The 72,089-nt window shown below is 41.6% G+C and overlaps 2 protein-coding genes and 1 long non-coding RNA gene across 4 annotated transcripts; all 3 read right to left on the reverse strand.

Moving 5' to 3' along the window:
* Nucleotides 1-22,314: 22,314 nt before the first annotated feature.
* ADTRP (androgen dependent TFPI regulating protein) lies at nucleotides 22,315-41,953 on the reverse strand. Its single transcript, XM_032222529.1, has 6 exons — nucleotides 41,560-41,953; nucleotides 38,417-38,551; nucleotides 36,937-37,038; nucleotides 27,779-27,894; nucleotides 23,333-23,484; nucleotides 22,315-22,484 (listed from the first exon to the last, which is right to left on the reverse strand). Exons 1-6 carry the CDS (start codon nucleotides 41,728-41,730, stop codon nucleotides 22,444-22,446), a joined length of 717 nt encoding a protein of 238 aa, XP_032078420.1. The 5' UTR covers nucleotides 41,731-41,953; the 3' UTR covers nucleotides 22,315-22,443.
* A 1,484-nt stretch (nucleotides 41,954-43,437) lies between these two features.
* Nucleotides 43,438-55,983, reverse strand: LOC116512193 (transmembrane protein 68-like). Of its 2 annotated transcripts, none has more exons than XM_032222527.1 (7): nucleotides 55,882-55,983; nucleotides 53,617-53,961; nucleotides 48,589-48,753; nucleotides 48,236-48,429; nucleotides 46,082-46,142; nucleotides 45,120-45,259; nucleotides 43,438-43,733 (listed from the first exon to the last, which is right to left on the reverse strand). In XM_032222527.1, the coding sequence occupies exons 2-7, from the start codon at nucleotides 53,894-53,896 to the stop codon at nucleotides 43,626-43,628; spliced, it is 948 nt and encodes a 315-aa protein (XP_032078418.1). In that variant the 5' UTR covers nucleotides 53,897-53,961; nucleotides 55,882-55,983; the 3' UTR covers nucleotides 43,438-43,625. The 2 variants fall into 2 exon arrangements, with proteins under 2 accessions (XP_032078418.1, XP_032078419.1); XM_032222528.1 differs by having other exon boundaries at nucleotides 55,890-55,974.
* On the reverse strand, nucleotides 45,321-46,074 carry LOC116512195. The gene is made up of 2 exons (XR_004255845.1): nucleotides 45,928-46,074; nucleotides 45,321-45,665 (listed from the first exon to the last, which is right to left on the reverse strand). It is a non-coding gene; the product is annotated as an uncharacterized LOC116512195 (long non-coding RNA).
* Nucleotides 55,984-72,089: the final 16,106 nt, after the last annotated feature.

Below are 72,089 nucleotides of genomic sequence, written 5' to 3' on the forward strand. Positions count from 1 at the left end.
GATACCATGTTTACCCAAAAATAAGACAGGGTCTTATTTTTTTTGACCCACAGAATATGGCTTGGGCCTTATTATCACGGGAGGGCTTACTGTTTTGGGGTTGCCGGGAGGCTGCTCTCTTGCGAGTGGGCTCCCAAAGAGTCGGGCACAACCTCAGGGGTGAACAGCTATGTTGCGCTGTCGCAGCAGAGCAACACAGCAGCCACGTTCACGAGCAGCCGCCCAGCAAATCCCCTTTCCAGCAGGGCACAGCGCCACTCACCGACCTAGCGGTATCCCGAAGACACCAAGCAACGCAAGTGCCTTTCCCACCCCCACCCCCCCAGTTCCCATGGCTTGGCACCTTCGGGAGACCTCTAGGTTGGTGAGTGGCGCTCTGCCTGGCCAGAGGGGGGGAAGGTTGTCTAGGGGGCTTATTTCCAGGGAAGGGCTTACATTTTTGCCCACCCCAAAAATGTGGCATGGCTTTATTTTTAGGACATGTCATATTTTTGGGGAAACACGGTAGATAGATTAGATTAGATTAGATTGAGAAATAGAGATAGCTAACTAGAGAGATAGAGAGATAGATATATAGAGACAGGCAGCCAGAATTGTGATCTGTGTTCAAATCAGTTCAATTAAATCATATAAAATACTAATAATGAGAAATAGCATAATGATCAATACTGTATGTGAGCAGCAGTATCCATAATAACAATTGTTGTTACTTGTTATGCTTTCGTTTCTCTGGAACAGGATCTTGGTCTATTTAATTAATAGTTGCTATCTACCAGTTTTACCACTACTGTCCCCATTTTCAAAAGTATCCCTAACCCTTAGATCTTCAGCCTCCGAATTTTTCCTCAATATCATCTTCCCTTCCCTTCCCATTTTTCACACATGCAAATTCCCTTTTCTGCATATTTGCTGACTTAAGATGCACTCCTGAAGTCCTTAATCTAGAAATTCAATGAAGTTTATTTTGTTATAGGCATTACACTCATGCACACAATATACATCAGTATGCACACAAACAGGCCAGTGGTGGGATTCAATTTTTTTTACTACTGGTTCTGTAGGCGTGGCTTGGTGGGCATGGCATGGCTTGGTGGGCGTGGCTTGGTGGGCATGGCTTGGTGGGCATGGCTTGGTGGGCGTGGCAGGGTAAGGATACTGTAAAATCTCCATTCCCTCTCCACTCCAGGGGAAGGTTACTGCAAAATCCCCATTTCCTCCTGATCAGCTGCGACTCAGGAGGCAGAGAATAGATGGGGACGGAGCTGGTCAGAGGGGGTATTTACTGGTTCTCCTAACTACTCATTTTTTTTACTACTGGTTCTGTAGGCGTGGCTTGGTGGGCATGGCATGGCTTGGTGGGCGTGGCATGGCTTGGTGGGCGTGACATGGCTTGGTGGGCATGGCTTGGTGGGCATGGCTTGGTGGGCGTGGCAGGGGAAGGATACTGTAAAATCTCCATTCCCTCCTCACTCCAGGGGAAGGATATTGTAAAATCTCCATTCCCTCCCCACTCCAGGGGAAGGTTACGGCAAAATCCCCATTTCCTCCTGATCAGCTGGGACTCGGGAGGTAGAGAATAGATAGGGGCGGGGCCAGCCAGAGGTGGTATTTACCGGTTCTCCAAACTACTCAAAATTTCCGCTAGCGGTTCTCCAGAACTGCTGAATACCACCTCTGAAACAGACCTAAGAAATTCCTGGATGTGTGGAGAGTCCAGGAATCCTTATTTTAACTCCTTATTTTAAAGAGTATTTACAATAAAGAAATAACAATTGTATGTGCAATGATGATGATGACGATGACGATGATAATAACAACAACAATAATAATAACAACCCGTAAGAAAAATATAGGCTCCCAAAGGGTGGGTTTGGAATCTGATAGGGAATGCTGATCTACAGGAAAGCTTCGTGTGGATCTAGCATGCTTTTTGCAAGATTGAATCAGGCAAAAGGGGAGGGAAAAAAACAGGACTGTCCCCCCACCCCCACCCAGAGCAGAACTCAGCATTTCTTAAGCTGTGTGTTGGATCCAGAGGAAGCCTTCTCGCTTTGGTTATCCCGCTTGCTTGGAAGAGGAGTTGGACACCAATGGCCCGAAGACGCTGTACGTTGAAGAAGTTAAAGTTTAAAGATGGGTGTAATGGAGGAGGGGAGAAAAGATATTTCTTGCCCTGTTCTAATGAAACAGTAGACTTATATACCGCTTCATAGGGCTTTCAGTCCTCTCTAAGCGGTTTACAGAGTCAGCATATTGCCCCCAACAACAATCCGGGTCCTCATTTTACCCACCTCGGAAGGATGGAAGGCTGAGTCAACCCTGAGCCGGTGAGATTTGAACCGCTGAACTGCTGATCTAGTAGACAGCCTGCAGTGCTGCATTTAACCACTGCGCCACCTTGGCTCTACAAACCTTCCTTCCAGAAAACAGTGATGATTGTGATAGGTGGTGGCTGTGAATAGCTGACCCCGGTGATTTGCAGCTTTTTATAGTTGGCTCCAGGCAGAAATTTGACCATCTCTGTTCCAGCTACGTATCTGCCTCGGGCTCCCAAATTGGTGGACAAGCAAGAACAGGTGCTTAAGTAAATATAATTCCCGCCATGTTATCTGCCAAGCTACTAGACCTAAGGGCAGGTTTCAGCCACGGGGAGTCCAGAGGTGTCCATTCTTCGTTAATTTGTTGGAAAGAGAATCCGTGTTACTGATGGTGGGGGAGAGGAAATGCTGCTGTTGCAGCAGCTGTTCCCATGGCTGCTGTGACATGCTAATCCACTGACAGAAACAGTTGCAAGCTGTTCCCTCTGCTTTTCAGCCTGTGAGCGAACACACTGGAACAGTGTTTGCCAACTTTGGCAACTTTAAGAAGAACGGGACTTCAACTCCCAGATTTCCCCAGAGGTCTGAAAGTTTCCAAGGCTGAGAAAGGCCGCATTGGAATATTAAAGGGGGTTTCCCAGAATTCTCTCGCCCCTGAAAATGTGCAATGAACATCTCTTTTGTTTGTGACAGAGGCATTCATTGGGGTAAAAAAAGAAAATCAAGATGATAGCCATGAGTACACAATTAAAAAGTCCCTTTCCCTCCCGCTTTTTAAGTGTGTTTAGATCAGTGGTAGTCAACCTTTTCTACTTACCGCCCACTAATGGATCTTTCTTGATGGAAAAATTTCCTTACCGCCCACCATGTGCGGAACATGAGCATATTTCTTTTTTTCTCAAACATGGGTTCTAAATTTGTTTCACAATTTAACAACTACTTTTACTCTTACGTTTTGATCTGCACTCCACACAGTGCTTTTTCCCCTCCTCTTTTCCCTTTTATTACAAACACCAAAAACGAAGCTGTGTTAGGTGCCAATTTTTATGAAGTGTCACCATCAAAACAAAATTCCTTTTCCTGCCTTCTTCTTCTTCACCTTTCTTATAGTATTTCACTATATCAAGGATCTCTTTTTTATTTTCTCCTTCTTCTTCCTTTACTTATTTCTTTTTTTATTTTATAAGATAACAAAACTTAATTTATGAGCCAGACTAAACACTGCTTACTCTCCTCCTTTATTTTATCCCCTTTTTCTCTATTTTTCTTCCCTTTTTTGTTATCTTTTTTTGATCTTTTCCTTTTTATTTCCTTTTTTTTACCTTCCTTAGGGCAATGTACAAAAGTAAGGCTGAGCTAGTTAGCCCACTTATTATTATTAGCCAACAACAATTCTCTCCTGCCTATAACTTTTCTTTCTCCTATTTTGCAACTGCTCTGCTCCGCTTTATTTTATAAGATAACAAAACATATCTGCCTGTCCCTGCTATCAGTTTCCAATCCTCCCCTTCCTCTTCCCACGTGTTTGCTTGTTTGCGTGCACGCGCACGTTGGTTTATTGATGTGTGCACTCGCACTTGTCCACTCACTCAAAAGGAAGTTTTAACCTCCGAAATCCCTACCGCCCACCTGGAATCCCAAAACACCCACTAGTGGGCGGTAGGGACCAGGTTGACAACCCATGGTTTAGATCATTGTGGTCATAAGTTCAATCAGATGAACAACAGTTCCCTTATTTGCAAGATTAGCAACATTTTTAGAATAAAGGAGATTGCTGAAATTCTCTTTTCATTTGGGCTCTACTGGAATTTTTAAGAGCAAACTTTGGCATTTAAAAAAATTATCCTGTCTCCGTCGAATTTTTCTTTTGTCTGGCTGGAAAGGATGACAAAGTTCAAGACCTTCTAATTATCTTTCATAATTTCTTTGGTACAGGATGAGTTCAGTTAGAGATAACATTCAGCCCTCTATTCCGAGCCTTGGAAATGGAACACAATGGATTTTTTGCTAGAAACAATCCAGTTTGACAGTCTCGGGGAGTCTTCTTTCTTTCAAACTCTATATTTTCCGATGCAAGGAGAGACCCGTGCCAGATTATACTGCAAGAAAGACTACAGCTTTATTTAGTTGTCCAGATGGTACTGTCACAACAGGTTGGCGATAAATACTGCCAAATTAAAATTGGCAACGAAATCGCTCTAATGTATGGAACGAATTTTTCCCTAATGGGTTTTGTTTGACTTAGTGAACTTTATAGTAAGACCAGAAGGGTGGATTCAAACCTCTAAATTTAGCTACATAGACTCCCTGATTGTATTCACCTTTATTATTTAATCCATTTAATATCCAGTATATGTTTTATGTTATATTTAGCCAGAATATTATTTTGTTTTTTAGGCACAAACTGCTCTTTTTTTTTAAAAAAAAACCCAGACTGTGGGGGAGATATGCTGACTCTGTAACCGCTTAGAGAGGGTTGAAAGCCCTATGAAGCGGTATATGAGTCTAACTGCTATTGCTATTGCTATTGCTAGAAATTAAAAAAGGAAAAAAGAAAGAAAAAGTGAGAGAGATGAAAGAAAAAAAAGAAAAACGGACAGAGAGACAAAAGGAAGGAGAGAGAGAGAGAGAGAGAGAGAGAGAGAGAGAGAGAGAACACATGGCTGGCAAGCCACTCCCACCAGGTCACATGGCCGGCAAGCCACTCCCACAAAGGAGGCCACACCCACAGAGTAGGTTCGAAAAAAAATTGAAACCCACCACTGATACTGAGATACCACTATATATTGTTCTTAGGCATCACCAGGCTTGCTCTCTTTTCTCTTTTTTTGCAGTTATTTCCCTGCTATTATCAGCAAATTCTAATCTCATTATGTTACTGAATCATTTGAATGTCCTCATGCAGTTTTTCTTATGATGTAAAGATTTAAAGTCCCAGGATTCTTAGCCAGCATTTCTGTTGCAGCTAATTCCAGGATTTCAATTCCTACCCTCTACATTGAAAGGATACCATAATGTAAAGGATATGGACTCTTTTGAATCCAGCTTGACTTCTGGTGATTGCAGTAATTAAGACATCCCTGTAATTTTCTTGGCAACAACACGAAAATCATTGGCACTGTTTTCTTCTGGGATGCTTTGCCAACTTCTGTGTCTCATCCACAGATTAGGAATTTCCTGGTAGTCTCCCATCTGAATTAATATAGCTGTTTATCTTCCTCTACATAGCCAAGGTTGCTCATAGGCTTCTCCTAACTGGGCACTGCGATTTTTATGGGTTTGCTTAACGTAATGTTGGCTTCTATTGTCTAATTCTGCCTCTATGTCTGGATGTAAGTCCAAGGAGATAGAGAAGATATTTCAATAAGGACACTTGCCATGTGTTTAACTACATCCCTTCCTGGCTGAACGGGTTAAAGTCAATGGTGAACATCTGTTTTCAATGGAGAGACGATTATGCTTAAATAATGGGTGGTAACTTCTATACTTTTATATTCTCCAAGAATGTAAGCATGCTGTATTTCTTTAGTAGTCCACGTTGGACAAGATGCCACAGCATGTGATAATGTCTCAGTACTTACTTACCTGACTGTTCTGACCCCCCTCGTCCTACACCAAAGCACGCCGAGACAAAGATACTTCAAAGATTTATTAACACACAGACTAACCTTGGCAGCAATCCAGCCTGCCAAGAGAGCCATGATAACTTCTCCAACTCTAGTAAATACGTTGACTCCTGTGACGAGCGTGTTGGAAGTCATTCCTTTTATAGTCTTGAGAGGAGCCTAATTACCACCAGTTGAGTTCAATTATCTCCTGTAACTATGTAACTGTTCTTTACGCCTATTAGCCCTCCGTTGCCGGGCATCCAGGACCAACTCCCTAGTCTCCTCCCCACTGCTCCAATGCTTGACGTCAGGATCACACTCCCTTGTCTCCTCCCCACTGCTCCAACACTTGACTTCGGGAGCACCTTTGGCTCTCACCGCTGCTCCAGGCCTCAGGCACCTCCTGGTGGCCAACCAACCTCTCTGCGCCCTGCTCAGAGTCGGAACCCTGTCCAAGGTCCTCCACATCTTCCAGAGCCGACTCATAGGGCCCCTCGCTATCGGAGTCTGGTGGCAGCTCCAACGGCTCCTGCTGGGCCACAACACCTGACAAGAAGGCAATTGAAATTCAAAACTATCTGCCTGAAAACGAAGAATAACAACAAAAAATAGATAGTTTTATCCAATGCCCAGCTTTCCCAACATAGATTTTTCAACTTTAGCTGAAATTATTTCTCCCTACCAGTAAATGAAAGTATGTATGTCACATTCTGAGTGAGTCTGTATCGCCAGAAGCTACAGTCAAAAAAGAAAATGGCCAAGTTTTTTTTAAAAAAAGTTAATGCTCTTTAAGAGACTAAGACACCTATCCTCCGCGAGCTGCACTGGCTGCCTATTGGTCTCCGGATACGCTTCAAGGCGCTAGTCGTCACTTATAAAGCCCTTCATGGTATTGGACCTGGGTACTTGAGAGACCGCCTGCTGCCAATTACCTCCACCAGACCGATTAGATCGCACAGACTAGGCCTCCTCCGAATTCCATCCGCCGGCCAGTGTCGACTGGCGACTACCCGGAGGAGAGCCTTCTCTGTGGCTGCTCCGACCCTCTGGAACGAACTCCCTGTGGAGATTCGAACCCTCACCACCCTCCAGGCCTTCCGCAAAGCCCTTAAAACTTGGCTGTTCCGACAGGCCTGGGGCTAAAGAATCATTGCCCCTATCCCGAATGGTATGATTGTTGCACTTTTTAATTATGTATTGTTTTGTGTTGTTGTCAACGGTCTGTATCCCCCTTCCTTTGCTTGAGCTGTGAGCCGCCCTGAGTCCCTTCAGGGAAAAGGGCGGCATACAAATGAAATAAAACTAAAAAAAACTAAACTAAGATACCTGCAAAATAAGATGCTCATTTACAAAACTAACATCCCATTTACAAAGATTCATCGTTTCCTATTTCAGATACAAATTGTTCGTGCACACACTAGCCTTGCTAAACGTCTATGGAGGTTCTCCGCCATCCAGGTCATGGTTGTTCCCAAGGTGCTTTTTCAAGAGGCAACTGGACTTTCTGGTTTTTTTCTTTGAAGACGTTTTGCTTCTCATCCAAGAAGCTTCTTCAGATCGGAGGAAGAAGCTGAAGAAGCTTCTTGGATGAGAAGCAAAACACCTTCAAAGAAAAGGCAGAAATCCAGTTGCCTCTTGAAAACGCACCTTTGGGATAGCCTCGCTTGAACAGCAGCTGTTCAGCTATATCTTTTTTTGGCAGATTTTTGAGCTACCTCGGAACATGTTGATTATTGCAAGTGGCATGTTGTAATTAAAGGTGAGCATTCAATTATCCCATCGGCTTTTATCAGCTGGTATTGTACTTAAGTAAACGGTTCCACCACAAAACCGCGGACGACAAAATCGCGCTCGATGAAAGCGCGTACGTGACGTCATCACAGCGCAACGAAAACATCGCGCTGTGATCGATAAATGTAAAAATAAAGCGAAAACCTTACCCTAACCCCCCCAAACCTAACCCTAAACCTAACCCTTAACCTAACCCTAAATCTAACCCTAAACCTAACCCTTAACCTAACGCTAAACCTAACGCTAACCCTTAACCTAACGCTAAACGTAACCCTAACGCTCTAAACCTAACCCTAACCCTTAACCTAACCCTAACCCTAACCCTAAACCTAACCCTTACCTTTATGTGAATCGGCTTGCTTTAATTTTATTTTTATTTCAATTTTTAATTTTTTTCATCGCGCTGTGATGACGTCAAATGCGCGCTTCCATCGAGCACGCTTTTGTGGACCGCAGTTTTGACGGGTCACGAAGTAAACGCCTAGGTATATTGTTGAAATCGGTGGAAATGTGTGTTCTTTGTCGAGTTTGTGGCTGGCACTTAAGCCTAAAACCTTCCTTTATTTGAAATTTGCTCTTGCCAGTGGTGCGCACTTCAGGAGCTCCGCAGCGATTGACACAGGGGTGGGTTCCTACCGGTTCGCACCGGTTCTTGCGATCCGGTTCGTCAGTGAACCCGGAAGTAATTAACTTCCGGGTTCCTAGCTCCTAGCCCCTGTCGCTGGGTGCCTGCAGGGTTTTTCTTTTTAAAAAACGCCTCTCCGGAGAGGAAGCCCTGTCAAAGCGCACCTTTCCCGCCTCGGCGGCTGCAGGGACCACCCCACCGCTTTACCTTCCTCCTCCTCCTCCTCCCCTTCCGCCCGCAGCAGCAGCAATGGCAGCCGAGCCGGGAAAGGAGCGCTTTGGCAGGGCTGTCAAAGCGCACCTTTCCCGCGTCGGCGGCTGCAGGGACCATCTCGCCGCTTTATTTTCTTCCTCCTCCTCCTCTCCTTCCGCCCGCAGCAGCAGCAATGGCAGCCGAGCCGGGAAAGGAGCGCTTTGGCAGGGCTGTCAAAGCGCACCTTTCCCGCGTCGGCGGCTGCAGGGACCACCCCACCGCTTTACCTTCCTCCTCCTCCTCCTCCCCTTCCGCCCGCAGCAGCAGCAATGGCAGCCGAGCCGGGAAAGGAGCGCTTTGGCAGGGCTGTCAAAGCGCACCTTTCCCGCGTCGGCGGCTGCAGGGACCATCCCGCTGCTTTATTTTCTTCCTCCTCCTCCTCTCCTTCTGCCCGCAGCAGCAGCAATGGTAGCCGAGCCGGGAAAGGAGCACTTTTGCAGGGCTTCCGCCGCGCCCCCAAGGACCGCTGACCTCGCGCTGCTGTTTCTTCTTCTTCCCCGGCCTTCCCAGTTAGCTTGCTTGAAGCTCCGAGGAGGCGGGAGGAGGGTCGCAGGAGTGGAAGTGGGGGGAGGTCTTCCCGGCCGGGAAGAGCTGAGAGGCTGCCGGCCCCTTTCGCAGGAAAGTTAACTTTTCTTGGCGAAATCCTGCCCCCCCCCCCCGCGTGGGTGAGCTGTCCTCTTCCCGTAAGCCGCCCGGAGTTACCTGTGTGTGAGGTGGGCTGCCCTATGCATTTGCGTGTATGCGCTGGAAAGAGAGTGAAAAAGAGAGGGAGAAATAATTATATTAATTAGATAGATCAGTCTTTCTCCACCTTGGAGACTTGAAAGTGTGTGGACTTCAACTCCCAGAAAGGGAGTTGGGAGAAAGGGAGAAAGGAGGAGAGAATGAAAGGAAGATGGGGGAAAGAAGAAAGAGGTAAGGAGAGGAGGATGGAAAGGAGAGAAAGAGGGGGAGAGAGGGTAGAAAGGGGAAGAGGAAGAGCAGGAGTAGGAGAAAGGGAAGGGAAGAAGGAAGGGGTAGGAGAGGAAGAAGGAGGAAAGTAGAGAAGGGAGGGAGAAAAGAAAGGGAAAATAAGGTGGTGTTATAACAGGAGGAAGGGATGGTAAACAAAGCAACCCAAACTGTATATTATAACCTATTAAATGAAATAATAAATGTATAAGAATGATAAATGTTAAAACACTTGTAACCAAACGACATGCTATATGTGATGATGGGTTTTTTTCTTTTTCTTTTGTTTTGTTTTGATTGTTGTGGGTATGTGTTGTCTATGTAACAAAAAAAATAAAAAAAAATATTTTTATAAAAAGGTGGAGAAACACTGAGATAGATGATAATGAGGGAGGGAGAGGGAGAGAGAGAGAGAGACCATAACTAGATAGACAGATAGGCAGGCAGATAGACGGATGGATAGAGAGAAAGAGAGATAGATAGGTAGGCAAGCAGATAGATGGATGGAGAAAGAGAGGGGGAAAGAGGGAGAGGGATACCATAACTAGATAGGCAGGCAGTTAGACAGATGGATGGATGGATAGAGAGAGAGAGGATGTATATAATTAAGGTGACCAGACGTCCCTAGCGAGGTCGCGGGCTGGCAGTAACTGCCGCGGCCTAGCTCCCCCCCCCTCCGGTCAATGGTGTCCCTCTTTATCAATCTGAAAATCTGGTCACCTTACTTGTTTAGGTAATTCTGAGGTGGTTGATGGTTCTGTGAGTGCCTGTCCTTTATAATTTTCCACATTGCCTTGATGGTTTTTATTCCAGTGACTTTGTCTTTCCTGTTCTTAGGCTTAGGAAAAAAAAAAACTGGTTTCATTGGCAGTCTTTTTTGGGGGGGGGGGATTTTTATTTTTTTGGTGTTTTCCTAGCACTGTCATAGTTTGTGGGTGTGGGTGGGTGTGTAATGTCCCACAGTTATCTATGCATTAATAATGATCTAGTAATATTAATAATATCTAGTAATTAGTAATATCTAGTAATAACATCGTCTTGGACACTCCCATCCGGTAACATGGGCGGCAAGCCACTCCCATCCGGTCACATGGGCGGCAAGCCACTCCCATCCGGTCACATGGGCGGCAAGCCACTCCCACAAAGGAGGCCACGCCCACAGAGGTGGTTCGAACAATTTTTGAAACCCACCCCTGGATTGACACAATGAATTCATCCAATCCAACTGCAATTTTTTCCTCCTTGCCAGAGTTGATGCAATTTTGCAATGGAGGGAAACCATGGCGGTAGAGATGGCCAACCCAATAATGATTCACTAACATCTCCTAGAGAAGTTCAACAGTTGCAAATATTAGAACATCCTGAGGCAGCAATCGTCTCTCCTTCACACGAGAATACAGTAATCAGGGAAATATGTGTTAGTTATTTAGCAAAAGGGTCAAATCCATTTAGCCGGCATTAGATTCTTGCTGTAATAACAATAGCAGGAAACCTGGGGCGAGAGGGGGGAACGTCTTACTTGGCTTCTGCCTGCAAGCCTCAACCCCGGGGTTGTTGAAAGAGCTGGCAGGACTTCAGGCTGCTTTCTGTTTCTTTGTACCGAAATACCGTGATTTGTTCGAATACAATGGTAGACCCTGAGGCATCAAGCCAACTGAAGCAAAATTACAGGAACCTCTTTTTTTTTTAATGATGAAAAAAAGAAATTGGCCAGGTAAACTGCTCGGCTGAATGCTTGTCACCTCTTGTTTGCAAAGGAGGCATATACATTTAAGCTTCTGTATTACCTTTGGGGAAAACAATGTTCAAAATAAATGCACAAATTAAACCTACGCACGATTAGCCAAAAGACATTTCAGAACATTAGCATCGGCATTAAACTGGGAAGTCAGCCCCTGCGTTCATTTGTTTAAAAAATGCAGATTTGAATTTGAATTTTAATGGATTTGTATCAGGGGTGGGTTTCAACCGGTTCGCGGCGGTCCCTGAGAACTGGTTGGTCGGCGAACCCGGAAGTAAGTAACTTCCGGGAACGGCGAAGGGCCCAGCCGCCCGCCCGCGCTCCTTACCCGGTTTTGATGCGTTCTGTGCTTCCATGCATGCGCAGGACGCATACAGCGCCTGCACGATTCTCCAGGAGCAGCTGGAGCATTGCACAGATGCTAGTACGCATGCGTGCGCCACGCACATGCACACGTGCACCGCACGCATGCACGAGGATGCCGCCGGCCCCATTCCAACCGAACCGGTTGGAAGGGGGCGAGAAACCCACCCCTGATTTGTATGCTGCCCAATCCCAAAGGACTCCGGGCGGCTCACATAAAAACAGTTTAAAATACTAGAAAATTTAAAATACAAACAAAGAGGTTTAAAAAACAGAACATATATCCAGTTCTTAGTGGGGCTGGAACTCAATCGAGGATCAACAGCCCCAGGCCTGCCAGAACAGCCAGGTCTTAGTAGACTTTTGGAACGCTGAGAGAGTGGGCACCTATGTGATGGCTTCCAGTTTCTTGAACTATTTGGAGAAATTATATTCACAGCATAAAAGCCCAACTGTAAATAGAACTTCTGTTTTTTACCTTCCTATTCTGTAATTTGGGTCTGGCATATGCTCTAAACCAGGGGTAGTTAACCTTTTTATACCTACCACCCACTTTTGTATCTCTGTTAGTAGTAAAATTTTCTAACCGCCCACCGGTTCCATATTAATGGTGATTTATAAAGTAGGGAAGTAACTTTAATTTATAAAATTTATAAAGCAGAGTTATAGCAAACCCCTACCGCCCACCATGAAAGCTGGAACACCCACTAGTGGGCGGTAGGGACCACGTTGACTACCACTGTTCTAAACCAAGGGTTACAAACTCAAGGTCCAACAGCTGGATCTGGCCCACGGGGTGCTTAGATCTGGCCTGTGGGGTCGCCCAGGAAACAGAGAAGGACCAGCCTGAAGTACAGAGGTAGGTTCCTACCGGTTCGGACCAGTTCAGCCAAACCGGTAGTGGTTTGGAAGCCTGGGTTGCTGGGACTGGCAGCGACCCATGCCTGCAATGCTCCCGAACCGGTTCTCCTACAGGGCCACCATCTTGATTTTTGGTTCTGCAAAAATGTTTCTGCACACCGAACTGGCAGTAATGCTGGGAGGCACCCCTGCTGCAGTGCCTCTGTTGGCAAAAATGGTGCTCACAAGGCCCTTCCAATTCTGTTTTCACTGGCAGAGGGTTGCAGGAGGCCATCACAGCAAAAATGGAGCTCAGAAGTCCGCCCCCGACACGAGTAATGTTGAGCTGGCCATGCCCCCTGGTCACACCCCATGGCCCCCCAGGTCAGATACAACCAGGATGTGGCCCTCAATGAATGAGTTTGACACCCCTGCTCCAGAGGTGGGTTCCTACCGGTTCGCACCGGTTCAGTAGAACCGGTTCGTTAAATTTACCAAACCGGTTAGAAGAGGTTCCACCAGTGGACCCGGAAAACAGGCCACACCTACAGAAGAGGTTCCAAAATTTTTTGAAACCCACCACTGCCCTGCTCTAAACCAAAGTTAAGTTTCTTATGAAGCAGGTATTTAAATCCTCCCAGTAAAAGCAATACACTTAACAATGTTTAAATCTGACTGGCTCACACTCATTTTTTTTCCCCTTACAAAACTTGTATGGCCTGAATAGATTCAGGCTGATAACACATCCGTGGGATTTATTTTGCACTGTACACCAGTTGCTCCCAGTTGGCAGCATCAGGCAGTTGCTTGAGGCATCGTACGATGAGATAGGAAAGCATGGAGGATGTTAAAGGGCTGAGCTCGTGCCACAAATTCCCAGCCACAGCTCTTGTGCTTATCTCTTTTTGAGAGAAAAGTTCGTACAGATCTACAAACCAGCTCGCAGCATTACATGTTGAAAATCAAACACTAAAATGGCAAACACCCACACAACTGCTTGAAGTTCAAGCCGAAAATAAACCACAAGAGCGCTTTAAAATGAAACTCTCTTCCTTCCAGCGCTTAAAACTTGATAACATTTTTGTCAGTTGGCTTTTAAGGAAGAGCTTTGCCAGAGTTCTCTAAAAAGAGGCAATTGAGGGTAAGGTGGAAAAAAAAAAGCAGAGAAACACATTAATTTTGTTTTTTAACCCGGGTGACAATACATACTTACTCATGTATTATTAGATCCCTCCAATCTATTTCCCAGGGGGGCCTTTGCCCAGGTTCGCCTGGTGCACCAATTGCGACCCTACCTGGACCGGGAGGTCCTTCGCATAGTCACTCACGCCCTCGTCACCTCAAGACTGGATTACTGTAACGCGCTCTACATGGGGCTGCCCCTGAAGAGTGTTCGAAGACTTCAGCTAGTCCAGAATGCAGCCGCGCGAGCGATTGTGGGTGCACCTAGGTACACCCACGTTACACCTATCCTCCGCGAGCTGCACTGGCTGCCTATTGGTCTCCGGACACGCTTCAAGGTGCTAGTCGTTACTTTTAAAGCCCTACATGGTATCAGACCTGGCTACCTGAGAGACCGCCTCCTGCCAATTACCTCCCAAAGACCGATTAGATCGCACAGACTAGGCCTCCTCCGGATTCCATCTGCCAGGCAATGTCGGCTGGCGACCCCCCGGGGGAGGGCCTTCTCTGTTGCTGCTCCGGCCCTATGGAATGATTTCCCCATTGAGATCCGGACCCTCACTACCCTTTCGGCTTTCCGCAAAATGACCAAGACCTGGCTGTTCCGGCAGGCCTGGGGCTGTTGAATTATCCAGCCCCATCTTATGTGATGAATGTTGTTGTATTTTTTAACTGTTGTTTCTTTTATTTTTTATATCCCCCTTTCCCTTCTTATTTGTAAGCCGCCCTGAGTCTTCCAAGAGTGGGCGGCATACAAGTTAAATAAATAAATAAATAAATAAATAAATAAATAAATAAATAAATAAATAAATAAATAAATAGCTTGCGTTATACGGATTGAGGTGGCAGGAATGAATGTGAAGGAAACATCTCCAGATGGTGACTGTTTTAAACAGGAAGATGCCTTACATGCATGGCGTATTTGTAGGGCTATCTTCCTTCTTCCACTGGAAATGGACATTCAGATTAAAGGATGAATGACCTAAGTCAGTGTTTCTCAACCTTGGCCACTTGAAGATGTCCGGACGTCAACTCCCAGAATTCCCCAGCCAGCATTCGCTGGCTGGGGAATTCTGAGAGTTGACGTCCGGACATCTTCAAGTGGCCAAGGTTGAGAAACACTGATCTAAGAGAAGGAAACCTTGCTTTCTGAAGCAGGCATGTCATTCAGACTCCTATTACGTACTTTTGAACAATACAGTAATCTATTAATAAGCACATGGCATCAAGAGACCCTAGAAACACAACTTACTGAATCAACAAAAGTCTTGCAGGTGCTTATTCCTGTCTGAGGCAACAATAATAGCTTCAAGGCATGGCTTACCAGCAGACTTGCAAAATGCATGTTAATATTTGCATGGGGCACAAATGATGTATTTGCATGACTACTTCTTCAGCTATTCACACAGGTTGAATGCATTTGCTGCATTCGTGTGCTTGAGCAAAAACGAGGAGATTCCTTTAAGTCAAAGAAAGCAGTGGCTGTCCTTTCCAATCTGATTTTTCTTAGTGAAAATAAACATTTATTTAAAACTTCCCACTGATTTTTTTTTATTTTTCATTCCTTCACCACCTTCTTTGAATAATTGTTGCTGGCATTTTTGAAACACGGACTTTGTCTGCCTGCATAATAGCCTCCCTACAAAGCAAACCCCTGCTCTAGAAGCTGTTTTGTTTTCAAGAGTTGTCACAGAGCCAGGAGTGGGAACACACACAGTAGCCCCAAATATTGCTTTTGGCAGTCCTTCGAGCCATGCACAAGGACCATTGTTCACTTACTGGCAACAAGGAAGAGTTGAGAATGTGCCAGTTGCTTAGAATGGAGAACATGTTCCTTATCAGGGCATGTCTTAATTGTTGATCCATGTAGATGTACATGTACAAATTAAGTAGTTGAGCAATCCAGCAGAATAAAGTTTTTGTTGATAGAATGGCACAGAACAATTTGTTAAATGGGAACAGAGATGGTATTCAGCAGGTTCTGACCAGTTCTGGAGAACTGGTAGTGGAAATTTTGAGTTGTTCCGAGAACCAGTAAATACCACCTCTGACTGGCCCCACTCCAGTGATGGGGGTTCAAATAATTTAACAACCGGTTCTCTGCCAAAATGACCAGCTGGGTAGGCATAGCTCGGTGGTTATGTGACAATGTGGCTGTGGCCAACTCACGTCGATGGGCGCTTCGCCTTAGCTGTTGCAATGTAATAAGGGTTAACCGGAGAGGCAGTTTCTGTAAGCAGGGCAATAAAGATTAGGGTAGAAACAACACCAGAATGTTTCCTTCCTGCCTTCCTTACAGGATTAGCCCCGTAAAGTGGGGAAAAAAATAAGATTTCTTCCAACAACCGGTTCTCCGAGCTGCTTATAAAGTTACGAACCGGTTCTCCTGAATAGGTGCGAACCGGCTGAATCCCATCATTGCCCCACCCCCATCTATTCATGACGATGCAGGTTTGACCCCGGTGGTCTAGTGGTTAAGGCACTGGACTAAAAGGCAGGAGATTCTTAGTTCAAATCCTGCTTTAAGCCGTGAAAGCCAGCCGGGTGACCTTGGGCCAGTCTGTCTCAGCCCAATTCACCTCACAGGATTGTTGTTGTGGGGAAAATAGGAGGTGGAAGCCATCTTGTATCTGTTTGCTACCTTGCATTATTTGTAAAAATAATAAAAGTGGGATACAAACAAATAAATGTACTTGCTCCTGTTTATGGATACTAGGCTTCAGGATAATCATGTAGGTGTGAGCATTGCTAATAATCTATAGGCTGAAAGTCTGCTTGAAAAGTAATGCCAATGTTTTACCAATAGATGGTGCTAAACAGTTGCTCTTGAATCACTTTTTTTGAACTTGAAAAGTAATGCCAATGTTTTACCAATAGATGGTGCTAAACAGTTGCTCTTGAATCACTTTTTTTGAACTTGAAAAGTAATGCCAATGTTTTACCAATAGATGGTGCTAAACAGTTGCTCTTGAATCACTTTTTTTTAAAAAAATTAACCTATAGCTTTATGGAGATAGTTGACAAAGATACTAGGTGGAGCTTTTATACCTGTGAAGAAACTAACAATGAGATTCCTCTTAAACTTTGTTTCAGCTGGACATTAAAAAACAACAACCGAGTTTATATAACTAGAAAAGGTGCAGAAATAATGGCCAAAATAATCACAAGCCTTAAAGTTAGTATTTAATTTTAAAAAAAAACCTAAATACTGGAGAGGTGAAACCATGTTATTTATAAATTTAAGGAGTACGTAAAAATTATCTGTCATTTGTCTAAATTCTAATGAACAATAATTTTCAAGGGAAACACGACGTCTTGTTCACACACATTGCAAAGTCAACCTATAGAGTTTGCTCACCACCAGATTGATGAATTTTAAGGGAAATTAAATCCATTCTGGGGAATGTCTTATGACTGCCGTGTTGCAATAGATCATATCCAGCATCAAAAATAGAAGCACGGTTCCAGTAGAGACTCTTATCCTATTTACTGGCACCTGGCTTTACCAACAAAACAAGATGGTTATTAGACTAATAAAGGATAATTGTAGCTCAGGGTTGAAAAGTGTTATTAGTTTTTGCCTCCTCCAGTTCCTTCAGTAACTTAAGACTACATTAAGACCTGACAGTGCAGAGAAAATAGGAAGCTATCAGAAATTTGCAGTCCTGCACCAGCTCTTCAGAGTTGCATTCAAGCTGAAAAACTGCAGATGCCACCTCCCTTTCTAAAAGAGTCCCAATCGGTCCTCTTTTATACATAGTCCTTGTTGACCAACCACTCATTTAGCAACTATTCAAAGTTATAATGGTGCTAAAAAAAATTTTTTAGAGCCAATTTATGACTTTTGCAGCATCCCTCGGTCATGTGATCGCCATTACATCAGTATGAGTTGTCGTGTGCCTGACCTGTGGGTTCCCCACAGTGGTGGGTTTCAAAAATTGTTCGAACCTAGTCTGTGGTTGTGGCCTCCTTTGTGGGAGTGGCTTGCCACCCATGTGACCGGATGGGAGTGGCTTGCCACCCATGTGACCGGATATGAAGATGCCGACGACACTTGTCAGAACCACCTTAAATTACCTCACACACAGCACTGGCATGCATAAGAATATGATGTAAACTTGTTTTTTACAAGGCATCTTTGGTTTGCGTTAAAACAACCTCAACACACGCAATGTTCTGATTGCACCACAAACGCAGTAGTCATCCTTACCTTTCACAGAGGCACTGAGTTTTATAAATAGGAGCATGATAGTGTAGAATAATCATATCCAAGGACCAGTGGTGGGTTTCAAAAGATTGTTGGAACCTCTTCTGTAGGTGTGGCCTGTTTTCCGGGTCCACTAGTGGAACCTTTTCTAACCAGTTCGGTAGATTTGATGAACCGGTTCTACCGAATAGGTGCGAACTGGTAGGAACCCACCTCTGGTTCCCCACCCTTCCTTCCTTCCTCCAAGAGCAGAGAGATTGGAGAGAAAGAGATTTCAAGAGAATAAGCAGTTTGTGTAACGTGCTGGCAGTTCTCAGCCATAGGTTACCAATGCAATCACATTGCATTCCATGCGCACAAGACAATAAGCACGCACCTGAGCATTCCAAAGGGAATGGTTTTAAGGAGATAATGAAAATCTGAAGGGGTGAAACTTACCGTAATAGTCTTCTCAGTTTCAAGCCAGAAAGCGTACTTTTCTGACCTAGGCTTCCCAAGGGAATGAAGCAAACTCCTGGTCCCGACAAAAACCTCTCTTATTAATTTGCTGTGAATTCTGCTCATTCACATCCAGCAAAGTCTTTCAAGGGAGGATTTACAGTAACAGACCTTATCTGGCTTGGAGAGTGACAGGTCGATATCTGCAAAACTTGGCAAGGAGTCTCCGAGTCACGAACCAATTAAACAAACTAATTGTCTCCTGCAAACTCCACTCCCCTTTCGCTCCTCTTTTATTTCCTCTGGGAGAGGCAATTCATCATCCATCTGTGGCCTTACTCCTGTTGACCCATTCTTTAGCTGTTCCCGTCGTCTGGCAACTCTGCACATGCGCACACTGGGAAGAAGCTCCAGCTCAGAGGTGGGTTCCTACCAGTTCGCACCTATTCGGTAGAACCGGTTCGTCAAATCTACCGAACCGGTTAGAAGAGGTTCCACCAGTGGACCCGGAAAGCAGGCCACACCTACAGAAGAGGTTCCAAATTTTTTTGAAACCCACCACTGGTCCTTGGATATGATTATTCTACACTATCATGCTCATATTTATAAAACTCAGTGCCTCTGTGAAAGGTAAGGATGACTACTGCATTTGTGGTGCAATCAGAACATTGCGTGTGTTGAAGTTGTTTTAACGCAAACCAAAGATGCCTTTTAAAAAAACAAGTTTACGTCATATTCTTCTGCATGCCAGTGCTGTGTGGGAGGTAATTTAAGGTGGTTCTGACAAGTGTCGTCGGCATCTTCATATCCGGTCACATGGGTGGCAAGCCACTCCCACAAAGGAGGCCACACCCACAGAGTAGGTTCGAACAATTTTTGAAACCCACCACTGCTCCAGCTGTTCATCTGCCTCATTGATGTCTGACTCTGAAGGCAGCTGATAACTGGCATACGGCTCTGGCACTCTCTCTGCCTCCGACACAGAGCTCTCACCAGAGCCTTCCCCAGACTCCAGGACTGGCCCATGTTCCTCCCCAACTTCCTCACTGTCCGAATCTGCTGCCAGCTCCACTGGCTGCTGGCAGGCCACAACACGTAGCTATCTTCACATGATTTTCGCATTTAGCAATTGCTTCACTTAGTGGGGAGTTGCCAGTCTCCATTAGGACATGAAATGGGGACTACCTGTATTTGTGATATCGTTCAGGCATTAGTAGCCACTCAGCTTTCTGTGAATAAAACATGGCTTTCTAGAGTAACAGTTGAGCCAAAAGGCAGGTAAGGGCATTTGCTGTTATAGATCCTGCATAAATGTTTTTGAAATAATGTTTTATATGGGAACACACTGCATTGCCCTTCAGTTTGATTTTCATCACAGTTTTGTATCCTTATTAAGGCTCTTTAATTTTTAAAAGCAGACCTAATCACAATTTATTTTCTGTAAATTAACTGAAATTGATCCTATTCATGATTTAAAAGTAAACACATAATGTAATAATTAGGAAGAAGGCTCTGGCTTTCTTATTCATCCTCTATAAATATGCAAAATACAAGAACTATTCATTAACTTATTTATAGCATTAATTTTCTTTTGTTTAAATATGAGGTTATTTCAATTGCATTTTGATTTATACTGCACACCCTTATTCCAAGTTCTGAATTCCTGGATTTTTTTATGTGTTTATTGTTTTTTTTAAGTAATAGATAGTTCTCATTCAACTTATTCAGAAACCGTTATAACGTATGAATGGTGCTCAGTGTAAAGGTAAAGGTTTCCCCTTGCACATATGTGCTAGTTGTTCCCAGCTCTAGGGGGACAGTGTTCATCTCTGTTTCAAAGCCGAAGAGCCAGCGCTGTCCGAAGACATCTCCATGGTCATGTGGCCAGCATGATTAAACACCGAAGGCACACAGAACGCTGTTACCTTCCACCAAAGGTAGTTCCTAATTTTTCTACTTGCATTTTTACATACTTTCGAACTGCTAGCTTGGCAGAAGCTGGGACAAGTAACAGGAGCTCACTCCGTTATGTGGCGCTAGGGATTCGAACCACCGAACCGCCGACCTTTCTGACTTGACAAGCTCAGCGTCTTAGCCAAAGAGCCACCACGTTCCCAGTGCTGTGACTGGTCCTCAAAAGTGCTGGCTGCTACAGCACTTTTGCTGTCATGTGATTGTCTCTGTAGACAATCTACCCCCTGAGATCCGGACCCTCCCCACTCTTTCGGCCTTCCGAAAGTCTACCAAGACCTGGCTGTTCCGGCAGGCCTGGGGCTGTTGATCCTTGATTGAGTTCCAGCCCCACTAAGAATTGAGTGTATGCTGTGTACTTTTAACTTGCTTTATCTTTGTATTTTAATTTTTTTTAGTATTTTTAAATTGTTTTTATGTAAGCCGCCCGGAGTCCTTCGGGATTGGGCGGCATACAAATTCATTAAATCTTGAATCTTGAATATAGGTGCTTGGTAACCAGCCAGGATATCAGATTGTTGAAACATTCCCCTCCCCCCCGCCATGCAGTTGTGATTTCCAACCTTCCCAGTTGGCTTCCCACAAGTGAAGTCAGTGGAGGAGCTGGCAGGAAGTCAGAAATCCTGATCTTGCGAGATTCTCACTTAACAACCCACATGGTCTTGGCTTAACACCAGCAACATGGCAACTTGTTGGGATTGCCATTGCTAAGTCACGTGACATCATGCTTTACGACTTAGCAGTAGAAATTCCGATCCTAATTACAGTCCTTAAGTGAGAACTACTTAGATACAAATGTCTACATTATTGTATTTGTAGCTTGGGCTCATCTAAAGAGGTCAAGAGGAAGACCAGACGTTATTCCATTTTATCCTCAAAATAATCCTAATTTATTCTAGCCATTTTTGTGGGCCTCAGCTGCCTGACTGGACTCTCGTATCTATTATTTAACACTTAGCATTTTATAGTGTCAGATTTCATATTACAGAAAGCCAATTATCATTTAAAAAAAGACGTGACTGGCTTTGCGGTGTTTTGTTCTGTTACAGTTTAGTCATTTATGCCGGCACATGTTGAATAAAGAAAATAGCTATAAATGCATCTGAATAAATTTAGAATTGCAGTTGAATTAACAAACAAATAGAATTTCACCTCATTTGTTATGCACTTGGGGGGGACAGAAACCATGTTAGTCATCGGCGTTATTTTGTCTCTTAGTGGGTTCTGAACATCCCATATAACAATCGGAATGCTCTTAATTCCGTGATGGCGAACCTCTGGCACACGGGCCACAGGTGGCATGCAGAGCCCTCTCTGTGGGTACGTGAGCCGTCACCCAGCTCAGCTTGACTGCACATGCACGCACGCTTCCTGCCGGCCCGCTGGTTTTTGGGTCTGTGCTGCACATGCGCAGGGGGTGGGGTGCATGTGCGGGGGTTACATGGGCATGCGTGGGAGGGTCCGGGGACACATGGGGGATCACACGTGCATGTGCAGGGGGGCTGGAGGAGCGCAGAGGGAACACACACATACATGGTGCGCACACAGGGGTGTGTGCATGCATGTGGGGGGGTGGGGCGCGCACGGGCCGCCCACGCACACATTGCATTATGGGTGCACCAGGGGTGGGTTTCAACCGGTTTGCGGTGGTCCCCGCGAACCGGTTGGTCGGCAAACCCGGAAGTAAGTAACTTCCAGGAACGGCGAAGGGCCCAGCCGCCCGCCCGTGCTCCTTACCGGTCTTTGAAGGCTTCTGAGCTTCCACACAGGCGCATGGCACATACAGCACCTGCGCGAGTCTCCGCGAGCAGCTGGAGCATCGCGCAGGCGCTAAGACGCATGCGTGAACTGCGCGCGTGCACGAGGACGCCGCCGGCCCCGTTCCAACCGAACCGGTTGGAACGGGATTAGCAACCTACCCCTGGGGTGCGCGCACACTTTTGGCACACAATGATAAAAAGATGGCTAACCATCTGCTCTAATCAATGGCAATATTTTCTTGACAGTAGTCCACATGTTCCCATGGATCTTTGTTCTTCTGTGCAAGCAAAACTTTTTATTCTAAAGATTTTATTTTGGCTTTATACAGAGAGGTTCCTTAGCAATTTTCTTAGTTTCATCATCTGTCTAGCTCTTGGGATGACACCATCCGCTTTTCATTTGCATTTCTTCTTGTGAACACCAAGCGCTGCGTCACCTGTGCAGAGGCATAAAAGGGAAACAAAAATAGGGAAAAAAAGGAATAATGAAGATTTAACCACAACATAGTTTTGCTGTCTGCCAAAGAGGTGTGTCACTACCTGAAGAATTGGCAAATGACAGCTACTGAACAAAATTTGGCAGTGCTGCTGACTTTCATATGTGATGAAAATGAATTTTTTTTCAATGAAAAATTTCAATTTCCCAATGAAAAATTGGGAAATGGGACTCAGTAAATAGAGAATAATATTCTTACCTCTGCTCACTTCTCAGCATGATCTGTGAATGGAGAGCTAAGCATTTGTTTGGTTTAGCATGATGTGTGAATCTACCCATTATGTCTAGGGATTATCTGTAAACAATACCAGTATTGGATTGCTCAACAAATCCTGGCTTAGTATTATATGCAAATAAGAGAATTGAGCCTGCAGCAAAAGAAATAATTTACTAGGAAAAGGACCTTCTGTTACACACAAATAGCCAACTCTTGGCTGAGAATTAAACCACTTTCCCAGAGTATCTCTGGTTTGATACACCAGGGGACTCCAATCTAGATCTCAGAACTTTCTACTTTTATGCTGATTAGCCTATTTATTTATTCAGCCCAGCCAAGTCTTATTTTCATACGCTAAGTAATAGACAGCACAGGAATATTTTCTATTCTTGAAGAATATACTTATCATAGCCTGCTAATTTTTAAACTCTCATTTTCTAATGAATGTACAAATCAAGCCGCATCTGAAAAACAATGACAAACGGACAGAATACTGGATCAAAACATATTCAAAGAGATACGTAAATGTGTTCTGATAAGTTCAAAGGATTTCTTTGTAAAAGCAGACTCACCCCAAATCATGCGGTTGAGAAATCTTCCTAACATGTAGTAGAAGAAAAGAGTGACAACAGCAATCCCTGCAAACGCTATCATGCCAACTGGACTTAAAAACTTGAAGATAGGATATAGCCATTTTCCTGTTTTAGCAAAAAAGTAGAAGATCCTGGAAAGAGAATTAATTTCTTTCAGTTAGGATATCTCATTATGAAACAAACAAGACCAATTGGTTCAAGTTTAATTATAATTAGAATACCCGTATATACTCGAGTATAGGCCGACCCGAATATAAGCCGAGGCACCTAATTTTACCACAAAAAACTGGAAAAGTTATTGACTCGAATATAAGCCTAGGGTGGGAAATGCAGCAGCTACCGGTAATGATGTCCCGTGCAGCCGCGGGAGCGATGTCCCGCCTCCTATGACACACGGCACAGTGATTCCTATCATTGGATCACTGTACCAGAGGAGGTGGGACATCGCTATGTGGCTGCTTGCCATAACAAGGAGGAGGTGGGACATCGTTGCAGAGCGGCAGGAGGGGGAGGAAGGGGAATCGTAAGACAGCCCTGCATTACATTAGAATGTGAGGAGGGGGGATGGTGCGGTGCGTGCTGCACGGCAAACTGACACAGAGGGAGGGGAAACTCACAGGGGCGCCGGGCCATTCACGAGCGTCACCCAGCGGCATGGCCCCGCCCCTTTTTCTCCTCCATTTCGGGCAAATTTTTCATTGACTCGAGTATAAGCCGAGGCAGCTTTTTTCAGCCCAAAAAGTGGGCTGAAAAACTCGGCTTATACTTGAGTATATACGGTACTTTCCCTAGTAATGATCAACTCAAGGATCAGTACATCATCCGTCCATCCATCCAATGCAGAATTTATATTACTGCCAGAAAGACTCCCGAAGAGGCAATGATCTCACTGAGGATGGGATCAAATCATCCTCAATTCCATGGGATCTGTGATCTGTTTGATACACTAAGCCTTCTTCAGTATAGACATCCAACCTACACATACAAAGGGCTGTCATTCAACGTTGTCACTCATGTGACATCACGCCACATCCTCCCTACTGCAGCTCTATGCTAGTTAATGTAATAAGAGGTAGTCCTCAAGTTATGAATGAGCCTCATACTTCGAACAGATCACTTCCTCCTTTCACCCACCCATTTGCTAATCAAATGCCAGGCTCGTTAAGTGCACATGAGGTACCGTATTTTTCTGAGTGTAAGACGCACCTTTTCCCCCCGATAAGAGGGTGAAAATTTAGGTGCGTCTTATACACCAAATGTAGCCCCGCCCACCCACCCTTTGCCCTCTGCCTCCCAGCAATTTACTTCTTTGCAGCAAATGGAGAAAATGGGGCTTGCAAAGCCGACGATAGGTTATGGCAATCCCTGCAGTCGGAAACAGCTGATGATCGGGAGGCCACAATTGAAAGTGAAACTTGCTGTTTGCTTCACAGAGGTAAATGGCTGGGAGGCAGAGGCAAAAAATTTTTTCTTCTTGTGCTAATCAGGCTGTTTGCTGCAAGGAGATAAATCAATAACTATAAATGCCTATAGAACGTTCAAATTATTAGACTTATTTTTTTTTAAAGATTGCTTTATGGTTGTTCTAGACAACTTAACAAAATGAAGAAGCTTTTAAAATAAAAGCTTGACCTGAAGAGGCCCAGTGCTATTGTATTTTCTTTTAAATAGCAGAGAATAATGTATACTTCCAGAAAGCCACTTCAATTTTAACAGCATCTGTACAAGTATAGTCTGAGATGTAACACCACAAACAGTGTATATCTTCTGTGCTGTTTGTTGCAAGGAGGAAAATTGCTGGGAGGCAGAGGCAGATCCGCCTCCCCGTTTTCCTCCCCAAAAGCTAGGTGTGTCTTATATTTCGGAGCATCTTATACTCAGAGAGGGGAAGGCCATTGGAGGCCTACTGATGGACTAGGCCACCTACTGTTCTGACCCCCCTTGTTCCACACCAAAGCACTCCAAGCCAAAGATACTTTATGGAATTTATTAATAGACAGACAGGTCCTTGGCAGCAATCCAGCACAGATAAGCCTTGGTGAGCCTGCCAAGCTCACAATACTGTTCATCAAACATTAGTTAATGTGTTGACTTCTGCAAAAGGGGCGTGTGCACAAGCATTCCTTTTACAGTCTGGAGAGGAGCCTAATTACCACCAGCTGAGTGCAATTACCTCCTGTAACTGCGTAATTGTTCCTTACGCCTATTAGCTCTCCAGTGCTGGGCATCTAGGAACAACTCCCTTGGCTCCTCCCCACTGCTGACGTCCGGATCACTCTCCCTTGTCTCCTCCCCACTGGTCCAAGGCTCAGGCGCCTCCTGGTGGCCAACCAGCCTCTCTGCGCCCTGCTCGGAGTCGGAACCCTGTCCAGGGTCCTCCACATCCTCCAAAGCCGACTCATAGGGCCCCTCGCTGTCAGAGTCTGGTGGCAGCTCCAACGGCTCCTGCTGGGCCACAACACTTACCTAAGACCACCCAAGGCCTCCCTGACCCACTGAAATACTTCATGCTCCCCAAATTGCTTCCCCCACCCCCAACGTGCCGCAATGTGTCATTTGACTTGTGAAGCTCTAGCAAGCAGTCTCCTCTCCAGCCTCGTGTGTCCCATCGACACTCCGTTCAGCCCTCCACGGGCCTCCTCTGGCCCCAGGAGGCTTCATTTCGGCTGGCAAGGTGCTAAATGAGGCCTCTGGATGGCCGAATGGGGCTTCCAAGGGGCAGATCTGCCCTTTGGGAGCTCCATTTTGCCCGGCAATGTGCCAGGTGAATGTTGCAGAGCCTCTGCGGTTGTTCGTAAGGGTGAACAACTGCCGTGGTGCTGCAAGATTCGTAGTTTCAGGCCTCATTCGCGTAACTTCAAACGTTTGCTAAGGAAACGTTTGTAACCTGGGGATTACCTGTAACTGAACTGAAAATATTCGTGTAATAGGTTTTAGAGATAATTGAGATTGGTTGCTAAATAAGGCAATCACTAAACAGTAGTGGTGACTTGCAGGTGGGCCTACTCACCCAGGTTCTATGCTGTCCTATTTAGCCACGTTTTCTAAGCTGTGTGCATGCATGCAAGCCATGCGCACGAACTAAGCGTATGCGGAAGGCCGCACACATGTGTGGAAGACGTGCATGGACTCACAGTTTTGGCCCGCTGGTGGTGAAATTATGTGAAATTTCCACTGTCCAGCATCTCTTGCCTGAAGCAACCAGTTCATTTAGTTGAGCCGAGGTGGCGCAGTGGTTAGGGTGCAGTACTGCAGGCCACTTCAGCTGACTGCTAGTTCTGCAGTTCAGCTGTTCAAATCTCACCGGCTCAAGGTTGACTCAGCCTTCCATCCTTCCGAGGTGGGTAAAATGAGGACCCAGATTGTTGTTGGGGGCAATATGCTGACTCTGTAAACCGCTTAAAGAGGGCTGAAAGCCCTATGAAGCGGTATATAAGTCTAACTGCTATTGCTATTATTAGGCTGGCCTAAAGTATCAAATATCTAAATAACCTAGTATTATTAGGGTAGTCTCTCCCTCCTCCTCCTAATCTGGTTTAGGGACTTTCTCCAATATATGTGGGAAACCCCTTTAAAATAAACTTCCCTAGCTAACATCCCCTTTGTTGGATTACAAGTCCTATATTTCAGAGTTCTAAGGAAGTTGTAGTTCAGTATTTCTGGTTTAGTACTAAGTTGAAGAATACTCATGTAAACTTTACATTTGAAGGAGGGTTGGGAATATGCTATGTTCCACAAATTACAATTCCCATCGTTAGCTACATTTGCTGTAGCTGTTGGGAACTATAATTTTTCGATAGCAAGAGGACCAGGAGGTGCTTCCCAATCCTTGGTTGAAAACAGAAGTTTTGAGAAAAGTTTTAAAACAGGAAAACTAGTAGAGGCAGTGATTTGTGCAAACTGGCATGACTAAACACTGAAGGTGCACAGAAGGCTGTTCCCTTCCCACCGAAGGTGGTTCCTATTTTTCTACTTGCATTTTTACCTGCTTTCAAACTGCTAGGTTGGCAGAAGCTGGGACAAGTCACGGGAGCTCACTCCATTACTCAGCGCTAGGGATTCAAACCGCCGAACTGCCAACCTTTCTGATCAACAAGTTCAGCGTCTTAGCCACTGAGCCACCACATCCCAAACTGGTACTATGGAATAGCAATTTGATAACTAGCATGAATAATCTGAATAACCTTAGGAGTTAATTATCCCCTCATGTGGCATAGATAAGGGTGTATAATGCAAATTCCGAAGTCCCTCAAGGTCAGTTCACTGCAGCTGTATTTGAGGATATTTTTCCCTGCAGGAGGGCACTGAGGTTGGATATTCAACTAGATGAGGAACAGAACTGTTTCCTCACTTTTTTGCCAAACATCATGTAAAAACAAACAAACAAACAAAACCCCTTTAATTCATTTATTTTTAGAAACTTACCAAAGTAGATAGGCCAGTGCAGCCATTCCTAAGATAGTGAGGCTTTTACCCACTGCTGGATACTTATGAGGGATAACAAACATTTCTACCAGGACCAAAAGAAATACCAAAGTATGCTGGAAAAAAGACAGTGCTTTAGACAAAGTGCATTTGTGATGAAAAAAAGTTAAAAGTACAATCCCCCAAGTAACAGAGAGTTATAGTTTGATGTAAGAGGCAAGGATGTGGGGAAGTATGGCTACTCCGACAGGCAACAGAGATCTTCTAAAGAATCTGTAAGAATCTCCTTAATGTGGCTTTTTAAATGGAAAACTAAAGGAAGGGAGTTGGGAGAGTTTCAAAGAGAAGTTGTAGTCCTCTGGGTTCTAAGGATAACACTACGAATATGGCAGGGCAATTGGAGAATAAAAGTCCTCAAGCAATTTACCTTTTCAAAACTTTATAATTCTTCTATCCCAAACCTCCAGATGGCAGCAACTGACCAGGCTTGGCTTGATTCAGAAACAAAGTCAGGTTGAGCCTGGTTAGTACTTGGATGGAGAGTTAAATAATTCCAGTAGAAAACAGCAAACCATCACTGTTTGCCAAGAAATGTGAATACAAGTGAGTCTATGAAGTCACCAAAATCATCCTTCTGGGATTCTACAGTCCCTTCTTTGTTTCTGAACTCACTTTAACAAATCAGATATTTGTTGTATTATGTATGTATGTATGTATGTATGTATGTATGTATGTACGTACATACGTACGTACGTACATACGTTCGTACGTATGTATATCAGTGGTGGGATTCAAATAATTTAACAACTGGTTCTCTGCCATAATGACCAGTTGGGTAGGCATAGCACCGGTGGTCATGTGACAATGTGGCTGTGGCCAACTCACGTCGATGGGCGCTTCGCCTTAGCTGATAGAGCCGAGGTGACGCAGTGGTTAAATGCAGCACTACAGGCTACTTCAGCTGACTGCAGTTCTGTAGTTCGGCTGTTCAAATCTCACCGGCTCAAGGTTGACTCAGCCTTCCATCCTTCCGAGGTGGGTAAAATGAGGACCTGGATTGTTGTTGGGGGCAATATGCTGACTCTGTAAACCGCTTAGAGAGGGCTGAAAGCCCTATGAAGCTGTATATAAGTCTAACTGCTACTGCTATTGCTATTACAATGTAATAAGGGTTAACCGGAGAGGCAGTTTCTGTAAGCAGGGCAATAAAGATTAGGCTAGAAACAACACTAGAATGTTTCCTTCCTGCCTTCCTTACAAGATTAGCCGTGTAAAGTGGAAAAAAACAAAACGAGATTTCTTCCAACAATCAGTTCTCCAAACTGCTTAGAAAGTTACCAACCGGTTCTCCCGAATAGGTGCGAACCGGCTGAATCCCATCACTGATCTATATATCTATATATCTATATATCTATATATCTATATATCTATATATCTATATATCTATATATCTATATATCTATATATCTATATCTATCTATCTATCTATCTATCTATCTATCTATCTATCTATCTATCTATCTATCTATCTATCTATCTATCTCACGGATGTCAAACTCACCACATCAAGTTGATGTCACGTGACATATTCCACCTTTTTTTTTGCCTTCAGGGAGCTGGGGTGGGTGTGGCCTGAGTGTGACACATGTGGTTTGACACTCCTGTTGAAGTATACTATATTATTACTTGCTGTATATAATGTATAAGGGGCATGTGAATGGGTAATTATGAAACTAAATAAACCAAAGGTTTGGGGATGGTAAAACTGAGCTGGGCAAGGATTTTAAAAAAAAATCATTTAAGTTTGCCTCATTTAGGTTTTATCCATTGGTAACAGTGCACAGTGAAAGAACAATAGTTTACAACAGCAAATTAGCTCACAGTGATTAACGTTGATACAGCCAAAGACCACAATCATTGCATGATTGGCCGCTTAGTGCCGAGTTTTCTATTTGCCAATGGCTTTTAATTAGCTCTCCCGAATGAATTCCTTTTGCTAGACAATAGAAAGCTGACTGCAGAAATGACATTAGTAATGGACCATATACTGCGGCTTAAAGCTAGTTGAAAGCCCTTTAAATGCATTGTGTTTTCTTCTCTGGAAACCGGTCCTTTCTCATAGCAATTTTTAATATAACTTCAGTCAAATTGCATGCCATGAGCCATTAAAAGCAATTAAACCTCATTTCCACTATAACGTATTGTTTAATTTACCATTCATTCAAATAAATGCAAGCTTTGTATTTTGAGCAAATTAAAAACAAAACTGCTTAAAAAGCAAAATCTTCATAATTATCAACTCTCAACTCTCATCAATCTTTGAGGGTTGATAAAAATGGGACAGTGACTCATTTTTTACAGTTTTCATTCTCAGTTTTCTTTTTCGTTTACTTGTAACAAATACAAAACCAACAAGGGAAAATGATGATTATACTGGGATAATCCTCCTGCTAATAAAAAGAGAGAAGAGAAAACCTGATCTGAACAAGGCATCTCACTGTAAATAATCAAAATACATGATGTTTACTTCAGTTGCTCACAGACACTTTCTATCAGTTCTGTATTGCCTTGCTTTTATTTATTTATCATAACAGAGGTATTATTTACTTATTCATTAAGTAAATGAATTTGCTTTATTCTGCACCTGCTGCTTTGAGATTTTATGAAAGGGTAATAGCACATTCAACTTATGTGCAGTGAAATACTGAGCAGAAGATTTAAGATTTTCTTCAAAGACAAACTGCAGTGTTACTTCTAAGGGAAGACTTTACAGTTTGATTAGTTTGCAATGATAGTACAAGGTAGTCCTTGTTTAGCAACTCTTCAATTACTACCATGATGAACAAGTAACTTTATATATTTACAATCTTTGCTGCTCTATAAAGGAAAGGAGAAGCTGACGTGAGACCACAAGCACCATCACAATTTCACATAGTGACTGCTCTGCTTAACAACCAAGTTGCCGGTCCCCAATTGTGGACACTAAATAAGGACTATCTGTATCTGCAGGTCTGTCATAATGCTGCAGGTTATTTTAGGATGCACATTTAAGACCTTTCTCATTTCCACTTATACTTAATGTCCTGGCAGTATCTGTTTTATGCCACATCCCCTTAAATTTGCCTTCCTTTTTCCAGTCCCTAAGTGAGACAGACTTAAATTATCCTTAACTGTACCTGTTGTTAAGGTAGTGTTTTCTTCCTTATTCTGACGTTATCTAAGAGCAGTTTTAAAGGATATAAAACCTGCTAGATTTTATTACCTTGGAGGAAATAGGTAAATGCAGTGACTGAGAACAGAGGCAACACAGGATGGCAATAAGGGATAGCATAATCCAAGTGGATTTGGCTTTTTGCCAGTTGGAGGATTCTCTTAACAAGTGTGGCAAGCTTTTACTAATTTAACTGCAGTGATTCACTTAACCATTGTGGCAAGATAGATCGGAAAATGGGGCAAAAAGCGACTGTCTTGCTTAGCAACAGAAATTTTGGGCTTCATTATCAAGAACTACCTGCGCTCTGTTACTGGACAGGTAACTGACATGAACTGTCCAATTTAATCTGTGTCATTTGTTCTATTTTAATTCTGGTAGGGAGAGCAGTGTTTCCAAGTTTTTCTATCACGTCTCCAAACAACTGAAGACCATCTGGGATACCTATGGTCTGTCAGGCGTGCATTTATATTCCTTTTAGAATTTTGGCCTGCCACACTTTCTCTTATTTCATAATGCTGTTTCTTTAAGTACAGCCAATGGGAGGGGGGATTAGAAGGAGTAGGATTCTGGAATGTATTGTTTTTCATTCTTTGCTAGAAGCCAAGGTCATCCTTTGTCTCCACACCAATACACCTGACCGGAAGAAGCTGGGCATGGACGCCAGCATGGAAGAAGGAGATTGGACCATGGGATGGATTGTGGGTGTGGGGACAAGATCATGAACTTTTAACTGGGTGGGATTCTGATGTAACTTCCAGAGTTGGGACCCCACAGCTAAGTGCCAACATGCCTGCTTTATTACATTGGAACTTTAAGCATAGTTTTGCCTTCGACTCTGATTTAATTCTACATGGTATTTGGAATGCTGACATGGTTGCTATTACAGAGGAAAGGGGCACTAATTGACGCTTCTTATATATTGGGCTAGATTGGTTGACTTGTCAAGTCAACATGACGAACCAGAAGAACAAGAGCAGGTTATACAGAGAGAGTCCACTGGTGACTCCTGAAATACCTAGACGTTCAACTCGTGTAACTAGACCACCTGACAGGTTATCAGGCGTCTATAACATGTCAGGCAAATAAGGTTCCTGCAAATTACTAAGAATTAACTCTATATCTAACTGAGGAACAGAAAGCTTGGAAAGATGCAATGGAAGAGGAATTGAAATCATTGCAAAGATTAGAAGTGTATGAAAACGTAAAGTTACCACCAGGCAAACATGCCATTGGTTGTAAATGGATTTTCAAACTTAAAAATAGTGTAGATGGGACTGTAACCCATAAAGCCAGGTTAGTTGCACAAGGGTTTGCTCAGTCAGCCAATGACTATGATGAGGTCTTTGCGCCTAGTTTAAAGGCTACAAAGTTACGGGCAGCATTAGTGTGGACAGCTAAGAATGAATATATCGTTAATCATTTAGATGTAGAGACAGCATATCTTCATGCACCGTTGCAACATACTATATATTTACAGAAGCCTGCAGGATTTAAAACTGATAGTATAACTGATTGCTGGAGGTTGAACCAGAGTCTGTATGGCTTGAAGCAATCAGGATATGAATGGAACCAATGTATAGTGAAAGAGTTAACTAAGATAGGTTTCAAAGCTGGCACGGCTGATCCATGTTTGTTTAAGAAAGAAAGTGATGGTGTGATTTCATTGTTGCTATTGTTCACTGATGACATAGCATTAATCACTAAAACTGAGCAAGAAGCTATGAGTATTATAACACTGTTAAGGACGAAGTTCAGTATAAAACATCTCTGTGAGATTAGGCAATATCTTGGGTTAAAGACAGATAAAACTAGGGGAGGATACAAAATCTCACAAACCGAGAAGATTAACCAGCTACTCAGAATGTTTAGGATGGAACTGTGTAAACCAGCTAAAACTCCAATAGGTCAGGAATTTAGCCATGATGATGTAAAAAGCCTTGTGTTTGATAAAGGTATTTATCAATCATTGATTGGTAGCGTATTGTATCTGAGTAATTGGTCAAGGCCCGACATAGCATATAGTGTAAATCAATTAGCCAGGTTTAATGCTGAACCTACTGAAAGGCACTGGCAAGGCGCTAAGAGGATATTAAGATATCTTAAGCAAACGATGCATTATGCATTGTATTTAGAACCTAAGAATGATCTGAGCTTAACTGCATATGCTGATGCAAGTTTTGCTACAGATGTGTCTACACGGAAATCAACATCAGGGTTTGTTGTATTCCTGGGAAAAGCACTAATTGGATGGCGGTCTATTAGACAAAAACATTTAAGTCTATCGACTATGGAGGCTGAATTCACATGTTTGTCATTATTATATGCAGATGTAGTTTGTTACAAACAACTCCTACTGTATATGGGAATTAATGTATTGTTGTTTACAAAGACAATCAAGCAGCAATTCAGATGGCATCCAATCTTGCTGTAAAAACTAGGTCAAAACACACTGATATAAGATATCTGAATGTACGGCAAAGTGTGAATAGTAAATTAGTTTCACTGGAGTATTGTATGTCTGAAGATAACATTGCAGACCACTTTACCAAAGCCGAAGGTACTATAAAGCATAAACGTTGTTGCGAGGAATACGAATTAAGATTGTAAGATTTATATATTATCCTACCCAAAGGGGAGAATGTTAGGAATATAATCTAATGGTTGGGTTGGCAATATATAAATCATGTAACAATGCTGTACCTGTTTCTTTAAATCATACTGTAAAATGTGATTGGTTCCTGTTTTCCTCAATCGGCCATAAGAGGGAGCCAGAATGACTGTTAGCTCTCTGTTTGTTAGATGCTGGGCTGATCTGATCTGAGTGTTTTGGAAGCTGGCTGTTAGAAAGTGCCGTGAGCTATTGTAAGTTTTGCAATCGCTACCAAACTTTGAGTACCGGACTGATTGTATGATACTGGACTATGTTATTTGGATTATCCCTTAACTGAAAGACATTGATGATTGACTGTCTTAACCGTGTATGACTTGGACTGTTTGATGGACCCAATACCTCTATTTCCACGAAAGTAAAAGCCTACTTAAACTGCAGTGTCTCTGTATGCTGGTTTGTGTGTTCTCCAACAACACTCCCAGAACGCTTCTCTGAATGTACTCGCTCTCCCAACGGGGAGCTTACCTAACAGATATTTCCAACATGAACGGTAGTAGCAGCCTTGCTCAATCTGGTACCCTTCACACCTGAGGGATTGTGGGAACCTGACACTTTGAACAATGTAGTAGTGCTTTCTAATGCTTTTCTTCAGCTTGCTATTTAGAATGGGCTTTTTTGGTACTATTATGCATTTGTTTGAATTTAAACTGTTTAGATGATTTAAAGTATGACATAAACAGATAGCCAAAAGAATCCACATCTAGATCCTCCCGTAAATTGAATAATTAATATGAATAATTTGCTTTTTGAGGGATATCATTCTATTTCTGAAGAAAAATACGTCTTATGACTTATTCATAAATTCTTTGGATTGCATCTGTCCTCATTTTCCAGTATTGTCAGTGGACATTTCCTTTCTAATACAGCATAAATAGGGACCCAATCTCTCCAAAACAAGCTGTCAATTAATTAAATTCCTCAACATCCTCCAAAGGAGGATGATCCAGTCCATCCCTTCTTTCATTAAAAAGCAATCATTCCATCTCACAGTGTCAGGCCTGCAATTATATTATTTTTAGAATTTTGGCCTGCCACACTTTCTCTTATTTCATTATGTTGTTTCATTAGTATAGTTGATGGGAGGGGGGAATAGAAAGGTATAGGATTGTGGAATGTGTTATTGTTTTCATTCTTTACTAGAAGCTCAAGGTCATCTTTTGTCTCCGTACTTTCACACCTAACCGGAAGCAGCTGGGTGTGGAGACCAGCGTGGAAGAAGAAGATTGGACCATGTGATGGATTGTGGGTGTGGGGACAAGATCATGAATTTTTAACTGGGTAAAATTCTGATGTCATTTCTAGTATTGGGATCCATAGCATGATGCCAACATGTTTGTCTTATTAAATTGGAACCTTAAGGATAGATCTGCCTTGGACTCTGATTTAATTCTGCATGATATTTGGAATGCTGACACACTGTTTAGTGCCAATTGCACAACTGGGGTGCTTTATTTTCTCAGTTTTTCTTTGGTAATTAAAAAGATTACTGGCAATACTGGTACGAGAGCAGTTACTTCCAGTATCAACTGACACAAGACTTAGGCCATAGAATCTGCAAGTTTTCAGTGGTATTATTTCCACTCTTCAGCACACCCCACCGAACAATTTAATGCTACTCCAGCCTGTGCGTAACTAAACCAGCTTAAAGATTATTTTATTATTTCTTACATTTATATCCTGAGAAATGTAAATAATTTCTCATTGTGATCATAACCCCTCAAGTCTTTGAGAAAATGATTATTATCCCCATTAAACAAGTAAGCTTCCGGACTAAGTGATTTAAATTCATTCTAATATCAGCGCCAGTCTAATACTTCAATTGCCGAAGTACATTCCTATTAAAACTGCTAAAGCTACAACGGGCCCAGACCAGTCCAGTTCAGAAGTCAAAATGAAGAATTTAGTTTTCTATCCATTCTTACTGATCATCTTCCTCAGAGCCAAATTTCCGGCTGTGTGAATGATGGAAATTAATGTTGGAAAGTGTTATACATTTTGTATACATGGTATACATTTGTATACGCTGGCATGTTATACAAACTGGAGAGAGGGGTTCATGGCAGACGTGACCCGACAAATGCGCGCCCAACAGCGCGCTGACGAAACCGCGGCGATAAAACCGCGACGTCGACAGCGCGCCCACAAAGACGCGCCGACAGAAGCGTGATTACGGTTAAGGTAAAGGTTAGGTTTAGGGTTAGGTTCAGGGTTAGGGTTAGATTTAGGGTTACCATTAGGGTTAGGTTTAGAGCGCGCTTCTGTCGGCGCACTGTTGTCGGCACGCTTCTGCGCTCATTCGTCGGCGCAATTTTGAACTCATGCTTTTCTCCCCGCGGTTTCATCAGCGCGCTTTTGTTGAGCGCGCATTTGTTGGTGAACCCATGCCAGATATTCCTGTCATTTGATCCCATCATCGTGAGTTGAAAATCTATAGTCAGTAGCCATGCCAGGGAAGATTTTAAAACTGCAGATATGATTCTCTTTGTTGGATTGACTGTTATGACTTAAGATCGTACCAATCTTTCCTAACACTGACCCTCCAAGGACTGTTAGTAAAGCACACCCCTAAAGAGCCTGTTTTGTTGGAAGCATTGTTGCCCTTGATCAGCCAAAAATGTGTCTACATATTGTTCTTGGTTGGCTTTGCTTAATAGCATACCAATTAAAACACTGAATCTAGAATACAAGATACATATAACTGTTAGCATCAGTTTTCATAAATGATTAGTATACTTAATCATTTAGTATTCTCATTTGATGCTGCTACAAAGCTTAGTTGGCAACACTTATACTATGGATTTTAGACTGTTTCATTCCTTCCCAAATTATTTATAAATAATTATCTGTATTCCCAGTCTTTCTCAATTTATATACGTACGGTTCACAGCCAAGCCTTTTCTGTAGGAACTGCAGAATAAAACCTAGAAAAGTTATCTCTGCCCTCATGTAATGAATTCACATCTTTCCATTGATTTACTCTACATTTGGCAAGGATGAATTCCACTTACATTTCCTTCAAGGCTTCTTTGGCAATTCGCACTCCCACTTTTCACATATAATAGTATGAAAAGTTAAAGAGAGAAGATGAAATGAAAAATTGTGATGTCTGGCCACGATTCTGCCAATTTAAAGCTCTTCTCGTTAACTTTTTATAACAGATTAAGTGTGTGACTGACTATTGAAAACAAATGAACCTAAATCTGAATAATTAGCTGGGATAATATGCTTATTCTGACTGTTCTTGTTATGTTCAGCTTTGTTTTTTTTACTCACCATTCCATGATTAACCCATTCAGGAACAATTGAATCCAGATATTTTGGGTAAACAAGGTTCCGATCATAGAGGTATATACTCCAAAATGTAGCAAACACAAACTAGAAAAAAGCAAAGAAGAAAAGTGTCAATTGATCAAATTTATGATGTTTATCTACAGTATATATACCTATCTTACAGTGTCTGTCTGTTTGTAATAAATAGCAAAACTGTCCACATTTACACTTAAAAAGGATATGGAGGTGGGTTTTTAAAATGGCAACTTTTTAGATCAACTGTGTTTGAAATGGGAAGGTGATGGGTTTACTTAGACAAGGCTTGGAGACCTTCTAAAATAGGGGTCTCCAACCTTGGCAACTTTAAGACTTGTGGACTTCAATTCCCAGAGTTCCTCATCTGGAAATTGAAATCCACAAGCCTTAAAGTTGCCAAGGTTGGAGACCCTGCTCTAAAAGGTAGTTTTCAGTTAACTATAATAACTTGGACCAGGAACTTAGTTGCTAAGCCACGCTATCATAAATCAAAACATCACATGACCACACCAACTTATGGCTGCAGTTCTGGCAGTTCCAGTTGCTGTTGTTAGGTGAATCCAAATGGGTGTTGTGACATCTAATATTTGCATTTACGACCTGAATTACTCTACTCCTGCCAACGGAGCATTTTTGAGAATGTTATTTTGGTGCTCTTTGATACCTGTCTTACTACCTAGCAGCCTAAATTTGACTTCTCAGGTGTTTTTCCTATGTCATAACTATTGCCTCCTCTCAGTGCTATCACCAACTTTTCTAGACAGCTTGTAGTACCTATAGCTATATATCAGACAAAGAATTCACTATAACATATATATTTTTGCTTGAAATTATCACATCAACCACACTAACAAAGCTTCCATTTTAAAAGGAGTATCTTCAAGTATGACAGGATCTGGATTCGTTACTCAAGAATTAGGTTCTGTCTATAACAGCATTTTTGTTATCCCCAAAATGATGTACTCCTTCCGATGACCCTTATAAACACTTGGAATTATACTAAACTGGGTATCAGCTACAATTCGCTCCTGCTATAACACTAGGAATTAACTTAAAATCAAATTATTGTTTATCCAAATAATTATCTAATTCATGTAATTAATCTTGCATTGGTAAATATGTGGCACGACATAACCGCAAACGTCAAAAGCGCGCCGACAACACCGCGGCGCTAAAACTGCTATGTCAAAAGCGCGCCGACAACAGCGCGCCGACAGAAGCGCGATTTAACTTAAGGTAAGGTTTAGGGTTAGGTTTAGGGTAGGTTTAGCATTAGGTTTAGGGTTAGGTTTAGGGTTATTTTTAGGGTTATGTTACAGCGTGCTTCTGTCGGAGCGCTGTTGTCGCGCGGTTTTGACGGTGCGGTTTTGTCACCGCACTTTAGTCACACGCGCTTTAGTCTACCGCGGTTTTGTGGTGGAACCTGGTAAATATTATTGCAACTTACTGTGGCTACTGGAAAAACCAAGCTACTAAAGATCAAGTCTTTAATAGATGTCATGGTCGTGGCAATTCTTCGTTTCTTCATTAGTATGAATGCACTGGTCAGCAAGGCGATTCCATAGAAGAGAAGCTGCAAAACCTAAATTAATTACATCTTATGAGCAATTGATCATCCAAAATTAAGTTGTACATACTGTACCTCACCAAATTATAAGCTTATGCTTTAGAGGATAGTTTTCAGGTTCTTGCTGGAAATATTTTAATGATTTAGTTTGGGTGATAAACTGCCTCATTGAATGAACTTAAATAAGAGAAGGCAATTAAATGTGTAAATATCCAGGCATTACAAGAAGAAAATCACCTAAAAAAAAAAAGTAATATGGATTCTACTCTCAGAGGAATTTTAATACAAAAAGATTGTTTCATATTATCTACATGTGAAGTTGTGTATTATTCTGATTAGCAGTACTGTTTTGCTCCAAAAAACCAGATTGCTTCGATGCATCAGAACAATCCAATCCAATGTTTTGAAAAAAAACCACCACCAAATTGAATCATCAAAGCAGAGCAATTCAATATACAAACAATAACCAAAAGAGAACAAATCAAAGTGAGTTGTTGCTTCAATTTTGCATTCCACATCAATGGGATTAAATTAAATCCCTTTTTTTCAATCCAGTTGAAGCCTTTATCATTTGAATCGTCCCCATGGAAATGCATCACAAAACATTATACAAAATCAAGCCTACATTTGATGGAATGATGCTTGAGATACCAAATAATAGAAGGGAGGAGACCTAACCTCTCATTGCTCCTTCTTGACTGTTGTGGCCCATCAGGAGCCGTTGGAGCTGCCACCAGACTCCGACAGCGAGGGGCCCTATGAGTCGGCTCTCAAGGATGTGGAGGACCCTGGACAGGGTTCTGACTCCGAGCAAGGCGCAGAGAGACTGGTTGGCCACCAGGTAGCGCCTGAGCCTTAGACCAGTGGGGAGGAGACAAGGGAGAGTGATCCAGAAGCCAGCAGTGAGTTGTTCCTGGATGCACGCCATCGAAGAGCTACTCGGGGTCATTATGCAATTACAGGAGGTAATTGCGCTCAGCTGGTGGTCATCAGGCTCCTCTCCAGACTATAAAAAAGACTGCTTGTGACATGCTCCTCTTGCAGAAGTCAACGCATTGACTAAAGAGAACGTAACTAACTTGGCAGGCTGGATTGCTGCCAAGGTTTGTCTGAATTGCTGCCAAGGTTTGTCGGACTTGCTGCCAAGGTCCTTATCTGTTTGTTTGCTTGGCTTTCAGCCACTGAGATTCTGGTCTTGCTATTAAAGGACATTCTAATTAAGCTTGTCTCGGCTTTCGTTACTGGACGGAGGAGGGGGTCAGAACACTTGACCATCCATGTCATTCCCTTCTGCTGGACCAAACTTGCCATAGGGTTTATCCTGCATTACAAATTGGTCTACTACTTCTACAGCTTTCAAGTAATATCCAATGACAGTCCAATTAACTTACCACAAACTCATTGAAGGATAGGAGAATACCATCTTGTTTGTTTGCCTCAAGCAGTAAAATGTCTAGGCTAGCTCTACAATTATATCCCAGATACTGTACTAAAAGAACCAATTTGACACAAATACATTAAAGAGTATAACATTATGCCAGGAAAACAGTATTGTATTTATTTTACTTGGTTTGGTTGGTTTATTGGATTTATATGCCACCCTTCTCCCAAGGACTCAGGGCGGCGTACAACATTAAAAAAAACCACATATTATGAAAGACCCCTGGGTGGGGCCCGACTAGTAACCAATGCCAAATCCGGCGAAACAACTGGCCGCTGTGATACAATTCTGTTGTTGTTATAATAATAATAGTCATGATCATCATCATCAGCAGCAGCAAACGGTATCAACCATTAGCACCAGTCACTGGTATTTTTTAATACATTTTTGAATGTTCAGTTGGCTGAGTCTCATATTTAATGAATGAAGTATATAATACTAATAATAGCAATAGTAATATTTGTGATACATTTTTGAATGTTCTGTTGACAGTTTCATATTTAACGAATAAGGTTATTATTATTATCAACAACAACAACAATAATAATACATTACGACGTCCTAGGCCCTGGGTGGGGCCTGACTAGTAACCAATGCCAAATCTGGCGAAACAACTGGCCGCTGTGATACAATTGTATAATAATAATAATAATAATAATAATAATAATCGCAATAGTAATGTTTGTGATACATTTTTGAATGTTCTATTGACTGAGTTTCATATTTAATGAATAAATTTATTATTAGTAGTATCAATAATAATAATAATCATCATCATCATCGCTGGCAGCAAATCGTATCAACCATTAGCACCAGTCACTGGTATTTTTAATACATTTTTGAATGTTCAGTTGGCTGAGTCTCACTGTTGACTGAGTTTCATATTTTATGAATAAGTTTATTATTATTATTATTATCATTATTATTATTATTATTATTATTAATAATAATAATAATAATAACAACACCAATCATCATCATCATCGGCAGCAAACCGTATCAACCATTAGCACCAGTCACTGGTATTTTAAATACATTTTTGAATGTTCAGTTGGCTGAGTCTCATGTTTAATGAATGAAGTATATAATAAGAATAATAATACCAATAGTAATATTTGTGATACAGTTTTGAATGTTCTGTTGCCCGAGTTTCATATTTAACGAATTATGTTTATTATTATTAGTACCAATAATTATTATTATTCATATTATAATTGCTATCACTGTTATTTTATTTGCTGGCAGGGCATGGATCTGTCAATCAGCTCTCACCCAAACGGCTGCCTTGGTTTTTAAGCCGTTTGGGGTTGAAAAGCTGGCGGGAGAGAGTCTCCCTCTCCGTCTTCTTGGCCGTCCAAGGATTCCTTTCTGCCACCGTTTTAGCTCTCCTCTCTCGCGCCGACTGCCTTCAACCTTACACGGGCTTTTTTCCTCGCATTTTTACCTGCCCAACACCCGGCCTGGAATCCCCGCCAGGCTGGGCTTTTTTGCCGGAGGAAGTTACAAATCCGAGCCTTCTTTGGCTGGGCTCCTAGAAGCGGCTGGGCGAGAGAGAGAGAGACGGGCGTCGTAGCGCACTTACCACGTCGAGAAAGCTCAGATATTTCCACTGGCTGCCCCAAAACGGTTTGTTGCTGCTGCTTTCGGCTGTGCGGGGCTCCTGCAGGTTCCCCACGAAGGCGATGGAGTAGAAGAAAAAGACATACCAGGCGAAAACAACGCCGTAGTAGACGGGGCGGGCAGAGGGGTGCATGGTGCGGCTGGGACCGAGCAACCCTTCTCCCTTCTCCTCGCGTCTTCTGCAAGCCGCGCACTCGCTTGCAAGAGCGCCGCCGGTTGCAGCGACAACTCCGGGCCGGCTTTTTTTTGCACAGACGGTGCAGGCTGAGGCTTGGCAACCGGATAGCCCAGTAAAACTCTGGTTTTGCTTTGGCTTTTTTTCCCCGCCCGCGGTTCGTTTGGCAACCCTCCCACAATTCAGCTATTCGGGCAGAAATATCTAGCTGCAGATAAGCTGCCCCTTTGGCCTTTGATCTTCTACAATAAAGGAGGGGTGGTATTTGCTAAGGTGACCAGATTTTCAGATTGGTAAAGAGGGACACCTTTGACCGGGGTGGGGGTGGGGGGGGTGTTGATTAAAAATTTTATATGGAACAACAAAAATTTTCATGCAACGCAAAAATAGGATTGTAATATTTTTGTTTTATTTCAACATAACTACAATTTGCAAATATAAATTGTAACTGTTGCCAAACATCAAAATTTTGATCGGTTCCACCACCAAACTGCGGAGGACAAAATCGCGCTCGACGAAAGCGCACATTTGACGTCATCACAGCGCGACGAAAACATCGCGCGGTGATCGAAAAATGTAAAAATAAAGCGAAAACCTTACCCTAACCCCCCCCAAACCTAACCCTTAACCTAACCCTAAATCTAACCCTAAACCTAACCGTTAACGTAACGCTAAACCTAATGCTAACCCTTAACCTAACACTAAACGTAACCCTAACCCTAAACCTAAACCTAAACCTAAACCTAACCCTTAACCTAACCCTAAACCTAACCCTAAACCTAACCCTTAACCTAACGAAAAACCTAACGCTAACCCTTAACCTAACACTAAACGTAACGCTAACGCTCTAAACCTAAACCTAACCCTTAACCTAACCCTAACCCTTAACCTAACCCTTACCTTTATGTGAATCGGCTTGCTGTAATTTAATTTTTATTTCAATTTTTCGATCTTTTTCGTCGCGTTGTGATGACGTCACATACGCGATTTCGTCGACCGCGCTTTTGTGGAACGCGGTTTTGACGGGTCACGGATAAATGTGGGTGCTTGTCAATATTACCCTGAAAGACTGTGGCAACCTGAGCAGACATCTGTCGGAGTGTTTGTGAATGACCATAATTCACAGCCGTCTAAATAAAAGAGGGATTTTGGGACTAAGATTGTGATTTATGCTGTCTGAGGAAGTCTAGGTCAGAACAGGCAAACTGGTTGCTGAGAAAGGAGAAATGGATTCCTGGCAGACTGCTTATTGAAAAGGACTGCTAGCTGAACCAGTCGGCTATCGGATGGTGGTTGAATGGCTAGAGATCTGTCCAGGAGGACAGAGCATGGATCCCACCTACAAAACACGTGGCTTCCAGTGATGACTTTACCATTAACTTTAACAGGCCTCAATTTGTGCCGAGGCCCCAGCCGAAATAAACGTTGAGATTCTGTTTCACAGTTCCAGAGTGAAACTGTTTTGGCTAAGTCTGAGCTTTGGACCATTGAGACCAGGAACATGAAGGAACCCCCCAACTGGGTGTCCTCTGGGCAACAGTGATCTCTTCAACTAATCTTTTCAATCCAGATGCACTTCAGTCCTTCTGACACAAGTGTGATGTCACCAGGATTATCCAAACATAATTCATAAAAGGATGGAATGATAATCATGTAATGCCTTGGTATTTTCAAATGAAATTTATTCTGATGTTGGGGATTTAAACACATTGAAATAAACATATATTCTTCCCCATCTCAATCTTTCATTTTTATTTATTTTAACAAAGGTTCATTGGGGAACTAAAAACTACACATTCACATATGTTATCTAAACATGCACGCACGCACACACACACACAATTGTTGTTATATCACTGTTTTTCTTTGTTACATGTCTCAAAACGTTGCCTTAGAGCACGCAATATGTTTCCTGGGATTTCCTGGTGTTTGTCCCGTAAAGCCTCTATTGCCCTTTGAGTCTGTTGGAGAGATGGAATGGCATGGGTGAGATGCGGAAAAGAAAGAAAAAAGGTGACATAATTAGATTTATGTTTCAGAAATTATAGAGAGAACATTTCAGAATTAAGATATAGACTATTCTATAGAACATATTTAAACATACTATATATGTAAAATTCCAATTTATGGCAAAGATTTTTTTTCTCTGTTCCTACTGATACCACAATGTACATAATCAGATAAATCACATTTTTCCTTTGGGTTAACTCATATGGTGCATATACAGTGTAGAATTACTTCTCTGCCTACATTCAGTAGTATAATTAAAACAAAAAAACAAAACAGAACCTGGATGCCTTTCATTTAATTTGCTCCTAGCTGTGGCTTGTTGAGTAAACCACAATTATCTGGATTCAGCATTTACTTGAATATGTAAATCTCAGTTTAGATGCCACAATAATTGGTTTTTCAGAACATGCATATCCCAAAGGAAATTGATTATGGCTTTATAGGCTATATGAATCTTTAAATTTCGCAGCTGAGCTTCCCTCTTGCATTCTATGTCGAGCCCATTTTTCCTCTAAGGAAAGGATGCTCCATTCTATTGATCAGGAAAATAAAGAAGCAGGACATATAGAAAGGTGTTCTAAGGACTATAAAATACTATAAATGTGACTGAGTTGAATCACTTTGTCTTCAACAATCTGGAGCCTCATATCATTAATGTGATGATATTTATCAGCATTACAAATTAAACAGGAGATAAATGGCAGACTTGATTGCTGCTTGGATTTGTGAAGGACTTGAAGGAGTTAAGAGTTGAATCCCAGAAAGTCAGATGCTTTATTATACTGAAATCATCTGATTACATGAAAATTCTGCCTACTGATCTTGACATGGTTGCAGTCTTTACAAAAGAAGTTAGTATGCAATGGGATATTTGTGAACTACAGCATTTGCTCGAACAGGAGATTGAAGCTGTGCCCTAAACAGTCCTCAACAGATCTGAAAGCTATACCTATTCTTGGACTCCGTCTTCAGACACTGACTCCTGCCTTTGTCATTTCTCAAAATGTTTTCATTTATTCTATGTGAAGCTACCATTGAAGAGAACTTTAGCTGTTTGCTGCAGTTCTTAGGGCTTTAGTATGATAGCAATTTGATGAATGTTTTCATTTAAGCAAGCAGCTAGCCTTGTTGAATAGTTTGAATAAGTGATGTTTAAACAGTGATGGATGGATGATGAATGGATGGATAATAGTCTTACACTGACAGTTAAGTACCAAGCACTGAACTATAATTCTGTATATCTAAGTTGTGTATTCTAATAACTGTTACTATAGAATTATAATTTCATGAACAAAGTGAAAATTTGAATATATATTTTATTCCCTTATAATACTTACTTTTTCAGCTAATTTTTCAGCAGATATATTTGGATCATATGGAATTGGTTTTCCAATATGGGTTATAAGTTTAACTGGAAACAATCCACATAATGGAAAGGTAAACCATGGCATTCGCTCATATAACCATCTCATTGGTCCTGGGTACGAGATTTAAAAATTTTTAGAAACACATATTAGCAGCAGTCTGCGAGTTATGTATTAGTCTTTCTAAAATCCTATATTTGAATATTAGCAATTTTTAGTAGCAGTGTTGGAACTTAGTAAAGTAAAGGTTTTTCAGTTGAGGGGGGGGGGAAGTTCCCATGTTTGAGAGCTACAATTTGCAAAGTTCAATTTATATTTTAAAAGGCTTAGAAAATTAGAATTATGAAAAACATACATATAGATCTCACAAGGCTGATAGAAGGCAAGATGATGGATGGACAGACAGGTAGGCTTCCTGTAATAAGCACCAATGCATTTAAAATATATGGTTAACTTTGCTGAATTTCCATAATTTCTGGGTCAGCCTTGGGTCCATAAAATCCCATGACATCATGTCACCTTTGGGTGACACCTTTGGGACCTTTAAGAGCCGAGGTGGCGCAGTGGTTAAATGCAGCACTGCAGGCTACTTCAGCTGACTGCAGTTCAGCAGTTTGGCTGTTCAAATCTCACCGGCTCAGGTTTGACTCAGCCTTCCATCCTTCCGAGGTGGGTGAAATGAGGACCCGGATTGTTGTTGGGGGCGATATGCTGACTCTGTAAACCGCTTAGAGAGGGCTGAAAGCCCTATGAGGCGGTATATAAGTCTAACTATTGCTACCTTTGGGAAATGTACTGAATCAGATTTTACAGCAAAGGTCTGATGATTGAGCTACAGTATCTTTAAATTAAACATGGTAGGCAAAGATGCGGATGCATACATTTCTAGCCTCAAAAGTAATAATATTCCTGAGAATACATAAAGTTTTACTTACGTATATTTCCATATGTTACATATGCTTCTCTAATATTTTGTGTAAACATAGGTACGATTGGCTAGATGAAGGAAAAGAAAGAAATAATGAGACTATTTTAGTCCCTGTACATGAAAGAAATAAAATACTGGGTTTCACTGTCTCTTATAGGACAGGGATTATCATGGATCAAATTTCTAACTGGCACTTTCTCTTTCATATTTAATTCTAGGAAAGTAACGTAGAGAAAATCTTATTCTTTTGATGGGGATTAAATGAAAGGTTGATACACAAAAAGAATAATTGAGGACTGCAAGGAGAAATTAATTTTTTAAAAAATATATTTATGTAAAGTCACAGATTGGAAATCCTTTGGGATTCACATAAAGCCTTCATGAAATATTATTTCATACAACATGATATTAACTTAAAAAGGAATATCAGCAGAGAACACAACCTATTTTTGAAAAACAAAACAGAAAAGAAAGAAAATCCCAGAGAAGATAAGTATTCCTCAACAAATTAGGCCCTTACAGTGACATTATCAATAGTATCAGTGAAAATTGAGTGTGTAGATGAACTAGGGATGTAGCTAGCATCTGAATAACAAAAAGAAAAAGAAGAGAAAATAATATTGCAATTAGAACAGGAAAACATAATACTAATGTAAAACGTTGCCAATAAAATAATCCATAATTTTTTTTTATCAAGATTAATCTTTTATTACATTTTCCTTTTCCTTTATACAATCACTTAAATACTGTGCAGTTAAAAAAAGAAGCAATAAACAACTCATAACACTTCTATCCTACATACACCCTTCCTTCTACCCCTCCAACTTTCATTTCTCCCTTCCAACAATCCCCTCTTCTACTTCCCCTCCCCCTCAGCCATTCCTTTCTCCCCTTCCCACCATCTCACCCTCCTTAAATTCCCTTCTCACTCCCTCTTAATTCCCCCCTCTTCTTTCCCTCTACACCTCGCTTCGGTGTATTTCTAGTATTCATTGGTCTATTTGTTTTGTACTAAAACAAAAGAAAAATAAAAGGAGAAGAAAGAAGAAAAGAAAAAAAAGAAAAAAAAGCAACAGTATCCAAGTGCATTCATTGTTCTGAAAATTAAGTCTATATTTCCACCCTCCCCCCACCCACCCACCCCCTGAACCCCCCTCCCTGACCCCCTTCCGACTTCCCAGGTCCCATTCCCGGCATCGTTCTTTATCAAGCAAAGTCTGGAGTATATTGAAACCAAATAGATTAAAAGTTACAAAATAATAAAAAAAAAATAAAGAACAAAAAAGAAAAGAATAATAAAAAGAAAAAAAAGGGGGGAAACCCCCCCCCCCAAGAAAGAGAAGTCAATAAACTCTCTAACATTAAACTCAGCTTCTCATTATTTTTAAAATCTTAAACAATGTCTTTACCCGCTTCCGCATATAAATTTTATACCTCCCATCCTGCCTTTACCCGTGTCCACATATATATTTTATCCTCATCCATTGCTCCTCTCATATTTACTCCACCCTCGTGTAGACTCTCCAGATAATCTTTCTTAACCTTGTATTCAAATAACAATTTATACAAAAATCAGCTTACATTCTGGATCAAGGTAATCTAATTGAACTTTCACTACCCTTCCATCTACCCCACGCCACCCGACTCCATTCATCCCAAACCACAATCCAAGAAAACTACGATCTCCGCTCTCCTCGCCCCAAAGAATAGATCATGCGCAGTTTAAATTAAGATTCAAACAAGTCTTATATAAGTCCCATACAATATATGTCCAAATTCAGCACCGCTTCTTTCAGTCTCAATATCTCTTCATCGGTATACAGCTTTGTCATTTTATACCAGACAGGAGTCCTGAAATTTTATTCAGATTAAAAATTTAAGAAGTATTTTAAAGGCATAGCTGGATCTTTATTCTTTACTCTTCTTTAAACAAAAGAGAAATATGTAGATAATAGTAGTATGAGTAAAGAAACCAATTTTTTGGAGCATAAGAAAGGACAGATTCGCCGTTTCCTGGTCTGTCAAATCTGATCGATGGTTGCATTCACTTTTCTGTTCATTTGCCAATAGGTATAAATGATTGATATGAAATGGAAGCATAGCATTTACAAATACATTTTTTCAGTTAAGAGCAGGACTAGGAAAACGACAAATGGCTCACCACTTTTGCATCGATGGCTGTATGAGCAAATCCTTTCCGTTTCCCCCATATTAGTTTGTAATGATTATTTCCATAGTTCTGCTCTCGCAGTCCTCCTGGTACAATGATCAGGTGGTTCCCTTGTTTCAGAATGTCTACGCTCTGTTCTCTTGTCGGATGAACGTTGTGTTGAAGGTCAAAGTACAGAGTTAGTCCTGCAAAAGCAGACCTAAAAAATCATTCTGTTCTTGCTTGTAAAAGAAAACATGATAGTTCAGCTAAGAGATTAAAGGAAAAAAAAAAAATTGGACTTTCCGCACCACTGAATCAATGTCTTTTGATGATAATTAAAACTAAACGTATAGTGTTTTTACCTGGTAGACAAAAAAGAGCATGATGCATCACACAATACCAAAATTTCCCAGTAAGTCTATACATCTTATGGACAAAAAAATAGATGTCCTTTGGAAAAGCTCCATGGTAAAAAACAAAGATTGCTGGTTCTTTTGGTAGATTTTCTACTCCAGAAACCTCATAACCTGTTAAACAGAGGATCAATGAAATGACTTCAGTATTGTTTCACAAGGGTCTCCTCCAGAAGAAAATATGATTGCATAGAAAAATTGCTTTCCTTATCTTTCTTAGCTACTTGTGAAGCTAAAGGTGGCGCAGTGGTTAGGGTGCAGTACTGCAGGCCACTTCAGCTGACTGCTAGTTCAGCAGTTCAGCGGTTCAAATCTCACCGGCTCAAGGCTGACTCAGCCTTCCATCCTTCCAAGGTGGGTGAAATGAGGACCCAGACTGTGGGGGCGATATGCTGACTCTGTAAACCGCTTAGAGAGGGCTGAAAGCCCTATGAAGCGGTATATAAGTCTAACTGCTATTGCTATTGCTAAATATTTTAAATCATATGTCACTTCTGGAACAACGTGCTGTCACATTGATCAATCAGAACATCAATATCAACCAGAATCGTATGATATTTAGGTGTTATATTACATTTGTGACACAACATATTCCTTCTAATTTCCAATAAATCATTTAGATTCATACCAATTAAACTGACATAAAAGCTTATCTTTTATCTTAAATATCTCAATACAATCTTAGGATATTTTGACCATTGTAAAACATTTTTAAAAGACAATTTTGGTATTCTGCCTACATTTCCAGAATTATTAACAGACATACAAAACGTTTGATGTCCATATTGCGCCATGCCAAAACCGTGGTAAATGATGGGTTAGTATACAATGTAAAGGCATCAGCTTTTAAACAGTTACTGAGCTGACTGAAACCTTTGGACTTTGCAGATCATCCTTCACTTACAATCAGAATTGGACCCTAAAATTGATTTGTTGAGTGAAGCGATTGTTAAGCTAATACCATGTCACCACTTTTCTTAATGACAGTAATCCTAACTGTCCTAGTTTTGACCATTAGGTGACTAGATTAGATTAGATTAGATTACTTTATTTGTATGCCGCCCTTTTCCCTGAGGGGACTCAGGGTGGCTCACAATTCAAGGGGAGGGAAGGACAAACAAGTTACAAACATGAAGACAATACATCGTTAAAAAGCGCAACAGTCATACTATTCGAGTGGGGTTGAAGTCTTTAGCCCCAGGCCTGTCGGGACAGCCAGGTTTTAAGGGCTACGCGGAAGGTCTGGAGGGTGGTGAGGGTACGAATCTTCACGGGGAGTTCGTTCCAGAGGGTCGGAGCAGCCACCGAGAAGGCTCTCCTCTGGGTAGTTGCCAGTCGACATTGGCCGGCTGATGGGATTTGGAGGAGGCCTAATCTATGGGATCTTATTGGCCTAGTGGAGGTAATTGGCAGTTGGCGGTCTCTCAAGTACCCAGATCCAATACCATGAAGGGCTTTGTAGGTGACAACTAGCACCTTGAAGCGCACCCGGAGATCAACAGGCAGCCAGTGCAGCTCGCGGAGGATAGGTGTTACGTGGGTGAAACGAGGTGCACCCACGATCGCTCGCGCGGCTGCATTCTGGACCAGCTGAAGCCGCCGAATACTCTTCAAGGGCAGCTAGATACATTTTTAACTGGATTGCTGAGAAGGGACCCTGAGCTTCCTCGGAATAATGGGAGAGGAGAGGACACAGGTTTCTGAATACATTCAGACTAAGGCAGAATATCAGCAAATGGCTCGAGCCTGTATAAATGAAGTAAGGAAAGCCAAGGCTCCCAATGAAGAACGGCTTGCCACAAAAGTAAGAAATAACAAAAAAAGCTTCTTCCAACATGTTAACAAAAAAGAAAAAAGTAAAGGAAACAATTGGTCCATTGCTGGGAGGAATTGGCAAGAAGTGACAAGCAACAGGGAGAAAGCAGAACTATTTAGCTCATTTTTTGCATTTGTCTTTTACACAAAGGGATAAAACAGTCCAACCTATCAAAAACAGCACCACAAAAATCAGATTAGGAACACAAGTTGAAATAGAGAGGAAAACGGTAAGTGAGCACCAGTCTACCCTAGACAAGTTCAAATCACCAGGACCGGATGGATTGCACCCCAGGGTTCTGAAGGAACTGTCAGACGAGATCTCAGAACCACTGAACTCTATCTTTCAGAGATCCTGGAGCACCAGGGAACTGCCAGAGGACTGGAAAAGAGCTGATGTGGTTCCCATCTTCAAAAAAGGAGGGGGAAAAGATCCAGGAAACTATAGACCTTTCAGCCTGACCTCAATATCAGGAAAGATTCTGGAAAAGATAATCAAGCAACGAATTAGTGAACACCTAGAAGCAAACAAAGTAATAGCCAACATGGGTTTGTCAAAAACAGATCATGCCAGACTAATCTTATTGCATTCTCTGACAAAGTGACAAAATTAGTAGACCAGATGCCATTGATATAGTTTACTTGGACTTCAGTAAGGCATTTGATAAGGTAGACCATAACCTACTACTAGATAAAGTAGAAGAATGGGGGTTAGACAGCATCACCACCAGATGGATTCGTAACTGGCTGACCAACCGCACTCAATGTGTAGTCCTCAATGGAACTGCATCTATATGGAGGGAAGTATCCAGTGGAGTACCCCAAGGCTTTTTTTTAGGACCAATACTTTTCAACATCTTCATCAATGCTTTGGATGAGGGAATAAATGGGGAACTCATCAAATTTGTAGATGACACCAAGCTGGCAGGAATAGCCAACACTCCAGAAGACAGGCTTAAGATACAGAAGGATCTTGACAAACTTGAACATTGGGCACTATCTAAAAAAGTCAAATTCAATGGTGAAAAGAGTAAGGTTCTACATTTAGGCAAGAAAAATGAAATGCACAGGTACAGTATATGTGGTACCTTACTCAACAGTAGTAACTGTGAGAGGGATCTTGGAGTCCTAGTGGACAACCATTTAAATATGAGCCAGCAGTGTGCAGCAGTTGCCAAAAAAGCAAACACAGTTCTAGTCTACATAAACAGAGGGATAGAATAAATAACACATGAAATGTTAATACCACTTTATAATGCCTTGGCAAGGTTGCACTTGGAATACTGCATTTAGTTTTGGTCGCCATGATGTAGAAAAGATGTGGGGACTCTAGAAAGAGTGCAGAGAAGAGCAACAAAGATGATTAGGGGACTGGAGACTAAAAGATATGAAGAACGGTTGCAGGAACTGGGTATGTCTAATTTAATGAAAAGAAGGACTAGGGAAGACATGATAGCAGTGTTCCAATATCTCGGGTTTGCCACAAAGTAGAGGGAGTCAAACTATTCTCCAAAGCACTTGAGGGCAGAACAAGAAGCAATGGGTGGAAACTAATCAAGGAGAGAAGCAACTTAGAACTGAGGATAAATTTCCTGACAGGACAATGAATCAGTGGAACAGCTTGTCTCCAGAAGTTGTGAATGCCCCAACACTGGAAGTTTTTAAGAAGATGTTGGATAGCCATTTGTCAGACAAACTGGGCTTGGTCCTTATCCCACAGGGGAGGACAATGGGGTGTGTACTATTGTTTCCCAAGATTTGAGATCCATCCTGTTACCCTTTTCTCCTCTTGGGATCATTCCTATTTGATTTTTGATGTTTTGTACCACTGGACATGAAAATTATACATTTTTTCTAGTTATTTTTAGGAATATAATGATACCAACATGTACATGCCTAAATATTTTTGGTAGTCTATGGGTTATATATGAAGTTTTTCTTTTTAAAAATATGCCTGACCATAGGATTCAATCAACTTCTAAGGGAGTTTCTTGACTAGTTTCTGAAGCATTTTTACAAAAAATGATTTATACATAAATTGACGCTTTACATCAGTTTTCCATTCAAATTCTATTAGATTCAGTTGCAGCTCCCAGATGGACATTACCGTGACCCGTCAAAACCGCGGTCCACAAAAGCGTGCTCGACGAAAGCGCGCATTTGACGTCATCACAGCGCGACGAAAAAAAAATAAAAATTGAAATAAAAATAAAATTAAAGCAAGCCGATTCACATAAAGGTAAGGGTTAGGGTTAGGGTTAGGGTTAGGGTTAGGTTTAGGTTTAGAGCATTAGGGTTATGTTTAGCGTTAGGTTAAGGGTTAGCATTAGGTTTAGCGTTAGGTTAAGGGTTAGGTTTAGGGTTAGATTTAGGGTTAGGTTAAGGGTTAGGTTTAGGGTTAGGTTTAGGGTTAGGTTTAGGGTTAGGTTTAGGGTTAGGTTAAGGGTTAGGATTAGGTTTAGGGTTAGGTTTAGGGTTAGGTTAAGGGTTAGGTTTAGGGTTAGGTTTAGGGTTAGGTTTAGCGTTAGGTTTAGCGTTAGGTTTAGGGTTAGGTTTAGGGTTAGGTTAAGGGTTAGGTTAAGGGTTAGGTTTAGGGTTAGGTTTAGGGTTAGGTTTAGGGTTAGGTTAAGGGTTAGGTTTAGGGTTAGGTTAAGGGTTAGGTTAAGGGTTAGGTTAAGGGTTAGGTTTAGGGTTAGGTTTAGGGTTAGGTTTAGGGTTAGGTTAAGGGTTAGGTTTAGGGTTAGGTTTAGGGTTAGGTTTAGCGTTAGGTTTAGCGTTAGGTTTAGGGTTAGGTTTAGGGTTAGGTTAAGGGTTAGGTTTAGGGTTAGGTTTAGGGTTAGGTTTAGGGTTAGGTTTAGGGTTAGGTTTAGGGTTAGGTTTAGGGTTAGGTTAAGGGTTAGGTTTAGGGTTAGGTTTAGGGTTAGGTTTGGGGGGGTTAGGGTAAGGTTTTCGCTTTATTTTTACATTTATCGATCACAGTGCGATGTTTTCGTCGCGCTGTGATGACGTCACGTACGCGCTTTCGTCGAGCGCGATTTTGTCGTCCGCGGTTTTGTGGTGGAACCGGACATTACTGCTCGTTATGGGTGGTCAGAAAAATGATGCTTAGACTGATAGTAAATTCCTCATCTCTGCCTAAAGAATGAATTAAGATATACTTACCGTGCAGAATTTTCCCATGCCACTTAGCTGCCAGGGCCAAAAATTTCTTTGGCTTGTCCCATTTTTTGCTCTCGGTATCATCTGGCAGATTGCCAAGCATTTTCCATGCAAACATTATTGCAGTGTATAGATACATGAGAGACAACATAGATAAAATGGGATAATATAAAATTATCAAAGTTAAGGGATATACAATAAACCCTGACCATCCTTCCAAAATGCAAGTTGACCAGATGGTAAATTCATTTCCTAAGGTATGATATATATTTTCCTCAGACATGTTTGAAGTCAGACTTCAAGTCAGTATATAAACTGAAATCCATTCACAAATAAAAGTATTTCTTCCTGGAAATGAAAAAATAAACATACAAGCAGGCTTTATTATGAGCTCTGGGGAGAACCAGCAGAATATCAGCTGGCATTGTATACAAGATAATGACACTTTTAAATAGCCTTTGGAGAAGATTGTGCTGAGGGATGGTTAAAAAAACCAAGGGTTAGTACAATCAATCTGATTATTGATCCTTTTAATCAAACATTACTGGGATTGTTAAGAGGACTTTTTTTTAACCAACCAAGAAAGAAAAGGTTTAAATGACCCGTGACCCGTCAAAACCGCGGTCCACAAAAGCGCGCTCGACGAAAGCGCGCATTTGACGTCATCACAGCGCGATGAAAAAAATTAAAAATTGAAATAAAAATAAAATTAAAGCAAGCCGATTCACATAAAGGTAAGGGTTAGGGTTAGGGTTAGGTTAAGGGTTAGGGTTAGGTTTAGAGCGTTAGGGTTACGTTTAGCGTTACGTTAAGGGTTAGCGTTAGGTTTAGCGTTAGGTTAAGGGTTAGGTTTAGGGTTAGGTTTAGGGTTAGGTTTGGGGGGGTTAGGGTAAGGTTTTCGCTTTATTTTTACATTTATCGATCACAGCGCGATGTTTTCGTCGCGCTGTGATGACGTCACGTACGCGCTTTCGTCAAGCGCGCTTTTGTCTACCGCTGTTTTGTGGTGGAACCTAAATGACCAGCCAAAGATGTCTGTTTAGGAAGGGGTTTGTGATTTTAGAAACAACTTGTTGGATATTGTGCACACAGGACCATTCTGGACTTCTTTTCTTCCTCTGATGATATCCATTCTTTTCCTTCAACCTCAATGCCCTTTATTTTTTATGAAAAGAAATTAAGTGCAGATACTTTGCAAGAACCCCACTTTCCTTTTCCCTCTGCTAATACCTGGTCAATACCAGGCTGATTGGGATGAAGAGAACAAGGGCACTAGTTCTATTTGAAAATATTAATCTTCTAAAATTTTGGCAAATTAACACCATCATCACCAAAATTTTCCTCTTGTAGTTCTTTTACAGAGAAAATATCAAGGATGAGTAAAGTACACTACATCATTCTCCAAAGAACTTCCATTGTGCTCCTTTAAACATAGGAAGTGCCCCCCCCCCTTTAATAAAACTCTTGGATGAGAAGTGAAAAGTCTTGAAAGGAGAATGAAAAAGTCCAGTTGCCCCTTGAAAAAGCACCTTTCTGACATGACATTCTTCACCTTATGAAATTTGAAGGGAGGAGAAATGTGAATGGAATCATGCCCAATCAGACACATAAGTGTAGAAATGGCACCACTCCTTTAATAGTTCAATAGAAGTGCTTGATACAGGCTTCATTTAAAGATTTCCACAACATCACAGAGTAATACACAATAAGAGAAAGAATAGCTTGTTTCACAATATAAGAAACTCTCTGATCTGCTGACACAATGAGTATTTCCTCTTTGTTTTTGTCAGCTAAGCTGCTCAAAGAACTAGCAGAAGTCTGATAGAAGCAATAGAATATTCCATGTACTCTGACAACTGGTATCACTATCAGTCTCTCTTCTTGGCTTTGCATGTAAATGGAAGGAAAATAGCTGTAATATTTCAGATTTTCAGGTATTTGAGGAGCATCTTCAGAAATGTCATAAAATCCTGGAATAATATTTAGTTTTCTGCAAAAAAGATTCTAAGCGCTTCATCTGATGCCCTAAGTCACTTAGAAGTATTGTTGAAAATGGGCAATTCAACAGAATTTCCTTCAAAAGGAAGGTGCAAGTTATATATTAAAAACCTTTCATCAGCCAACCTTTTTGCAATAAAAAATATTACTCTCAATTCAGTATTAAAATATGAATGGAGTTTAAAAATAATCAGAACATTATTGATTAAAAATAGAAAAATAGAAGAACCCCCCCAGCCCCCCCATTCAATAAAAGAAGATGAATTTTACCTGGCTACCTCTTACAAACAGCTTGCTTGGAAAATCAGTTTTACTCTGATGTAATAACTTTTAAAATGAACAAATGTTATGTTCTCCTCCCTCAGAGGGTGGAGTGAGAACAAACTCAATTGAAATAAATCACGACCTAGAATTAACCATCATTTTAGCCAATGCCAACTAACATTGATCTGATTTTTACTACATGGAACTCGGGAGCTGTACAGATTCCTTTGCACAGCAGCCAAGTTGAATAATCTAGTGTATTTGCAGAACTCGATGCACGAATAAACAAAAGCGGTTATGCAAGCCCAGTTTACTCATCGGAGAGAGGAAAGGAAAACCAGTTGCTTATCAAAGAGATGGGTTGAAGTTTGACCCAGAAGTGTTTGAACATCTCCCATTGCTAGATAGAAAGATAAAAGTTCATACTTTTTTTTTCATTGAAAATTTTGAAAAAAATTGAAACTTTTAAAAATGTTTACTTCCCTCCCCCTATCCTCCCCCCCAACCCCCCCAACCTTCCCCCCCAACCTTCCCCCCCAACCTTCCCCCACCCGACTTCCCAGAACCAATACAGGGTATAAATCTTTAACAAAGATATTCTAAAATAAACTTTAAAAAAAGTTAATATCATCTTTCATTTGAGCTTTAACTCCTCTTTGCTAGGCTAGCTCTAAACAGATTATATCATTCCTTGTTTCTTCAGTCATAAACTATCTGGAATTTCTTAGTCCCATATTTATTTTGAGTATAGTCAATCCATCTTCTCCACTCCAGTTTATATCTCTCATTGGAATGGTCCTTGAGATATGCTGATATTTTAGCCATCTCTGCTAGGTTTGTTACTTTTAATGTCCATTCTTGAACAGTAGGCAAATCTTCCTTCTTCCAGTATTGTGCCACCAGCATACTTATCTCCTCCTCTCTGTGATAAGGGTAACGTAGAAGAAGCATAGTATTAACCCCTACCTGTTGCAGATTTTTTTTTTACTTTAATATATTTTGCAGGATTTGATGCTTTGATTTGCATTTTCCAACGGTTAAATCCTAGCCAATATGAGCAGGTGCCATCAATAAGGGATAAAGGGAAGGGGCAAAAACTGTAGATAATAGGGCTTACTGCTCCCAGTAATGCTTTCATGCATTTAAAAAAAAATAACATTAGTTTCCCTGTGTTGCAGGATTACAGAATGGAATAAAATACTCAGTTACTTGTAGAAATGGATACAGAATGATCCAGAAAATACCTTTGCATAGCGTGAGAAATCCAGATTTCCAAATCTGGAGTTTCCATGCTGTCTTGCCATCTAATCTATGCAAAGCACCCCAGAGAAATATTACTGTTTCTTATGCATAGAAGTGTGTGTTTTGAAAGCAGCATATTAGCATGAAATGTGACTCCTGGTGGCATTTTAAAAGTTCCAGTTTAAGAGTTTTCTAGTCAGGACCAGAAAATGATTGATAACACAATGCTAGCTTTCTATCTCTTGTGAAAATGCCTTAAGAAGTTAATGAATCAATGACGGTTATTGGTAATGTTTGTAGTACTACATGTACTGTATTCAAAGGCTGCAGCCGAAACTGTTGCAGAAGATGACAGGCTTTAGACTTCTCAGGATACAGGGAAAGTTTAATTTGGCAGCCAGGTTGAGAAAGTTAGCGAAAAGGCTAACATTGCAAATTCTGAACCACCTTCATTATCGAAGCACGCATTCTTATACATTCTCAAAGGCAGCGTAACACGGAAACACTTAACTCATTTCCTATTGGTTACCTTGAGGAAAAAGCCTTATAAGGAGATGGGGGGTCTTAATTCTCCTTTTGTTACAGGTATGGACTACGTGTCATTAACGAACTTTATCTGAACCTTGTGGTTTGGACTTTTGACATAGGGAGGTTGGCTAGAACATCTTGTGGTTAGAGAATGGTGACATTTCTTTTAAGCAAGCTTCTAACTATCCTTTTTATGCCATGTCTTCATTCTTATATTTTTAATCCATAAGTACGATTCAGCAGAAAATAATTCTTGTCAATGGAGGACACACCATAGCATCATTTTGTGTAATTGGGCTTCTAATAAATATGTTTAGGCTTAAAAACTTAAAGCACACTCATTACACACACACACACACACACACACACACACACACACACACACACACAAACATATATATATATATATATATATATATATATATATATATATATATATATATATATATATATATATATATATATATGATTTTTACAACCCCCGGTATGCCCCCCCCCCGGTATGCCCAAATATGGGAGGAAGATCACTACTCCCATTCTCTGTCCTTCGGCTCGTCACAAGAGACCATCCAGACAGAAACCCAATATTTTTACTGTTGCCTTTTTGTTACATTTTGTTGTATTTGTGCTGATAAATAAATAAAGGGAGACTAGTATAGATTTATTTCAAGCTATTTAGCTCTCGTCAGCTAGCCATACCCTTACTGGGATTTGAACCTGGGCTGTATTACATACCAGGCAGACTTCTTAGCCATTAGGCCACAGGCTCTTATCTGTTATCAGCGAAGCCAGGGTGAAAGGTATCTATTAGATTTTTACAACCCCCGGTATGCCCAAATATGGGAGGAAGATCACTACTTCCATTCTCTGTCCTTCGGCTCGTCACAAGAGACCATCCAGGCAGAAACCCAATAGATAGATAGATAGATAGATAGATAGATAGATAGATAGATAGATAGATAGATAGATAGATAGATAGACAGACAGACAGACAGACAGACACACACACACACACACACACACACACATATATATACATACACACACACACAGATATACATATACATATACATATACATATACATATACATATACATATACATATACATATACATATACATATACATATACATATACATATACATATACATATACATATACATATACATATACATATATATATATATATATATATATATATATATATATATATAATTCTAAGATTGCAGTCTTCTTAATCACTGCAATCTTTGAGATTTCTTTTTGAGCCAGGTTGCTGTTTTACAGTCTACTCTTCATCTCAAGTAGTAAAGAGGTGGGGGCATGTCTCTTCCCTCAATATTAATATGCCTCATGGGTTCTCCAGAGGTTAGGCTGAAGAAGCATAGGATTGATTTGCAAGTTGCAACCCTTAAAAAGAGAACAATTATGCAAATGATATGCATCTGGAAAATCTACACACGACATTTTTTTATGTTAGGGAAAGCTGAGCCTATGCTGCTGAAAACATAATTTATTGGAAGTAACCTGTACTGTACACACTTGATTTGAGAACTAAATCTATTTCAATCCCCTCTTGAAGAAAATAAACAGAGGGAATCTGCTTGAACTCTATGATACCATCTTCTGAATTCTCTCGAAGAGATGTGGTACGCACATGGTTGGCAGTTCCATTCTAATTTGTGGTAATACTTGGCAATTATGCTTTAGTACCCTGGCAATTCTAGTTTGTGACAATTGAGCCATAAGACCTTGCCTCAGAGTCCTTTAGCTAAGAGATAAGGACTTCTTTTTATGATAGGTTTTCATATTCCTAAATGTAGTTACTCAAGTTAAAGATGTAATCAGCATTTCTTGGAAAGTCTTATGGTATAACACAGAATTCTATCATGTTCTAGAGCTTTATTCAAGTTGAGTAGGAGCATGGCGGCTTGCTGGGTTGGAGATTAGCAAGCCCACATTTGAGACCCAAATGCTGCCATCAGCGGGATGAGCTCCCATTGTTTGCTCTATCTCCTGCCATGGACATGAACGATGCCCCCAACTGGACATCACCAGACAATGGTGATGTCACTAGCTACTCCTTTAGCAATAGCGCTTGGACTTATATACCACATTGCAGTTCTTTACAGCCCTCTCTAAGCGGTTTACCATTGCCCCCAATAATCTGGCTTCTCATATTACCAACCTCAGGAGGATGGTAGGCTCTTGAGCCTGGTGAGATTTGAACTGCCAAATTGCAGGCAGCTCACAGGCAGCAGAAACTGCACTCTAACAACTGCGCCACCATGGCTCTTTCAACCCCAAAGTGTCGAATAATGGTGTAGAATAATCATATCCAAGGACCAGTGGTGGGTTTCAAAAATTTTTTGTAAAGTGATATTGGTATCTACCACAGGAGAAATTATTCTAGAATGTCACTGCAAATTCATTTTGGAAATGTGAACAAGGAGGAACATTTTACCATGTTTGGTGGACATATAAAAACGCTAGAAAATGTTATATACTGTACATACTGATTCAGAAGACTTTAAAAATTAATATACAACTGAGATAAGAGATGTTTCTTAGGGAATTGACGGACAAACAATTCGAAGAAAAATCACCGAACCTGGCTTTTTGTAGATGATTAACTGCAGAGAGATTATTGTATGCACAAAGGTGAAAAGATTAAGCATTGGAGAAATTGTTGGTGAAGAGTATAGAACTTACTCTGATGGTTGAATTGACTTCTTTGAGAAAAGGAAAGACAATATCAATGTTTATTGCTGACGAAACGCCTTATGGATTTTTGTGTGTGTGTAAAACAGAAAATAAATGAATTTTAGGATTTATGATTTTGGTAGGTAGATAGGATAAATTATAGAAAGTAGAGGATCTTGCTATAACTAAATGTACTTAAATTTTTTGCTATCATATGGAACATAAATTGAGACATTTGTTATTTTTGCAAGCTTGGTCTGAAGAATAATATGAGTTCTTTCTCTAAAAGCATTTGTACATTTTTCACATATATAAGCTACTCCGTTTTTGACTAGGAGGTTTGTATTCCAGCAGATTATGAAGGCATATAATGTGCTTTTTTCCTTTTTTAACTTACAAAATATTTTCCTCTTTTAAAAATATCCAGTGCCCAGCTCAGCTTTGATTTTCTGTTTGTTCTTGATCTGTACTCCCTGAAGTACTAGCTGCTTGATCCAATTTTCAATCTGTCTATTCTTGGTTTTTATTTCCCTATTCTGTTACAGATAAAGATTAAAGTATTCTGTTAGAATTGTCAACAGAGCACCCAAAACCTTTGCCTCAATCCATAAAGACCTCCAGTCAAAAAGTACCCCATCTATATCTAATATTTTTATCTCTAAGAATACTTGTCAAAAATGTCATATATCTCTCCTTTTGGGGTATAATTGTGATTTCTAATCCGATATATTTCAGCGATTGTTAATTGGTTAAAGAAAATGAAACAGAGGATTATAATAAATGGAGACAATAAATTGTTGCCTACCTACTCTAGCACGTGGCACGACAAAACCGCGGTCCACTAAAGCGCGCCCGATTAAAGCGCGTACCTGACGTCATCAGCAGCGCGACAAATACGACCGCGGAGAAAAAAGGGCGCTTTAAAAAGTGCTTTTAAAGCAAGCCGATTCACGTTAAGGTAAGGGTTAGGGTTAGGGTTAGGGTTAGGGTTAGGGTTAGGGTTAGGGTTAGGGTTAGGGTTAGGGTTAGGGTTAGGGTTAGGGTTAGGGTTAGGGTTAGGGTTAGGGTTAGGGTTAGGGTTAGGGTTAGGGTTAGGTTAAGGGTTAGGGTTAGGGTTAGGTTTAGGGTTAGGTTAAGCGTTAGGGTTAGGGTTAGGGTTAGGTTAAGGGTTAGCGTTAGGTTTAGCGTTAGGTTAAGGGTTAGGTTTAGGGTTAGGTTAAGGGTTAGGTTTAGGGTTAGGTTTCGGGGGATTAGGTTTTGGTTTACGCGTTAATTTTAGCTTTACAGCTCACAGCGTGCTTTTTTCATCGCGCTGTGATGACGTCAGGTACGCGGTTTCGTCGAGCGCGCTTTAGTCGACCGCGGTTTTGTGGTGGAACCCTCTAGCATACCTATGGTGGAATTCTGTGGTTGCTTTTAAATAATGCCAAGCATTTACATGTGATTACAGAATTGCAGAAGATTGCGTAGTTAATTGATGTAGTAAGAATCTTGAGTCAAAAATCCCATATTTACTGATGGTTTTCTGATGTGGCAATAGCTAACCAGAAGAGAGAACTCAAAACAGGATGTAAGAGTTGAATCTTTGGTCTCTAATCTAATCAATAATTCAACAGATTTAATTTCTGGCTATGTTTTAAAAGGAACAAACCCAGCATTACTGGTAAATATAGGGTGTTATAAGATAACCCCTTACACATTGTCAAAAAAGAAGAAATGCCTTTGTGAATCACAGTGTGAAAGATTGACAGGTGAGTTACTTGTGGTTTTAGCCTGCTGCGATGACTAATGACGGTCCACCTTTCAAGGCCCCCCCCCCTTCTCTATTCTTGTGGGCTTTTATCCTTCAATCAACTCGGATCTGAACTGACTCAGAAAACAAAATAAAAATAAAAACAACTTATAAGTAACACAGGATTCCGGGCCATCCTATTAAATAATAGGGAAGAGAAAGAAAGGAAAAGGGAAGAAAGAAAGGAGGGAAGGAAAGAAAGAAAGAGAAAAGGAAGGAAAAGGAAGAGATCTCGTGGCAAAAGAGCACTGCACGCACTCACCTGATCTATGGTAAAGTTGCACCTGTACCTGAATGAAGACTAATAAAGTGAGAGGACAGGTTCATTCATTTACATGAACACTATCCACAGTTTTAGTTAAAAAGACAGGAAATTGGACAAAAATATTATGTACTCTATAATATGTTCTCATTTCTCTCTTAATACATAACTTTTAGTTTTTGTTTTGACTTTATTTTTGGAGGGGGGGTGTTGGAATACTGTAATTCCAACCACCGAGCCGAGGTGGTGCAGTGGGTAGAGTGCAGTACTGCAGGCCACTTCAGCTGACTGCTAGTTCAGCAGTTCAGTGGTTCAAATCTCACCGGCTCAGGGTTGACTCAGCCTTCCATCCTTCAGAGGTGGGTGAAATGAGGACCCGGATTGTTGTTGGGAGCAATATGCTGACTCTGTAAACCGCTTAGAGAGGGCTGAAAGCCCTATGAAGCGGTATATAAGTCTAACTGCTATTGCTATTGTAATGTGTTCTACATGGTGTTGCTCTTGAAAAGTATCTGGAAATTTCCGTGGTTTCAAAATGCAACCGACTGCATAGTTCTATGCAAATTGAGATTTGTGCACGCGTCGCCTCTTTTGTGGAAGCTGCATGGGTTAACCGTTTTGTTTGCAGGTGGAAATCAAGGTGCTAGTCCTCACCTTTAAAGCCTTCTTTGCTTGGAGCCAGATTATTTGAAGGGCCATCTCTTCCCATTTTCATCTACCCAGCCCATCAGTGTGGCAAGGTAAGGTAATGTTGTGTCTATTAGGGAAGTACATCTAGTGGTATCATGGAAAAGAGCCTTCTTTGTGGTGGCATCCTTTCTTTGGAATACTATTCTCCTGGAGATAAGATTGCCCCTCACACTTTGATACTTTTCTGTGTAGGAAGTTATCACCTAGCCCTCTCCCAGAAAAAAATGAAATATCCTAGGAAATATTGAAAAGGCAGAATATTTCTCTGGATGTGAAAAGAAAGAAACATGTTTTAAAAGACAGAATAGCTGCCTGTAGCTTCCTGCCCATCCCCGCTTTGTCAATGGGCCATTAAGAAGGCCAAGCTAGTCGACTTTACATACTAAAGACTTCTCCATTTCAGCTCCAGGGGGGATGGGATTAAAGCATGATAATATTGGCCCCAACTGACCACATGGCACCTGAGAACTCAACCAAACCTGGATTTAAAACACAGCCTAGAGAGTTGCCCCTGCATGGCCCCAGCCAATCAGAATACATTTCTTACACAGGAACAGGAAACAGAGAGGTGGGACTGAACAGGTTATAAAAAGCCTAGAAAGCCCCTCCTTCAGCGCTTCTCTTCTTCTCCACCAACATTGAAGCATGTGATCCCCTTTTCTGTTCAGGGCTCAAGCCATGTGGTCCAGTCCACCATTAAACCATCTTTCCAAGCAGCCTCCATGTCTCCAGTGTCTTCTCCCCCACTTAGAGCTGAACCCAGAAGGACATTTCTTTCATCATCTGGAAGGCCCTGAAGATGTGCTGCTGTCCGTGCATTAGAGACCCCAAGTTGATTTACATAGACCTGATCAAAAGGCTTATGTGATTGTCTATTTACCGCTGCTAAGGGGGAGGTAGGGATTTATGGGTTCTTACATTGTGAAATTTCAGTGTTGTAAGATGTCCAGAGTCACTGTGTGTGAGTTGGGCAACCATGTAAATTTATTCAGTAAATACATACAAATATTCATGTATATTACAAATGTACACTATACATTTTAATATTTTAAACATGTAATATTTTAAATATTAAATGTTTATTCAACAACCTCATTGTACAACCTGTTTATCATGTTTTCATATGGTATTGTAACTGAGCACAATATCTAGCAGAATCTGTTGTTGCCTGGATATTTGATCATTTTTAAGCTACATACATTCATTCAGATCCATTTTTATAAGGGAATGCATATTTTGATTTTATATTAGGAAAGAGATTTTAAAAATTAGAGTTCCCAAAGAACTAATACAATTTTCATTATTTTTTTTTCAAAGCTTTGTTGCAAAGCTGAGAAGTTACCATTCTCTTAACAATCTTGGCCCTTGTGACTAACAGCGACATAATTTATCACACACATTAGCAGTGATATTAACACTTACCTCCATGTAATTGATAATTTTATTGTCAATTTGGGTAAATCAAGAAACTGCTAAATATTTTTGTTAGATATAATACCAGAAAGGCATGATAAAGAGCAGAGGTGGGTTGCTCCACAGTTTGGCCCGGATTGGGTGAACCGGTAGTGGTGGTAGCAGTGGCGGGAGGCTCCACCCACCCACCTGGACACTTCTGCGCATGTGCAGAAGCAGAAGCGTCGCACGAGCGCACATGAGCTAACCGGTAGTAAAAAGAAATAGAAACCCAACACTGATAAAGGGACTATATACTTAATGCTACCATGTATTGATGGCAGTGAGAATTGCATTTGCACAATATTGGAAATATGAGAACACATCACCAGATAAAAACATAATTCAGAAAATATTCAATTGTGCAGAGATGGATAGACTGACATTGAAAATGAAAAATAAAGGAGATATAGAGTACTATTCAACTGGAATAGGTTTAATCAATGGTTAGAAATAAGAGGTAGAAATTAGATGAAGAAAGATTATTGTTATATGTAAATAAAATATGAATGTTGTTTATAATTATAATACGTTAGTCCAATTAATATCATAAATAAGGAAATATAATTATAAATATGGTTGTAATTATGTGTATAATCATCATTATTATCAATATATCTGTTATTTTTTCCTTCTTTTGTAAAATCAAATGCCCGGACAAATACACTGTCTTCAAAATATTTATATATAAATTAAAAATTTGACTTAAAAAAAACTGCTAAATGTAGTCACAGAAAGTTTAATTTTTTCAAATCCTTTGTCAATGCCTGCCATCTGATGGCCATGCCATTGCTGATAATTACAGGACTTTAAAACTTGGAACGAAAATCCTTTTTCTCTTGCATTTTCCTCTCTTTTCTGCCTAGCACTGCCTGTGCTCTAAGTTACGTCAAGGATTCCAAGATATCTAATTCATTTACTTTAGATTCCTTTCAAAACTCCAAGCTATCTTTATAGATTTTTATTCACTGAATTAAACATCAAAGGATAAAGCCTTTTTAAGGCCACCAAATCAATAGCGCTGTATCTTCAATCCTTCAGAATTCTCCCATGGTTTTTTCTGATTAAAACAACCTGTCTCTTCATTTATTCAAACACTTTTCAAACATCTTACTTGTTGTTCGTAATAATAGCACAACGTCAACTTCCTCACTACCTCTGTAATAGCCCTTTGAAGGGAAAAGGCACTAACCTCAGCAGAAATCAACGACATTTCAGGCTCAGTCCATGTTTATAGGTGGCAAACCTATACGTAAAACTCAAGTGCAGTTAAGTACAGGAGGTATGAATTCGAAACTACAGGCACAATTTGAAAAGGGTGCAAAACATGTAAGAGGGAGTAGGAATGAATCTGAAATAAAATTATGCAAATATGACAAATGTGTAAACACAAGAATTTATAACTTGCTGCTAAAATATGATACAGAACAAGTTACAGAACAATGGTGGGATTCAGCCAGTTCGCACCTATTCGGGAGAACCGGTTGGTAACTTTCTAAGCAGTTCAGAGAACCGGTTGTTGGAAGAAATCTCATTTTGTTTTTTCCCCACTTTACACGGCTAATCCTGTAGGGAAGGCAGGAATGAGAAATTCTGGTGTTGTTTCTAGCCTAATCTTTATTGCCCTGCTTAAAGAAACTGCCTCTCCAGTTAACCTTTAGTACCTTGTCACAGCTAAGGCGAAGAGCCCATCAATATGAGTGATGTTGAGTTGGCCATGCCCACCCAGTCACATGACCACTGAGCCCCGCCTACCCAGATGGTCATTAGGGCAGAGAACCGGTTGTTAAATGATTTGAATCCCACCACTGTTACAGAATGTAATATCGGATGGATGCTAAATTTTGAGGATAACATTGACACGAATGTTTCCATTTCCAAGAAGCAAATCTGGACCAATTGAGGCCTATCTTTACATGGAATTGCCTAAAATATATCTCTCATTCTATCTGGATTTCTACAACATGAGGATACATTTCAGCTTCAGGTGAAGACACTGCAGGGAGCAAATACTGAGGTTGTGGTACATGTCCCTGCAATCCTCCTCTGTTCTGACCTGATTTATCCTGGCATGAGCAGATACCAATGTAGTTCTGTTTATTGCACAGCTTTGCAGCGCCAGTCGATCCCCCAATGGTGCCAATAAAGCTCCACCCCACTTTCCCTGACAGCAGTCACCCACAGACAATACCACCCTGTTCTGACCCCCTCCTCTGTCCAGTAACGAATGCCGAGACAAGCTTAACTGGAATGTACTTTAATAGCAAGACACCAAAATCTCAGTGGCTGAAAGCCAAGCAAAACAAACGGATAAGGACCTCGGCAGCAACTCAGACAAACTCAGGCAGCAATAAACACAGATAAGGCTTGGCAGCAATCCAGCCTGCCAAGCTCACAGAACTGTCCTCTGACATTCAATCCTGCGTTGACTTCTGCAAAGAGGGCTGTGTGCACAAGTAGCTTTTTATAGTCTGGAGAGGAGCCTAATGACCACCAGCTGAGTACAATCACCTCCTGTAATTGCGTAACTGTTCCTGACGCCTAGTAGCTCTTCGATGGCGTGCATCCAGGAACAACTCACTGCTGGCTTCCGGCTCTCTCTCCCTTGTCTCCTCTCCACTGGTCCAAGACTCAGGCACCTCCTGGTGGCCAACCAGCCTCTCTGCGCCCTGCTCGGAGTCGGAACCCTGTCCATGGTCCTCCACATCCTCCAGAGCCGACTCATAGGGCCCCTCGCTGTCGGAGTCTGGTGGCAGCTCCAACGGCTCCTGCTGGGCCACAACACCACCCGATCCCACAGACTAGGTCCGAGGCTGCCCCACTGAGGCAAGGAGAAAGTCACAGTCCACAAACAAGGTTCATAGTCCACTAAGCAAGGCCAAAGTTCAGAAAACACAAAGCGAAATCCAAGTTCTGCAGGCAAGGCTCAGGATCCACGAAGCAAGATCCTAGGTTCAGAGCCCACAAATCAGAAACACAATCCAGAGTCCTACGAAACAGGGTTCACAAAAGCCAGGGAAGTGCACACCAAAGCAAACATTCCCAGCAAATGCACCTTCCCCCCCCTGCATCTGGCTAAATCACCCCACACCAGATGTTCCTTGTGGGGCTCCTTTCTCTTGAGCAGCCTCACAGACCTCCCCCGTGCTTCCCTCCACTCTGCCCTCTGTGCCCAAGGATTGGATGGAGGAGGGAGGTTTCCTGGTTGGATGTGATCTGTTGCCTTTTCCTGGCTGCTGGCCTTTGGCAGCTGATCATCTGCTTTTCTTAGGGCAGGCAGCTCTCCATCCAGTTGACCCCTTCCCCCAGTGATAGATGACCTGGGATTACACCATCCTCAGGCCTCGGGCTCTCTGGACATTCCTGGGGAAACATGCCCCCCCCCCGAGAGGTGGGTTCCTACCAGTTCGCACCTATTCGGTAGAACCGGTTCGTCAAATCTACCGGACCGGTTAGAAGAGGTTCCACCAGTGGACCCGGAAAGCAGGCCACACCTACAGAAGAGGTTCCAAAATTTTTTTGAAACCCACCACTGTCCCCCCAGCTCCTCCTCTTGCTTCGAACCGGCTTCCAATGGGGCCACCACACTCTAATGTCTTCTTGGTGCAGTGGTGGGATTCAGCCAGTTTGCACCTATTAGGGAGAACCGGTTGGTAACTTTCTAGGTAGTTCAGAGATCCGATTGTTGGAAGAAATCTTTTGTTTTTTCCCACTTTACAGGGCTAATCCTGTGAGGAAGGCAGGAAGGAAACATTCTGTTGTTGTTTCTAGCCTAATCTTGATTGTCCTGCTTACAGAAACTGCCTCTCCAGTTAATCCTTATTACCATTGTAACAACTAAGGCGAAGCGCCCATCGACCTGAGTGACATTGACTTGGCCACACCCTCATGATCACATGACCACCGAGCCCCCGCCTACCCAGCTGGTCATTAGGGCAGAGAACTGGTTGGTAAATTATTTGAATCCCACCACTGTCTTGGTGGATGTGGCTGAATTTCACTCAGTTTTACAGAGTATTTTTATAACTCATTGCCAGAAAAAGGGAACTGAAGTGATAACAAATCAGTCAGACAATCCAGTGGAATATCCAGTAACATTTGATATGTTTGGAACCAACGAATGGAAAAAGTGAAGATATGAATCACAGGCAAGACATCAGCAGCTTTTTTAAAGTTGCCAACATTTGCAACCATTCTTCTGTCTATGATTAAATTATATCCTTCTTAGGGAGATGCTCTTAAAAAGAGAGTAGGCACAAATTGTCAGGACAGTAACAAGTTGTCTATCTACTATCTATAATAAGTTTATCTATATACTTATCTGTTGTGGCCAAGCAGGAGCTATTGGAGCTGCCACCAGACTCCAACAGCGAGGGGCCCTATGAGTCAGCTCTGAAGGATGTGGAGGACCCTGGACAGGGTTCCAACTCCGGGCGCAGAGAGACTGGTTGGCCACCAGGTGGTGCCTGAGTCTTGAACCAGTGGGGAGGAGACAAGGGAGAGTGATCCAGAAGCCAGCAGTGAGTTGTTCCTGGATGCACGCCATCGAACAGCTACTCGGTGTCAGGAACAATTACGCAATTACAGGAGGTAATTGCGCTCAGCTGGTGGTCATTAGGCTCCTCTCCAGACTATAAAAGCTACTTGTGCACATGGCCCTCTTTGTGGAAATCAACGCAAGATTGAATGTCGGAGGACAGTACTGGGAGCTTGGCAGGCTGGATTGCTGCCAAGCCTTATCTGTGTTTATTGCTGCCTGAGTTTGTCTGAGTTGCTGCCGAGGTCCTTATCTGTTTGTTATGCTTGGCTTTCAGCCACCGAGGTTTTGGTGTCTTGCTATTAAAGTACATTCCAGTTAAGCTTGTCTCGGCATTCGTTACTGAATGGAGGAGCGGGTCAGAACACAACCACATCAACCCTTTGAGGCCTGGACAAGGAACAGGGACATCTAGGATTTCAAGAATGTTCTTTACTGTTTCTTAGAGTATGATGGTCATCTTCAGCTGATGGTCATTAGGCTCCTCTCCAGACTATAAAAAAGACTGCTTGTGACACGCCCTTCTTGCAGAAGTCAACGCATTGACTAAAGAGAACGTAACTAACTTGGCAGGCTGGATTGCTGCCAAGGTTTGTCGGACTTGCTGCCAAGGTCCTTATCTGTTTGTTTGCTTGGCTTTCAGCCACCGAGATTCTGGTCTTGTTATTAAAGGACATTCTAATTAAGCTTGTCTCGGCTTTCGTTACTGGACGGAGGAGGGGGTCAGAACACTTATCTATCAAACCATTATCTCAGATGCAGGGAGATTCAGATCAATGGCAACTATGTGGAGATACTCAAAATTGCTGGACAAGGCATTTACATGCAGTTGCTTGCTGGTATAATAATTCCCCCTATCACATAAAGCCTCCGTCCCACCCCCTTCCCTGCCCTCAAATTTTATTTAGTCTGAAGCATAAGAGAGGAGTGGTTGATTTTTGTGACTTACAGCTGGGTTGACCTCAAGGCTTTGCCATTGCTTGGTTTACCTTTGCATTTATTTTATTATTACATCCTTAAAGATGATGTGAAATGAATGTAACTTTTGGTCACCTGTGAGTAGCTGAACTGCTCATGCATTGTTTTCTTGAACAAAGCAACTTTTTCCTGCTTGACAGGGTTGAAACATGCAAGCAAATTTAATGGGGAGGGGATATATTTTGCCATGATTCAGTGATTTTTGCAATCATCCTTGAAATTTTACCATATATGAATGTTACTTTCTTTTTTTTTTAATTTTTATTTTAAACACATAAACACATCAACAAAAACAAACACATGACTTAGAACAACATAGGAACAAGAAGTTCCATTGTATATCATACAGCAGTTTCGTATCGGTTTCTTTGCAGTTAGTGTTTTCCCTTCCATACATTTCTATCTTGCATTCATGGTCTCCTTATTCATTATCCATTTTTATGTACAAATCTATATTTATTTATACTTAGCTATTTATAACAAAATATTGTTTACCTATATTGTGCTTTATATTCTTACTGTCATTTATTCTCTTACATACAATTATAGGTATACATTCACATAGTTATTCTTTTTCTTTGCCATTCTTATACCTTTGTTATTCCATTTAAAAGGTTATAATATACAGTTTGGGTTGCTTTGTTTACCATCCCTAGCCCCTGTTGTAACACCACCTTATTTTCCCTTTCTTTTCTCCCTCCCCTCCTTCTCTACTTCCTTCCTTCCTCCTCTCCTTCCCCTTCTTTCTTCCCTTACCTCTCCCCTACTCCTACCCTCTCTCTTCCCCTTCCTGCCCTCTCTCCTTCTCTTTCTCTCCCTTCCACCACCTCTCCTTATCTCTTTCTTCTTCCCTTGCCTCTCCTCCACTCTTCCTCTTCCCTTCCTACTATCTCTCCTTCTCTTTCTCTCCCTTCCACCCTCCTCTCCTTTCCCTTCCTTCTTCCCTCCCTTCTCTACTTCCTTCTTCCTTTCCTTCCCCTTCCTTCTTCCCTTACCTCTCCCCTACTCCTACCCTCTCTCTTCCCCTTCATGCCCTCTCTCCTTCTCTTTCTCTCCCTTCCACCCTCCTCTCCTTCTCTTTCTCTCCCTTCCACCCTCCTCTCCTTCTCTTTCTCTCCCTTCCACCAATGTTAATTTCTGATGTCATTAAATTCTAACAATTTCTTCCAGGCATAAGAATAATCTCAGTAATGGCCTGTTCTTTAAGGAGAGGGCTAGTTTTGTTAAGCAATGATTATTTTCCATGTCCACCCAAACACCTACATATCAAGGGAAAAATATTGACATCAGTACCCCCCAGCTCTCTGCATTTACAAGGGCAAAGCTGTGTGGTATGTTGCTTTTGACGTGGTATATTGTTTTTAGAGGGATGTGGGTTTTTTGTCAATATGCAGCAAATATCATGTGTCAACTCCCGTAGTTTAAAAAAAATGTTTTGGTCCTTACCAAAAACGTTGCTTGCAGAAGAGAGAAGGCCAAAACCTTTCAGACTTGCAAGCTAATCTGGACCTGTTGTGCAGAAGAGGAAAATGTATTTGGTCCTCCTTTACCTGTGGGAATAAGAATAACAAAGATAATGATGCTGATGATATCATTACAGAATTATAATGAAGAAGCAATAGTAAAAAAAGTCAATCCCTGATAATACAGCTGTATTACAGATATATATACTCACAATGGAGCTTTGTGAGTATATATATCATCTTCTCACAGTAGTGACGTGCGGTGAGGATTACGGTTGGTGAGGCAAGAGTGCAGCAGCGATGAGAAGCAATGTCCCCACCGCTGTGTCCTGCTGTGTCTCGCGTTTATGTCCGCCATAAATGCGAAATGACACAACGGCGGGGATGGAGGAGACTGGGGGCGAGGCGGCGGGCGGTAGCCGTGATGGCGCGCGGCGGAGAGACGTGCACCGACCTGGAGCGGGAGTTCAGGCAGGCGGGGCCGGGTGCGGCGGGCAGTGGCCATGACGACGCCCAGCGGAGAGACGCGCAGCGGGTCCTGAGCAAGATCTGCATCTTCGGCAGCCG

This window comes from Thamnophis elegans, chromosome 8 (genome assembly GCF_009769535.1).
Source record: "Thamnophis elegans isolate rThaEle1 chromosome 8, rThaEle1.pri, whole genome shotgun sequence".
NCBI lineage: Eukaryota > Metazoa > Chordata > Lepidosauria > Squamata > Colubridae > Thamnophis > Thamnophis elegans.

Bases quoted from the DNA above. Each gene is read 5' to 3' on its own strand.
- LOC116512193 (XM_032222527.1), bottom strand. From the start codon at position 53,896: ATGTCTGAGGAAAATATATATCATACCTTAGGAAATGAATTTACCATC. The intron at 48,430-48,588 runs GTAAAAACACTA...CTGCTTTTGCAG, and splicing joins TGCTCTTTTTTGTCTACCAG to GACTAACTCTGTACTTTGAC. The intron at 43,734-45,119 runs GTAAGTATTATA...TCTCTCCAACAG, and splicing joins CTGAAAAATTAGCTGAAAAA to ACTCAAAGGGCAATAGAGGC.
- ADTRP (XM_032222529.1), bottom strand. From the start codon at position 41,730: ATGCACCCCTCTGCCCGCCCCGTCTACTACGGCGTTGTTTTCGCCTGG. The intron at 37,039-38,416 runs GTAAGTTGCAAT...GCTTTTTTCTAG, and splicing joins TGGTTTTTCCAGTAGCCACA to TTTGTGTTTGCTACATTTTG. The intron at 22,485-23,332 runs GTGAGTCTGCTT...GCCTCTGCACAG, and splicing joins TCTCAACCGCATGATTTGGG to GTGACGCAGCGCTTGGTGTT.